Source organism: Nuphar pumila, chromosome 6 (assembly GCF_984573655.1).
Source record: "Nuphar pumila chromosome 6, dmNupPumi1.hap1.1, whole genome shotgun sequence".
NCBI classification, from domain to species: Eukaryota; Viridiplantae; Streptophyta; class Magnoliopsida; order Nymphaeales; family Nymphaeaceae; genus Nuphar; species Nuphar pumila.
In genome coordinates this window covers 105,378,317-105,450,405 of record NC_143254.1, presented here as the reverse complement: position 1 = coordinate 105,450,405, position 72,089 = coordinate 105,378,317, and the positions used below count along the sequence as shown (strand labels likewise).

Here is a 72,089-nt window from a genome sequence, read left to right as displayed (position 1 = left end):
TGCTTCGGCTTACGCAGGGGTGACACCCATGGAATTTGAACCTAGACTGCCCGTCTAGGGCCCCATCCCACTGAGCCAAACCCTTTGGATCTGAAACGAGTCACACATCCTTGCTTATTATTAGTCAACCAATATCCATTTTTTTCCACATTCTACAGAAATGTTGGATCCTAGATAGATCCAAGTCCCATTGTGGCCAAATAAGATCAGAGAGAATATATATATATATATATATATATATATATATATATATATATATATATATATATATATGGGTCTAGCCTTCTAGGCAGCCTAAACAGGCTAGTCTATGTCATCCCTAGTTTGATCTTATATTGTATCTCTATTTCTCTTACTTAGTCACATACTATACTCCTGTTTTATCACATCCTCATGTCCCATCACCATTTAGAAGGTGAGACAGACGAGCACTCAGACCCAAGAAATGACCCTAAAGCTAACAAAAAAGACTGGCTTAGAGGTTCACGTAATGCTTAGTATACCTATGAATTTTGTTAAAACCAGACTGAGTTGTGTTTGGGAACTGGTAGCTGGGATGAGAGTTTATGCATCAGACTACCTTGGTTGAAAACTAGTAGCTGAAGTAAGAGTATATATGCATGTAGTAGACGCTTGAAAACTAGTAGCTGAAAAGAGAGTAAATGCATTTGTGAAATGTAGTGAAACCCTCCCTCTTTTGTATTTGCACCAGATTTTGGATTTGGTAACTACCACCAGGTCCACCACCGAAATCCAGATGCGTAAACTCTCTCCAATTGCCGGTTACCAAACAAAAATTCACCATGAAGGAAAACACATTGAATGACTTCAAGTCCGCAGCTTCTCTTTAGAAAGGGTGAAAGCAGAACTGCCAAGAGGACTGAGGACATATACCTATCACTAACACAAACACAAACATTCCACAGAAGTGAAGAATACACAACTACGCTGGCGTGAACACCTTCAGGAAAAAAGGACACTACCAATTCCTGGATTTGGCAGCTACAACGTCATTCTCCCTTTCTTTCTCAGCTCCATAAGCTGACTTCTCAACGTCATTCTCCCAAACAACTATTACCATGGTCGTTTGACAAAAAAAAAAAAACATTTTTTTTAGTAATTCATCTATGCGTTCAACATTTAACGATTTTTTGCTCTTTCACATATTGCTAACCATGACTTTACATGTAAAAGTAACGCTGTCAATGGATCAGGATTAGGGGTGGCAATAGGGTCTGGTTGGCGGGTCGTGTCGGCAGGTCAGCATACTTCAACACGAACCTGACCCGTTTATTAAACGGGTCGGCTGTGGAAAACACGAACCCGACCCATTTATTAAACGGGTAATCTGACACGACACGGTTAACCCATTTAATAAACAAGTCGAGTCGGGTAAACGGGTTGGCGGGTTGGCATACCCCTAACACAAACCCGACCCGTTTAATAAACGGGTTAGGCAGGTCGACCCGTTTACGACACGAACCCGTTTAAGCCAAATCCGAACCCGGCTAAGAAACAAGTTGGCGGGTCGTGTCAGAAATTGCCACCCCTAGTCAGGATTGTATTGGGTACCCAACCCAACCCAAGCTCTAATTTCCAGGTATAAACATAGAAGTGCAACCCAAATAATATTCAGGTAGACTGGAACTCTAATTTTCAAGTAGATTTAGAAAGTGAATCTCGTTTGTGTGTTTTGTGTGTGAGATTCACTTTCTCATGAGGTTTCATATTGTAGTTTGACTTATGATGTTACGTGAGTTACAAGACAATATGTTGCCTTAGTTTGACAATTTATAGGAAAAGTTTGGCTTATATTTGGAATTTCAAAAACATGAGGCTCATATTTTGAATTAAGAGCAAAAGATTGGAAAATTCTCTCTCTCTCTCTCTCATCCCTTGGAATGCACTTTCTTTAAAGAAGCTCTATTTAGGGCTGGTGAACAAGCCTGGCATGTTTGGGCTCAGCTTATTTACCAGTGGATTGAGTTCGTGACTCGACTCGTGTTCATATTCAGCCATCAAGCTCGATGTGTTCCTGAATGAGATGAAGTGAACACGAGCTGGCAAGTGTAAAAACATTCTATATTTTCTATTCATTCTTCTCTTTGTATATATTTTATGCATTCTTCTTTACCTGTATTATACTTAAAAAAATATATTTTATCTATACGAACTCTCGTGAGTAGAACATCTAGCTTTCCAATATATTTTGTGATCCGATCCATTTGCAGCCCTATTAACCAGCCCAGCTCTATCTAACAAAATTTCCTTCTGGTTTATATTTTTATTGAAGTCATAGATAGGTAAATTCTGATATTTCTCTTTCTGTTTTTTTATATTAATGGTTGCTTTGTTTCATTTATTTTAATTGTACTTTTCTGATATGTCATGGTTCTAAATAAATGTATGTCAAATTTTCTTTTATTATGCAAATTCATTGCATTTTTAATAATAAAATAGATACAATTGACCTATGTATGCACTTTCTCCGTTTTTTTGGTAAAACACACATGACCCTAACCCAAATAGATGCTTAAATTTCTTTTTGTTAAGTTTTTAATCAAATTTTTTAGAAAAACAAATCTCTTCTATCTTTTTTATGCTAAAAAGTTAAATGCCTCGTCATATTTCAAATATCTTTTTTGCCCGTTAAAAATCTATTTATAATAAAAAATCCATTTTTGCCCGTTAAAAAATTACTTTCTTACCATTTTTGTATCATTTTTATGTTGACTATATTTTATAAAATGTTGTATCTCCATATATAATGGGATTTTTTCCCAAGGTTTTATCAAGAAAAAGGAAATTTTAAAAAATATGGCCAGATTCCCGCCCCCTCTCCTCATCGAGATTTTTCCTACTATGGTTACAAACAAACTTCAGATTTGGGTCTGACTAAGTATGGGTCCCGATCCGGTTTGACTGGAAGACGATATGATCCGGAAACGAAAGGTAACGTTGACCCGAAACCACAGTCGCCAAGCCCATGGGCCATGACGCGCCAAATTTGAAGGGACGTCCGATGGACTCCGTCAACGTTCACCCCATAGCAGTTTCCACCAGGTTGCCGTTCTGACTTCTAAAGCATACGGAGGACGGGAAAGCAACTCCGAGGGCTTTATCGTCATTTAACGACCTAACTCTAATTGCCCCTCACCCCCTTCCTCGTCCCTTTCACCTCACGAGTTACGACGACCAAATTCTGAAGAAAATAATTGAAAAACATAAAAACCTGTATATCGGACAAATGGAGAGGGATGCCACCCGCCTTATGTGTCGTGCCGAGCGGGCTCAGGGGGATAAGGCTCTCTCGCACGTGACATCACGCCTCTGCACGTGCCTGAGTGTCTGGCGTGGCATTGTGGGGGGGTATCACTGGGTTTGGTTTTATCTGAAAATTTGATCCAAACCCGAACTGGTTTGAATAGGGTTTGTGTTCAATTGGGTGTATCGTTCAGATACAAAGGGGTCAACTAGATATAGGTTGGTTTCAGTTTGGTTGTGAAATGGGCCGAGTCTGAGTTCGGGTTGGGTTTGAGTCTACAAATAGTTTGGATAAGTTTGGTTTTGAAAATAAAGGAGGTGAGTTATCAATTGCATTTGGTTTAAACTAGGCTGAAAAGGTGGAACTTTGACTACAACAACAACTACGCCTTCATCCCAAAACAATTGGGGTCGGCGATATGAACCAACAAAGAAAATCATTATGGGTCTTCCACATGAATCCTTCTCCTCCATTCATTTTTATCCGATGCCATGTCCTCGGTGAGGTTCAAAGCATTCATATCTTTTTTTATCACCTTCATTCATGTCTTCCTAGGCTTACCCCGACCTCTTTTAACTAATATATTTTCTCATTTTTCCATCTTTCTAACTGGAGCATCATTAGGCCTTCGTCGAATATGTCCAAACCACCGTAAACGATTCTCTCTCATCTTATTTTCAATGGGTGCAACGTCTACCTTCTTACGTATCTCCTCGTTCTGAATCTTATCTTTTATTGTATTTTCACACATCTATCTCAGCATACGCATCTCAGCTACACTCATTTTTTGAATATGATAGTATCTTGGCAGCCCAACATTCTGTACTATATAGTAAAGCGGGCCTGATAGTCGTTCTATAAAACTTTCCGTTCAACTTGACTACAAGAGTAATTAATTTGTATGCTTATCATAAAAATGATAACTAGAGCTGGTAAATGAATCGAGCAGCTGGTGACTTAGGCTCAGTTCAGTTCGACTTGTCACGGGTTAGTTTATGATCAATTTTGGCGAGCCGAGCCATGAGCAGCTCGTTTAGCTTAAATGAGGCAGGGTGTTCAGCTAGGCTAGATGTATATATATTTTAGGTGTAATATGTAAAACGAAGAATGCATTATATATATTCTATATTTAAATCTATATGATCCAGCTTGTGTCCAGCTCGGCTAAACACCAACACGAGCGGATCCAAACATTCCCTATTCCGTTGGGTTCTTTCAGCTCATTTACCCGCCCAAATCAACAGCCAATGTACGGTTGGTGATGAAAGATTTTGCTTTGCATTGTAAAAAAGAAAAATAATAAATTATTTATTTATTTTTTTCATGCATCGGGTATGAACTGGTTTGGGTTCAGGTATAAATATAAATATGTTTGAGTGTAAGATGGTAAATAAGTTTGGGTTGGGATTCGGGTCAGTTCTAGCACGTATCATAAATGACCGACAGAAGAACGGTTCGGGTACAAACTGTTGGGTTCTTGCATTTCAAGAAACGGGTTTAAATTTTGGATCACAACTGACCATATGTCCATTAGAATTTGGGTCGGATCAGGTGTAGTTCGTTCTTGTTCGGGTCTACCGACCCTGTTACAAAACTCAGACGGCCGAACTTCCTTCAACACGGAGTGCCACCGCAGGAGGCGAGTCAGCCTGCACGCGTCGCTGAAGACTGAGAGATCATCCTACCCACCCAATACACATCGTCGAGCGTGCGGGGCCCACACGTGCGTCCCCGCTTCGCTTTCCCCTTTAAAAAAGAAACAGGCGAAAACGTCCCGGTCCTCTCAACCTTGCGCCACCGCCAGAAGTTTTTTGGGCAAGAAAAAGAAGGGAAAAAATAGAGGGAAATTCGGGACTGCGTTCGCTGGAAACGGTTAAGACGGTTAGAATTTCCGACGAGATGGAGGCCATCGCCGACGAGAACTCCGGGCCGTTCGGCTCCGCGAAGTCCATCTACGGCTACCTCGGCCGGAACCTCGACGGGTTGAGGTGCCACTCCTCGACGTCCGCCTTCAGCGACTGCAACAGTGATCGGTCCGGTGAGTTCGCGCCGGGATCCGGCAGCCGGAGTCTTCTGATAGCGGCCTGCACGGCGGACCGCCCCGACGACGACGACGCGATCTCGCAGCTCGTGTCCGACCTCGAGTCGGCGTCGCTCGAGACGCAGCGGACCGCGGCCATGGAAATCCGCCTCCTGGCCAAGAACAAGACGGAGAACCGAGTCCGGATAGCGGACGCCGGCGGGATCAGGCCGCTCGTGGCGCTGACCCAGTCGCCGGATACTCAGATCCAGGAGCTCGGCGTCACGGCTCTCCTGAACCTCTCGCTCTGCGACGAGAACAAGGACCGGATCGTGGGCGAGGGGGCGGCCCGGGCCCTCGTCCGGGCGCTTCGGACGGGGACGGCCGCGGCGAAGGAGAACGCGGCGTGCGCGATTCTTCGGCTCTCCTACCAGGACGACGTCAAGGCAGCGTTCGGGCGGGCCGGGGCGGTCCAGCCTCTCGTCAAGCTGCTCGAGGGAGGGGGTCTCAGGGGGAAGAAGGACGCCGCGGGCGCGCTCTACGCGCTCACAACGGTTAAGGAGAACAAGCTGCGGGCCGTCGAGGCCGGGGTGATGCGGCCGCTGGTGGATTTGATGGCGGACCTCGAGTCCCAGATGGTGGACAAGGCCGCGCTCGTCACGCTCAATCTCGTCTCGGCCGCCCAGGGGCGGGCGGCGCTCGTGGAGGAGGGCGGCATCCCGGTGCTGGTCGAGGTGGTGGAGGTCGGGACGCAGAGGCAGAAGGAGTTCGCGGCGGGGATCCTGCTGGAGCTATGCGAGGACAGCGCGCAGAATCGGGGCATGGTCGCGAGGGAAGGGGCGATCCCTCCCCTCATCGCGCTCACGCAGTCCGGGACGACTCGGGCCAAGCAGAAGGTAAGAGAGATTTTTCTGGTTTTCCTGCCGTACTGAACCTTTGCCCTTAATTACAAAAATAGGCTTCCCTTGGCCTCTGTACAACCGGTGCTTTCAGAACGCAATGCACTCCCGCGAAATTGCGGTATCGTCAAACCATCGTTAATTTTGAAAACATCGCGAAAGGCACGATATCATCGAAGTATTAAACTTTTTAGATCATTTTTTGACATTTTTATTTATTTCCATATATCTTCCTATATTATCTAAGTTTTACATATGCCTAAGTTTTTCCTCAAAACAATTCTTTTTTTTTTTATGACGATATTTTCCCACTCCGAGAATATCCTGAATCCGATACGTGTGACTGTTTTGACGGAAGAAAGCTACGGAGGCGTCTCTTTTGTTTTTCCGGCATGTTCCTCCAAAATTGAAAATTTACCTTCTCTTTTAGCCCGTCTCTAGTACGAGCTCCTCACCATCTCGAGATGGAGTCACAGTGGTCGCTCTAGGCAGCTCTGCTGCATGATAACCTGCCCATCTACCGTCGCCCAAGCCCATCATCATTTATATTCTTTTTTGTGATTTTGATTCTGACATCTACAATGCATCCGTAAGGCATCAGCATCAGCATCAGCTAGCCATTAATGGGTTGCTTTTCTGTTTTTCCGAGCCAAAAAAACGTTAAAAAATGTGCCCTCCTTGAATTTTTGAACTTTTTTAAAACTCTTTTTTCCCTGCTTAATGTGCCTTTTTAACCTATGGATTCTGTATGTTTTTTAACGCGTTAAAAAAAATACATGTACCATTGGTTTGCGACGCTAAAAGAATGTAAAACTATTGTATATCGCTACGGAGCTCTTGGCTCAACCGACATGGTGGGTACTACTCGGTACTCTACCACCAGTGAGAGAGAGAGAACGAACTCCCCTTCTTGCTTGATAATTCCGGTGACCCACTTCCCCTTCTTGCGTTAGAAAATGAGACCCACATGTCTCCAGTCTCTTCCAAGTTTTAATAATTCCGCCACTTCTCTCTATCTTGAGGCTTGCCTTGGGAAAGGAACAAGGAACAGCAGATTCCCCAATAATTGAGTTATGGAAAAGTTGTAGGTTAAACAAAAATTTTACGGAAATTCTAGCTAGAGTGAATATATGAAAGATCTTTAGTTTCATCAATCTTATTAAATAAACAACTCTCCTAATGTTCCTTTCTTTTCTTGGTTCAGGCAGAAGCTTTAATTCGGTATCTACGGCAGCCCAGATCCGGGAGCAACGGAGCGCGAGCGTCGGATTTCCCAGACTGACTAGTGGGTATATGAGGTGGACCGAAAACAAAAAGAAACCTAAAAGGAAAAAATAGAAAAACCTTGTTTCTGGTGTTGGGAGATGTAAATACGTGTAACCAAGAGAATCTGAGAACTTGTAAAATATATATATTTTTGTTTATTCAAGTGAGGTCCCCCCCCCCTTCTTTTTCCGCTGGAAATTGGTTTTTCCTTCGATGTTTGATTGTTTCCGCTGAGCTGACTAGTTTTTTTAAATGGGATTTTCCTTTGTATCTTTGTTCGGAGTCCACTCGGTGGTCGTTGTATTGCTGATGTTTGAAGAAAAAAAATAAAAGAAAAGAAAACAAGGAAAAAGAAACGGTTGAGAATAAGCGAGCATATGTCTTCTTTCTTTTATCTAGAGGATTCTTTATTAGTGGTTGTTGTCATGAGTGACAAAGATGATGCTTTCTAGACCCAGTTTGAAAGCAATCCAAGTTTGACAGGAACGGATTGTGTTGGTGATGCTTTGTTCGTTTCAGATCATTAATCAAGTGAGGAATATGTCATTTCAGGGGTCTCGCCGGGTCGCCCAGTTGGTCCGCGCATGACGTAGGCTGGCTTCGTGTCAAGGAGGTGAATGGATTCTGAACGGGTGCTCCAAAAAATAATCCTTTTACTTTAGGAATTGATAAAAAAAGGTAAAAATTAGTAAAAAATGATTTAGAAAAGAGACAATTTTTAAAAAAAAAAATATGAAAAGAAAAGAAAACCAAAGAATGACCAAACAAAGTAACATTCAATCTTGATCGTGTCAAATTTGCCTTTTAACTTAAAGACTTTGGTTGGTTGGTTTTGCATAAAGATCCGTTAGGCTCACATGTGAGTCCCACATTTCTAGGTATAAGAATATGAGTGAGATTATTGGATTGGACTTGGGGTTTCTGTTGTGCTGAGGTAATGAATAGTTGCGAGTTTCCCAAGTGCTTTTGAGTTGTGAGAAACATGAATGGGAGGGTAAAAAAGCTTGCTTTTCCTGTTATATTGCTGCTGATTGAGCTGAGTAAAGCACATGGTGCACTCGGAAGAGACCAAGGATCTAAGATTTCTTGGATTCGTTGCTTATCTGCTGTCGGCAAGTCTTAGAACAAGTGGCACCTCTAAACTTAGGAGCTTTCTTGGTTCTTGGTGTCTTTTCAAGATGCAATTAGAATTCCTGGTTTGCTATTGCATCCGATTACTTGAAGTTAGATTTAAAACATGAGCACATAGTAGAATTCATCGGTATGTACGTACTATTCATTTCACACACACACACACAAGGCAAGGCTGTCAATGGGCGTATCTGATCCATTAGAATGTATCCAAACTGACCCAAAATAACAAGCAAATGTTATAGAAAGTGGAATCCCAAACCCAACCTCCATGATTTTGTGGAAATTTAAAATATATCTTTTTACATTCAAATATATAAAAAAAACACTGAGATCAGCTCCGTTAGGGTGGATATCAAGCAAACATCATAGGCCAAACCAGGCCCATATGTCACTCATGTCGGATTCCGGTTGACCCAAATAACATTCGGGTGGGATTTTCATGCCCATACCAAGATATCAAGGTTAGAGTTGGGTTGGGTACCAGAGACAACCCTTACAGATTGACACCCAGCATTTAAGAGTTTTATGTGTACGGTCATCATGAAATAGTACAAAATTATTTTTTCAAATTATTACACAAATAAACCACCCCCGGGATCAGAGACCTAGTCATGCTTGTCATTTTTTCTTTCCACAGAGAAAGCTGGGTTAGTCAGACCCGGCCCTACCAGTAATACAACCATACCACTTGTGGTTCGAACTTGCAACGTCCCAACACAAGGTGACGTGCACTAACTGCTCCTGCCAGATAAGCAGAGCCCCCCCCCCCCAGTTGGTAAAGACTTTCTTTTCTTTATACTTTTTTTTCTAATAGGCAAGCTGAGTGGTACCTCGTAGGATTTGAACCTGGAACTCAGTTATGGTAGTACGACAGTTAAGATTTAATTATGATAACTTAGACATCTGATGTCTCCTTACATACTCTACATTTCCAACAACCTTAATTTGCATGTTTGTTTTGGTTGCTCGGTTTATTAGTAAAGCATCATCTCCTGTAGGGATTTGGTGCAGATTACATTTGACGTATTACTTAAATGATCCTACTTAAATTTAGGTGAAGGTGGATCTTGCTTTAATAGCCCCTTACACTGGGACAATGGGCAGGTCCAAGGGACCTTAGATGAGAGGGTGTCCAAGACTCCAAGGCACATCTGTGTGGGTCTGGATCCATATCCAACTTTGAGGTACTGGTACCATATCCTGACCTACCATACAAGGGCCCTGTAAGGTTTACAAACACCAGACCTAAGACTTGGTCCATATATACTCAGTAGAATAATATATATATATTTTTTCTTATTACATTGAAAAATTATGGATCTTAATTAGAGCTCGGGTTAGACCTGAGCTGGTATGAAATTTCACAAACCACATTCCCATGTCTTTATCTTAATAGGACCTATGGGTCCGACCCAACTCTTAATCAGAGCTCAAATTCGGTTCTTATCCAGTCCAATATAGGGCGAGATCCAGCCCTACTAACCCAACCCTTTGACATCCCTAACGCCGCGCCGAAGCCCACCAAACAAAAAAAGTGTTTGAAACAAATCTAAACCGTTTGTTTTGCAGATGTACGACATAAAGACCTGTGAAACGTACACATCAATCTAGAAGATACATCAAAACTCCAGGTCCCACCAGCGGGGGCTCCGTTTGGTTGGTAGGAGCTGTCGGTGCACGTCTCATTGTGGTGGGACGTTGCAGGTTCAAAACCAAGTGGTACTTTGAATAATTAATTAATGGGTGCCTAACCCCAGCTTGCCTTTCTAAAAAAAACTCTGGGCCCCGTCATAGGCTACTAGTTTGGTTTTATTGGAACATGGAGAAATAAAGAACCCATTACAATTTCCAGCATAATAGATAGGCACGTAACAAACACAACTAGGACTGCAATTTCATAAATTGTTAGAGAAGAATAGTTCTCCAATAACAACCAAAGCACTTGAAGTTGATCAAAATACATCAACTTACGTCACTCACATTCAACAATTAAATTGCTTCCCATTCAATTAAATATCATAAGGTGAAAAATGATGTGAAACCTTCTGATCTGCTTGACCTAATTGCTAACATGTGTTTTATATGTTACAATGGGAATGGCGATGTGAAAGCACAAGAAGATTAACCACCACAAAACAACATAAAAGATAAACCACTGTCACCTACACCATCTACCACAAAATGCACAGGTTACATGTGCTGCTCAATCTGAATGAAGATATAATGGATGTAGTTGCAGTTGGTACAGTCGCCGAGATGACTCGGTCACTCGGCCTGAGTCATGCATCAAATGGGTAAACGCACGAGTCAGGAAAACTCATTTTTTGACCTAAACTCGATTTAAAACAGGCGAGGCTCAGTAGTTTCCCTTGGTTTTGGTCTGACTCTGTTCACTCATCCGATTCAGCTACATAGTTTAAGAAGACAAACAAAAGAAGTGTTATTTCTTGCAAAAGAAAAATATTTAGAGATTTTTGTACATATATAATCATACAAATATAAATAGTTTTAAATATATAATAATAGTTTTTGTAAAAACGCAAATCACACACACAAATGCACATGACTTAGAGTGGTTCTGTCCAATGTGACTTATGTCCACTATAAAACCTCTCTCTCTCTCTCTCTCTCTCTCTCTCTCTCTCTCTCTCTCTCTCTATATATATATATATATATATATATATATATATATATATATATATATATATATATATATATATATATATATATATATATATATATCACAATCCTCCCTTCTTATTTATAACTTCATCATGTGCAAAAATTTTGAAAACTTACTGAATACAAGAATTTTTGACTTAGGTTATATATATTCCTTGTGATTACAAGGATAACTAAAAATATTTTTATTAGGAGTCTTGTAAGATGAGTCAAGATTTATTTCCTTTTTTATTGAATAATTTTATTTTTCTTCCTTCCCATTTGTTGTCTTGTGAGAAAGGTTTTCTTGTTTTTTGCAATCACCAACATAGCAAATTTTGATATCAAAATTTTCCTTCATAATATTGGATCTTCCTCCACCTCAACTTGTGGGCTGGTGTATTGTGGATCCAATGCATCATCACTTGGATCTGATTCAATCTTCACATGCCCCTCAAGCTAATATCTCCAAGATTAAGCTTATCCCTGAAATATTGAATTTTTGGTCCAAGTAAAACCTTTGTAAAAATGTCAGCAACTTGATCTTCAAAATGTAATAATTGAACTTCGATGTCTCCTTGAGTCACCTTCTCACAAAATAATAATCAATATCCATGTGTTTCATTTTGGCGTGAAACACTAGATTGATAGTTAAATATGTAGCTCTCAAATTATTGCACCAAAGTATTGAAACTTGTGGTAAGTCAAAACTCAAATCTTTTTAAAGTTGCTTAAGCCACATTAACTCTAAGATTGCTCCTGTTATACTTTTGTATTCGGCCTCTATACTTGACCTTGCAATAGTATATTGCTTAGAAGAACAAAATAATTTGAGTCCCAAAAAGTGAGACATCTACGGATGGATTTTCAATCATCTAGATATCTTGCCCAAGCAACATTAGAAAACACTACAAGCATAAAACTGTTAGATCATTTAACATGCAAACCATAATTAAGGGTCCTTATAATATATCTCAGGATGCGTTTGACAAGTGTCTAATGATCCTGCATTAGCTCATGCATAAATTGACATACCTCGTTAACATAGTAAGCTATGGCATGTCGTGTAAAGGTAGCATATTGCAAAGACTCCATAATTATGTAATGTGTAAACTTCATCTTTAAGAAAATAATGCAAAAATGCATTGTTAATATCTAATTGATGAATTTTGCCAACTAAAGCTAATGATAATCGAGAGGATCGTTCTAACGGATATAGGTTTGATCACAAAACTGAATGTCTCAAAATAATTTATACCCTTCTGATGATTATACCACTTGACAATCTGAATTTATAACTGGTGATGGATTCATCAGAATGTTGTTTTATCTTGTAGATCCATTTACAACCGATAAGATTGTTGGCAGCTATGAGGGAGAACAAGAGTCCAACTCATATTTTTATGTAAGACACCTATTTTCTCTTTCATGCCAAGTTGCTATTTTGGTTTCTGTATGGTTTGATCAAAACTGCATGGTTCTTCTTCTTGCACTACTTCTAATAAGAGACCAATATGAATTGTATATTTCATAGCAATAAACAACCTTCGTTTCAATATTGTATCCTGAGATTTGGTATTCATATGGTCGGTTCTGGTAGGGCCTTGATTGGTGAGGTAGATATAGAACTCTATTCTAGGCTTGATTCCTTTTTGGGTGTAACATGAGACTCTCTTGGAGACATAGGAGCTCTGGGAAGAACAAATATTTTCTTGGATTTGGTGTTGGTGCATGATTTTTTTTTTGAAGGAGCATGACTGAGACCAATTAAAACAAAACTATCAAGTTTTTTTTTACTGGTGGTTGGGTTTGGTTTTGATTTTGGATGCATGAAATAACTTTTTTGTCAATTGTTCCAGCATATAGAAAATTAGACTCAACAAACATTACATGTCTAAAAATGAAAACTTTCATTGTAATAAGATCAAAACAAACATAGCCCTTCTAGCTGATACCATACCCAATGACTATTTTGGGCAATAATTTTGAGTTCACATGAGGCTTCATATATAGATATAAGTGCATCAAACAATTTTAAGATGTAACCTGACACAGGTTTCAACAATTCATATGAAGATTTGCCACCCAAATTATATATATATATATATACACACACACACGAAGTTTGCTAAGTTGGATTGTAGCAACCATTAACCCTGCAAGAAATATGCCCAAAACTATCTAGTGACATTGAGCCAGTTATCATGATTAGAAACAAATTATAGGAACTTTTCTTTCAACAACTTCCTCAAAAACACGTGGAACTGGCCATATGATAACTTCAGTCAATGCGTTGACTGGCATGACAAATGCACTGGAAGGCAAACCGATTTTTTCTCCAAGAAAGACAAATTTCCAAAGAAAGAATCTGCCACTTTAAGCTCTTTCTTCAATGTTTTGAGAGAAAAGAGAATCAATTCACTAGTTAGGAAAAAAAGGGAAAGACAACACAGAATAAAAGAAAACAAAGGGAAAGACAACACAGAATAAAAGATCCCTCGTAGGTCATTAATTATGTGCTATGCACGAGATCGATCTCTTTGTAGCCTGAAATAAATCAATCTTGCACCTGAAAAGATCAGGGGAAATATGATTGCACAAATATTTGTGCATTAAGCACCTGATCACCCTCCATCTCTGTCGGGTATGGGACCCAAGACAACCAATATTTACCCACCTTTCCAACAAACAATATTGCATCATTCCTTTCCAAATGTACCACCATGCTTGTTTTCCAAGGAAAGGCCTGGAAAGAAGGTAGACAAAAAATGCCTTATAAAAGGATTTCACTACCATCCTTCACATAGCGAAGCAGGTTATATGTCACACCCGCCCCCCAAACAGGGCAGTTAGCTACATCTCATGTTCGGGGGTCCCAAAGAGCACCACGTATGTAAGCATGTGCGTCTCGTATCCCCATGTTTGTCAGCATTAATTAGCGTTAGAGTTTGATGCGATTGCAAAGACTTAAGTACCCTCTTCTCCATTGGTGCAAAAAAATGATGATTCTAGAAAAGGAGTGGTTGTAAAGACTTAAGTGCCCCGAAGATGATTATTTAAGACTCAGTCTCTGCACTGCAGGATTATCCGAGAAAGAAATCTCCCCTGGAGAAGGCCATGAACATCAACTCTCTCACTCTCTCTCTCCCTTCTCTTTCTGCTTCTGTGCACATCCAGCAGAAGATCCTACATTGCTCCATCAAGCACCGACTGACCTGTACATTGACTGTTGTGGAGCCTGATTCAGTGTTTTTACCCTTACAAGAGGAGGGTTTGGGGGCTCCTCCCAGTGTGGGTAGCATCATTCAACTAAATGAGTTATAGATCCTGATTCAGAGTTTTTACCCTTACAGAAGAGGGGTCTGGGGGCTCCTCCTAGCGTGGGTAGCATCATTCAACTTGAAGAGTTGTGGAGTCTGATTCAGAGTTTTTACCCTTACAGAAAGGGGGGTCTGAGGGCTCCTCCCAGCGTGGGTAGCATCATTCAACTTGAAGAGTTGTGGAGTCTGATTCAGAGTTTTTACCCTTACAAAAGGGGGGTCTGAGGGCTCCTCCCAGCGTGGGTAGCATCATTCAACTTGATGAGTTGTGGAGCTTGATTTAGAATTTTTGCCCTTATAGGAGGAGGGTTTGGGGGTTCCTCTCATCGTGGATAGCATCGTTCAACTTAATTCGTTGTGGATCCTGATTCAGAGTTTTTGCCCTTACAGAAGGGGGGTTTGGGGGCTCCTCCCAACGTAGGTAGCATCATTCAACTTTATTCGTTGTGGAGCCTGATTTAGAGTTTTTGCCCTTACAGGAGGGGGGTCCGGGGGCTCCCCCCCGGCACGGGTCTCGGGTGTCGTGGTTAAAAAATGTACAGGATGTCGTGGTGACAAAGACATATGTTTGTTCCAAGCAAGGTTGGAAGAAATCAATGGAAAATCCAACAAAGAGCATGCGAGAATCAAGATGTGGATGTCAAGCGAGAATGGTGTTGTGTAACTCAAATAATACAGAATAATAGGAGTTTGGTTTTTAGTTAAAATGAGAAATGAAATGATAATAGAAATCGCTGAAAATTTACAAAAATAAACTAGACTCAATAACAAAGACACCACTTTTTACGGATTTGAAATATGACATTCGGTTAGGGAGATATGGCCCTAACAAGTTGGTCATAATTCGGGTAGCGATTTGCTTACTGAATAACACTATAAATCACTATAGTGATTTGCGAAAGACACTACAAATCGCTATAGTGAGATCCAACAATACTATAAATCGCTGTAGGGCTCGTTGGAGACCCAAAAATACTATAAATCGCTATAGTGATTTGCAGAACACACTACAAATCGTTGTTGAAAAGCCGGATAATACTATAAATCGTTGTGGGGCTCGTTGGAGACCCAAAAACACTAGAAATCGCTATAATGATTTGCGGAAGACACTACAAATTGTTGTTGAAAAGCCGGATAACACTATAAATCGTTGTGGGGCTCGTTAGAGACCGAAAAACACTATAAATCGCTATAGTGATTTGCGGAAGACACTATAAATCATTGTTGAAAAGTCGGATAACACTATAAATCGTTGTGGGGCTCGTTGAAGACCCAAAAATATTATAAATCGTTGTAGGAAAGCCCGATAATACTACAAATTGTTGTTGGAAGGCCCCAAAAAAATTTGCGGGATCCGCGCCGGGGAGGAGCTCCCGGACCCCCCTCCTGTAAGGGCAAAAACTCTAAATCGGGCTTCACAGCTCATCAAGTTGAATGATGTTACCCACAATGGGAGGAGCCCCCAAACCTCCTCCTGTAAGGGCAAAAACTATAAATCAAGCTCCACAACTCATCAAGTTGAACGATGCTACAGTCAGTGTGCAGGTCAGCCGGTGTTTGATAGAGCAATATAGGATCGTTTGTTGGATGTGCACAGAAGTAGAGAGAGTGAGAGGGTTGATGTTCATGGCCTTCTCCCAGGGAGAACTCTTTGCCTCCCTTGATTTCTTCTCTAGAGAGAGAGAGGGTTTTACAGTGTTTTACGGAGAAAAAAGAAGAAGACTTTGAAGAGTCAACATCATCCTCGACTTTTTGGATGGAGGACATGTTTGTCCTTTTTTTGAACTATTTGTTTTTTCTTTTTTGAATAAAGGGCATTTTTGTTATTTTCTCAAACCATTGCTTTATGAGAAGAATAGCAAGAAAGGGTACTGAAGTCTTTGCAACCACACCAGACTCCAATGCTAAGTGATGTCAACATACACGGGAATACGAGCCCCATGTGCTTGTATACGTGGTGCTCATCCAGACCTCCGAACACAGACGTGGGATTCAGTGAATCATCGGGGGAGAACATACACCACCCTCCCTTCACAGAGGCTTTCAATCAAAGGCCATCATTGAAAAATTTTAGTATATATGTGCATAAGTACCAATCCTTAAATTCAAAGTGATTACTCCAATATCAAAGGAGCTATCCCAACATTAAGAAATCCTTGTCACTTTATGCCTCGTATTTATTTTTTACATAAAAATTAGTAAATGAGTTTAAGGAGCTGCAACCCTAATTATCCATGGGTCTTTCCAAGATTAAATGTGGCAACCATTCTCTAAAATTGATGTTTCCATTTTCTTGAATTCAACGAGGCATTTAACTGATCCTTCCGCATTCTGATCCTCTAAATGATAGGTCTATGCCCCATGAATTTTTTTTAAAGGGCTCAAAAAAAAAACTTAACGACAAGATTTCAATATCAATTTCTCTTATTTGAACTTCTCTAGATACAACCATTTTTTTCAGGTAAATATTGGCTACTAATGAAGGTAAGGAACTAATAAGTAGAAATCACTATCTTCTTCATTCCAATATTTTGTATATCAAATGTTACATATATGATCTACACGGTCTGTTTAGTAGGAAACTTGTTTTGAATAAGTGATTATGATAAGTAACTAGGTTTTTAAATGGGCTAAAAAATCAATGGCCCACAATGTGCTAAATTTTCATAATTCAAAAAAATCATTTTTTACATCAAAAACTCATGATCCAAGGCTTGGCTCTTAGCAAACAAACCATGTTGAACACATCTATGTGGTTAGACATTTTTTTGTGTTGGAATGCATAGATGTTGAACACATCTATGTGGTTAGATTGGGTTGATAGAGCTTGCACCTATGATTTGTGGCTCATTAGTCCTTACCTTCATTAGTAATGAATATTTTTCCATCTTTTTCTCTATTATCTTTTATAAGTTGTAACCAATCCTTAAATTCAAAGGGAATGAATTTCAGAATTTGAACTCTCAAAGACTGATTCCTTTGAGTTTCCTCTCTGGAATTGGAGTTAGTTTTCAATTTCTTTGTATTTGATTATAAAGAGAGAAGTCAATTTTATTTTCAATAAACAAACAAATAAATATAAATGTATAGAAATAATATATATATATATATAGTAACTAGAATATGGAAACTAGAAATATGGGCATTTTCAACATTTTTTTTGCAAATATGCAAATCCAACCATGTGGATGTGCTTGGCATGGTGAATTTGCTAGAAATCAACCATTGGTTCATGTATTTTTTATGAAAAAATAATATTTTTTGAATGCTTGAATATTTATGAAGATTATGAGCCATTGATTTTAAAACCTTACAAAAATCATGTTTATGCATCAAAATTGGATGACTCAAGAGCGCATTCTTATAAATCCAAGCATGTACGTAGATCACATCCATGCAGTTAGATTCAAGAGAAAAGAAAAAAAATCATGAAAATAGTGGTTCACACATTAGTTCTCATATATATATATATATATATATATATATATATATATATATATATATATATATATATATATATATATATATATATATATATATATATATATATATATATGTGGAAGAAGGACCATCCAACCAAAGGAAGGTCCAAAATCTATAAGCAACGACAATCACACAACTCCTCTTTTTCAATGCTTGAGAATCTCATTGATCAAACCTCATATTTTTGTTATTTATAATTTATTTAGTAAGAAACATACTTCACACCAAGACTTTATGATATATATATATATATATAGTCACTAGAATATAAAAACTGAAATATGAGAACTAAAAATATGGGCATTTTCACACTTTTTAGGCAAATCCAACCATGTGGATGTGCTTGGCATGGCAAATTTGCTAGAAATCAACAATTGGATCATGTATTTTCAATTAAAAAATGTGATTTTTGAATGCTTGAATATTTATGAAGGTTATGAGCCAATGCTTTTAAAGCCTTAAAAAAATCTCATTTATGCATTAAAATCGGATGATTCAAGAGCGGACTCTTATTAAACCAAACATGTGGATCACATCCGTATAGTTAGATTCAAGAGAAAAAAACAAAAAATCCATGAAAATTGCAGCACACATTAGTTTTCATATTTTCAGTTCTCATATTCTAGTGATTCTCTCTCTCTCTCTCTCTCTCTCTCTCTCTCTCTCTCTCTCTCTCTCTCTCTCCCTATATATATTTAGTAGAGGGTAGCTGCTTATACTGATCCGTCCCTAGTGCAGCCTACAAGGTTTTTGATGGGTTCTTTTCTGTGTTTTTCTCGAATCTAACAATGTAGATGTATTCTACGTGGTTGATTTTATAGGATGCATCATTTGATTCCGATGCTTCAGTAGGTTTGTATGAGGTTTGAAAATTGATGGTCTAAAATTGTTATAAATATCATAAATATCCATGTTGTAAAAAATTATGTTTTTCTTTTCTTAGAAAAAACACGATACAATGCACCAAGGGGGTTGGTGCGGTGGGGATGGACATTGACTATCACAGTGTTATGAGAGGCGTACGCCTCAGTACCTGAAGTGTACGCCTCAAAGGCGAGGAGCACGCTCAAGGTACTGAGGCGTGCTGTGATGAGCAAATTGCCCCTCATCAACCTCCAGAATCCCCTCCTTCATCCCCAAGTCTTCTTCCTCCGCCCGATTCGTCGGCTGTGCTAACCCCAAGTGCCGGTGGATCCACCGCCACGTGGCAGCCAACTGCTCCTCCGCCGCTCCCTGCCTCCCCTCCCACCGCTTCACTTCCATACCAGTTGTGAGTGGTGTACACCACAGTTGCTGAGGCGTACGCCTCAGAGGCGAAGCGCAGGCTCAACGCCTCGCTTCTCCTCATCGCATTTAACAACCTTGGACTATCATACGAGTGGTCATGGTTCAATTCATGTGGACATCACCTCCCTACACAGGCCGATGCCAATCATTGGCCCTAGAGGTGAGGGGCCTAGCCACAGAGTTTTCCGCCTTGGGGGGTTGATCTATGATCTTCGTGCTACCAAGCTTTGGGTTTCTTCATGTAACTAAATAATAAAAAAGATCCAAGCAACGTTTCCTAGCAAATCAACCATGCATTTTGGGGGTCGGATTTGCAAAAAATAATGCAAAAACCCCACTTTCACCTTATGCCTACCATTTTTTTTTAGCTTATTGCCAGCCAATATGTGTTTTCGGGTTGTTTTTCGCAAATCTAACCCTGCAGATGTGTTCAACATGATTTGCTTGAAAATGACATTTGTTGGCACAAGCCCGTTTAGAGCTCGGCTCACCGGGTTTTAAGTGTGGCGTGGCCCAGACATGGCCCCACCCATTTACCAACGGGCCCGATTTTGGACCGGTTCTTAATGGGCTCGTTTGAAGAGCAACCCATGACCTGACCCATTGACCCAATTAATGTGAATCAGGTTGGGTTCGGCCTGGCCTGGCCTAGCCTAAACCCATTTGTAGGTTATTTTTTAATAAAATTGATAAATTAATTCTTATAAAATTAGTACAACTAGTTAGGTAAATAGTAATAATTAATAAGTTCTCAAGTACCTAACTAATTATATATCTTTCTAGTTTTTTTATAAAATTAATGCAACTGAATAGATAAATAGTAATTGTTGAAGTTACTATGCAATTAGTTACTTTCTTTAATTTTTATATACTTAAATAATTAATAGATATCCGAGGCCCATTGGCTGTCCCGGTAGCTAGTGGGCCGACCCGAGCCTAAAACCTTGACCAAACCCGACATATGGTGGGCCAGGTTGGCTTGGCCCATCGGGCTGCCCGACCCGTTGACCACCCCCAGACACTTAGTTCATGTTTTTTTGATAAAAAAACATTTTTTATTGCATTGAATATTTATAAAAATTATAGACCATCGCTTTTCAAATCTTATAAAAACCTGCTTGCATGTTGGAATCAAATGATCTAAGAGTAGGCAGCATATATATATATATATATATAGGTGTGTGTGTGGTTAAATATTTGGTGCTAATGAAGATATACAACTATTGAGTCGTACTTTTTAGATTCTTTCCTAAATTGAACCATATGGATGTATTTTGTAAAGTTTGCTTAAGAAATGATGTTTTGCATCAAGAATTCAGTCAGCAGCCTTGCTTGACAAGTCAATTTGATATCCAGTCATCAGTTAGAGATCAAGAGAAGTTATCATTTTTTTTTATAACATGAAGAAACTGCACCTGACATGAAGAGCAGGTCACGCTGGCTCAGCCTACCATACCTATGATCATCGTGCCCGCAGCATAAAACTCTAAGGCTAGGATCCCTGCCCCCGAGGCCTATGCTAAGTATTGGCTTGTCCTGAGAGGCCACTCCCCATGGGAGTCACAACCTTGACTACCCATCTAAGAGCCAAGGCCCCACCCCACTATGCCAATCCCTCTTGAGGCTAGCATAGTGACAAATATTGCGAGTTTTATGAAAATCTTGCGATAATATCATGAGAAATTGCCCGAAAGTTTAAAACGGCAATTTCTCACGAGTTTTTTAAATTTTTGTGAGGTTTATGAAAAAACATAAATACTATGATTTAAATGCAATATTTATGTTTTAAACAGCTATTGATCATGAAAAGACCATGTATTGTTATTAATATTTTCTTATAAAAAATAACTTTTATATTTTATATTGTCGAGATTTTGCTGAAAATGGAAGATTTATGAAAAAAATTTAAATTATAGCGAGTTTTTGAAAAACTAGATTTTGCCGTTTTTAAAGTTTGTCACTATGGGGGCTAGAAGTTCTCATTTCCAAGAAGAATCTGGAAACGTGATCAACTCCAGCAAAGATGATAAAGATAAGAATGGCAGTTCAAGATCAGCTATATTCAAGGCGAAATCAAAAGACGGAAATCAATGAAGATTAGCTACATTCAAGGAAGGAAATCAAGGAAGATGCTTGGATCGGAGAAGAAGATCACGATAGGATTGAGCTGATCCATTGTGTTTCCCTTTGGCGCGTTGTATTTCATTGTGTGTTTGAATTTGGGAAGCAGAGACGGCCACGATGTTGGCATGAACAAAAAAGCTCATGTTCTGCATGACCTGAGCTGCTTCCTTCAATTTGGCGCATTTTCTATCTTCCCCTTTCCTGTATGCATGTATTCTCAGCAGTCATGAATAAGACTAGCTCTACATGTGCCTTTGACCAGTGGAGGTAGGTTCTATAGAACCGTATCGAACCAAGTAAACTCTCTTCCCTCTTTTCCTTTCTTGGTTAATATCTAGGTTTCTCAATGGCGTGCAATGTATTCAACATTCATCGGTAAAAAAATCACATTTTTTAATAAAAAACACAATCCAAGTTTGGATCCCTGAAAAACAAGCAATACACCACACCTATGTAGTTAAATTTAGCCCATATAGCTTGCAACTATGATTTCCCGCTCAATAGATACTCTCTCTCTCTCTCTCTCTATATATATATATATATATATATATATATATATATATATATATATATATATATATCATTTACATTTGCATTTGCCAATGACAGCAAATCCTTTTATATTTTACTTTTTGAAAACTTGATCCTATGAATATGCTGTATATGGTCGGTTTTGTGAGGATTGACATTTTCACTAAATTCCGATAGGTGATAGTTTTTCTGAAATGAATGAAAGTTGGGGAATGGAGAGGACGAGGATGTGGAAGTTTCCGTCACCGGATTAGAGACAGGGGATGGTAAGCCTACCAGAGCTCGGCCCTGGTCCTCGAGCATGCCGGCAGCGCGCCCCAGCTCCCACGGGAAAGCTTTCAAATGATGAACCGGGTCGAAGGGTGAGAAAAGAAGGTGAACGCCTATGGAGAGAACGTAGGTTGCCGTTGGAGGACAAGGCTGTGTGGGGTTTAACATGGCGACAGAAGAAAGAGATGAACAACTGTATCCGGAAGAACGTTAAAAGGGTGGAGAGACTGCGATAAAACGAAGGACCTGGAACAAATCGACTAGAAATTTTTTTCTGGCTATAGCGAGATCCTTGAAAGACTGCGTTGGTACGTATTCTATTGAGGCTTGAGAGGTAAGTGAGTTCATCAGAACCGTACAAAAATGTGTTCCAGAAGACTGTGGGGGTGGAGATCTCGCAGGCATTTCCCTTCTTCATTAGGCAACCCGTCTTTGAGGAAAGAAGGGGACAACAGGGGTTGGATTCTTTTGCAGGGGAGGAAAACAGTCCAATAAAAGAACTTTCTTAGAGCAAACAACACTGCCGAAGAAGGATTTGTCGACAGTTAGAACTGGGGACTGGATGTGTGAAAAATGCTAGTTCCTATACTTCAGCAAGAGATGTTTATGTGCCAAGTGTGGCTGATGATGGGAGGAAAACATCCCAAACCTCAACGTTACCAAGCTTTTCGAGCGAAGCAGGTTATATGTTACCCCCCCCCCCCCTCCCCCCGAACAGGGCATCTCATGCTCGGGGGTCCCAAAAAGCACCACGTATTTAAGCATGTGTGAGCTCGTATCCCTATGTTTGTCAACATTAATTAGCGTTGGAGTTTGATGCGATTGCAAAGACTTAAGTACCATCTACTACATTGGTGCCAAAAAAAATGACGATTCTAGAAAATGAGTGGTTGTAAAGACTTAAGTGCCCCGAAGATGATTATTTAAGACATAGTCTCTGCACTGCAGGATTATCCGAGAAAGAAATCTCTCCTGGAGGAGACCATGAACATCAACTCTCCCACTCTCTCTCTCTTCATTCTCTTTCTGCTTCTGTGCACATTCAACAGAAGATCCTACATTGCTCCATCAAGCACCGACTGACCTGCATATTGACTGTTGTGGAGCCTGATTCAGAGTTTTTACTCTTACAAAAGAGAGGTCTGAGGGCTCCTCCCAGCGTGGGTAGCATCATTCAACTTGATGAGTTGTGGAGTTTGATTCCGAGTTTTTGCCCTTACAGAAGGAGGGTTTGGAGGCTCCTCCCAACGTGTATAGCATCATTCAACTTGATAAGTTGTGGAACCTGATTCAGAGTTTTTGCCCTTACACGAGGGGGGTTTGGGGGCTCCTCTCAGCGTGGGTAGCATCGAAACAAACCTTAATCGTTTCGTCGATGGTGAGTCGACGATCCGATGGTGAGCCGGCGATCCGATGGTCATCCGACAAAATGAACCTGAGTCATAAAAAACGTTTGTTTAAACTTTTCATTGTCATCTTCTTCTTCTTCCTTCTCCGTAAAACACTGTAAAACCCTCTCTCTCTCTCTCTCTCTCTCTCTAGAGAAGAAATCAAGGGAGGCAAAGAGTTCTCTCTAGAGAAGGCCATGAACATCAACTATCTCTCTCTAGAAAAGAAATCAAGGGAGGCAAAGAGTTCCCCCTGGAGAAGACCATGAACATCAACCCTCTCACTCTCTCCCCCTTCTCTTTCTACTTCTGTGCACATCCAGCGATTTAGAATATGACCTCCGGTTAGGGGGATATGACCTTGACAAGTTGGTCCTAATTCGGGTAGCGATTTACTTACTGAATAACACTACAAATCGCTAGAGTGATTTGCGAAAGACACTACAAATCGCTATAGTGAGATCCAACAACACTATAAATCATTGTGGGCTCGATGGAGACCCAAAAACACTATAAATCGCTATAGTGATTTGCGGAAGATACTAAAAATCGTTGTTGGAAGACCGAATAACCTTATAAATCACTGTGGGGCTTGTTAGAGACCTGAAAATACTACAAATCACTATAGAAAGGCCCGACAATACTACAAATCATTGTTGGAAGGCCGGATAACACTATAAATCGTTGTTGGGCTCGTTGGAGACCCGAAAACACAACAAATCACTGTAGGAAGGCCCGACAATACGACAAATCGTTGTTGAAAAACCGGACAACACTATAAATCGCTGTGAGGCTTGTTAGAGACCCGACAACACTAAAAATCATTGTAGAAGAGTCATTGAAAAAAACATAAGAAAGAAACATAAAAAGAAAATTAGAAAAATCGTGAGAAGGGGTCTTACGAAAACCTCGAGCAAGAAACAACCCAAGGAAACATGAGCCCCACGATTAAACAAAATGCTTTATTGCTCTTTTTCGATAGTTAAAAGAGGGAAAGAAAATAAAAAAAATTATAAAAGGTCCCGCGCCGGTGGGAAGCCCCCGGACCCCTCTCTTGTAAGGGCAAAAACTCTAAATCAGGCTCCACAACTCATCAAGTTGAATGATGCTACCCACGTTGTGAGGAGCCCCCAAACCCCCTCCTGTAAGGGCAAAAACTATGAATCAGGCTCCACAACTCATCAAGTTGAACGATGCTACAGTCAGTGTGCAGGTCAGTAGGTGTTTGATGGAGCAATGTAAGATCGTTTGCTGGATGTGCACAGAAGTAGAAAGAGAAGGGAGAGAGAGTGAGAGGGTTGATGTTCATGGCCTTCTCTAGGGAGAACTTTTTGTCTCCCTTGACTTCTTTTCTAGAGAGAGAGGGTTTTACAATGTTTTACGGAGAAGGAAGAAGAAGAAGATGATGATGAAAAGTTCAAACAAACATTTTTTATGGCTCAGGTTCGTTTCGTCGGATGACCATCGGATCGCCAGCTCACCATCGTTTCGCCGGATCACCATCGGCGAAACGATTAAGGTTTGTTTCGTTGTGTAGACTTTGAAGAGTCAACATCATCCTCGACTTTCTGGATGAAGGACATGTTTGTCTTTTTTTAAACCGTTTGTTTTTTCTTTTTTGAATGAAGGGCATTTTTGTTATTTTCTCAAACCGTCGTTTTATGAGAAGAATAGGAAGAAAGGGTACTTAAGTCTTTGCAACCACACCAAACTCTAATGCTAAGTGATGTCAACATACACGGGAATACGAGCCCCGTGTGCTTGTATACGTGGTGCTCATTCAGACCCCCGAACACAGACGTGTTATTGCACTTGATCCTCCCGCCTCATAACACCTGGCTAGGTGGGTAGATTTAAGGCCTTAAAGTTGGAAGGAGGTCGAGAGTGGGGTATTCGGCGTGGTCTCCTTTGCTAAAGGGCAAATCCAATAGCCAAAAGTTCACTTTAAGGAAAGTGATTTGGCATCCTCACCGTCTACAAATTGTGTAAAGACTGTGAGGTCCTCGTGGGATGAAGCAATGGACGGTGAAGATGTCACCGATCACCTTATTATCAGCTCTTAGGAGTATCCATGGAGTTTTATATTGCAAACACCAACCAGGTCCACGGTCAATATGACAACCTTCGGGTCGTTTCGAGATGTCCAAATCATGCAGTGTTTGTCCACTAAAAAAATATCTAGTGGAGAGTTTGATCTCTGTTGGAAAAACTGTTTATTGACTCGAAATATATGTCAAAAATAAGCTGTGACGGTTAATTGCTGCCACTTATGTAAAGTTACTAAAATTGTTCTTAAAACCTTCACCATTTTCTTGTACTCCAAATTAATGTGCCCTTGAATTTATACTAAGGGTGTGTTTGATTACCTCGGATTAGAGATCCAGATTTTTGAAGTATAGATCTTCGGATCTCTAATCCAAAGTTCTCTAGTCCGACCCTCCCCCATTGGACTTGAAAAGCTCAGTTTCTTTTTTTTTTTTTAGGGGGGTGGGGGTTGGCCTAAAACGGGGTCCTCCGTTTGTAAGGAGGTTGGATCAAGGCATGGGCTCATAATAGATAAAAAAAAAAAAACAGCTTCCCTCCAAAAGTGACCTTTTCCAAGGAAACATGCTAAGGGATTTCTCCTTGTAAATAACTTTCCTTTGATGGGAGTGCAAGAAACGCCCCTAATGGGAATTTATCTTTTGCAACTTTCTCAAGAATTGTGTGGAATGGTAACCAAGTTGCAAAGTGAAATAGGGATTGGGTCGGGCATTGATATTAAAAAGGTTAAGGTACATGGTGCTGTGTAGTGATATCCAACTCACCTGAACACGTTAGGGAAGCTTATTCAGTTGGGTTTGCACTTTGCAGGATCAAAATCCTAATTGGTCTCGTACTACTCTGTACCCAAACCTGAGCCTGTTTTATATCTGACCCGTTTTTGACACCCAACCTGATTTACCCCAACTTGAACCTGAACCAGGTTTATACCTGAACCCATTTGATACCCAACATGTATTAACATCATCAATTTTGTCTATGATAAATTACTTTCCTAATCAAAATCTACTTTATAAGAACAACAATGCTGGTGGTATGTTAAGTCAACTTTATCCTGGGCTGTGAGTTACAGCTGAAGAAAATGTTTATCTATTATCTCCAATATCTGACGAGGAGATTCGTTCACCAGTTTTCCAATCTAATGGCGATAAAGCGCCAAGACTGGATGGGTTTCCTGCTTGCTTTTATCAGATCTATTGAAACATTATCGGCAGTGATGGTTACTTGGGCTGTGAAAGACTTTTTTGCTAAGTCTAAGATATTACATACATAGTTAACGAGACTCATCTAAGTGCTTATTCCCAAATTTTAACTAGCTTAGTCTTTATCTGATTTTTGCACAATCTCTCTGCAATTTATCATATAAGTTTATTTCCAACATCATGGTTAATTGTATGAATAGGGATGGCAGTAGACCGGGGCGGGTGCAGGGGACGAGCACTCCACCCCCGCCCCCATCTCAAAATTTTGCCCTCCGGATCATCCCATTGGTGGGTTTTGTTTTTCACCTCCATCCTTGTTTCATGTCCTTCATCCTCACCCCCAAATGGGATGCGTTCAGAGGGATCTCTGTTTTTCACTGGTACATGATTTAAATGGTCCTTTTTTAGAGTCGTTAAAGGAATGATAGATGAGAGAAAGAGAACCCATGTTAAGGTTAAGAAATAGGAACTTAGGGTTAGTAATATATATGATTTAAATATCATTTGATAATATAATAAAGGTATATTAATAATTTCATTAACGGGGATCAGTGATGAGGTAGGTCAGGGCAGGAGGCAAGAGTAGGTCCATCCCCACATTCATCCCTGCATGAGTTTTGATTTTCACCTCCATCCCCAGTCCATTTTCTTTTCATGTCCTCCATCCCCGCCCCAAACCAGTTCACTGCCATCCCTATGTATGAAATATATAATGTCTCGAATTATTTCATCCGACCAAAGTGCCTTGCTTTGGGACCGAAACATTCAGGGAAGTATTTTACTAGCACATGAATTTCTTCACTCTTTGACTGCTTATTGTGCTCCATCCCTCTGTCTAAAACTAAATTTAACAGAGGCATATGATGGTGTGGATTGGGATTTCATATCTATTGCCTTAGTGATTTTGGGCTTCCATAACAGTGGATCGACAAAATTTTGCTTTGTATACGATCTGGTTCTTACAGAATCCTCATCAATGGATCGCCAGGTAAATCTTTCAGGAGTTGCCGAGACATTCGTCTAGGCGACCCCATATCACCTTATTTATTTCTAATTGTTGTGGAGTGCATTGCTTAAAGACTTTGTTTGGCAGTTTCTGAAGGTTAAATTAGTCTTCCCAAGATACTCTCGCCATTACCTACCTGCTCAGTTTTCTTTGCTGATGATGCTTTCTTTGTTTGCGAAGCCAGAGTTAAATTCTGTTCTCAATATGAAGCAGATTTTCCTTGAATTTGAAGCATTAGCGGGTATGAAAGTTAACTTTGATAAATCTTCGATTATTCCTCTGAATGTACCCTCTTACCAGATTGCACACTTTCAATCTATTTTGGGATGGTCTATGGGTTACCTTCCAATTAAATATTTGGGACTTTCAATCTATTTTGGGATGGTCTATGGGTTACCTTCCAATTAAATATTGGGGACTTCCACTTTTCACTGGAAGATTAAAGATGAAATACTATCAGAAAAAATTAACTGTAGTCAATTTGCATTTGGAAGGGTGGAAATCTCACCTTCTTTCTTCTGCAGGTAAGCTTTGTCTCATAATTAAAGCATGTGCTGGCCTCCCTGACTCTCCACTGGTTATTGGTTTTTAAATTGCCTAAGGGTATTCTCCTTGCCCTTCAATGTGCTTTCAGTAACTTATGAAATAATGGTGACCAAAGAAAACACTTTCATATAATCAATTGGGATTCTCTCTCTCTCAACCAATTTTTGCAGGTGGAGTTGGAATTTGTAAGATAGTGGATATCAACAAGGCCAATCTCGCCTTCCTTGCTTGGGTTATTCTTTCTAAGCATTCTCTTTGGACTGATTTTATAAGAAAAACATTTATTTAATAGAAGCCTTTGGACAATTCTTTCCACCTCTAAAGCATCATGGGCTTAGAAGGGCATAATTTGGGCCTGGATGTCCATAGCTTCATTTGTTTCATGTGTTATTGAGGATGGCAAAGTAATTAAGTTTTGGACAACCATGGTCGCAATCTATTTTATTGTGACAACTTGATGGACTTGGTTATGATCATATGCACCACCATCTCAATTTTTTATTGAGCAAGCTTTTACATGATACCATAACGATACTGGGTTTCTCTCCATTGTTGCCGACTTAGTTACAGATGAATGATATAATGCTCTCATCTGATCCAGATTTATTCGCTTGGAAAGAATCAACAACCATCCTCCTCACCTGTAAAATTGTAGGAATTATGATCATGGTGTGCGTAGTAAAGGCTAGAGGAGAAGTGAAAAGAGTTTATATTAACGGCCTGCTTCGGGGGGATCCCTTGATGTACTTATCAAGTTTTTTGTATGTGCATCTCCTGCAAAGGCAGGGGCTGGGATAATTATCATTTCTTGTGTAGTCGTTACTCAGCCATAATCAATTCATTGAATTCTCAAACATGTTGGGAATCCAATGTGAAGTGGGTTCACCAGTATCCTTGTGGTTCATATCTCAATGGCCCACTACTCAAGTGAGTCATTGGATTCTTGGCCCACTACTTTGGATCATTGAATCTAATTACCTAAATTTGTGTTTCAGATCCATTACTTGGATCCAACATATGAATTTTATGTGAGACCCATTGGTCACATTAGATTCGTACCAGGATCCAATATCTCCCACTTCGTCATATGGGGCGAACACCCATATTATATCATAATTGGTGTATTATGTATCTCACTCATAACTATATGACATTATGAGGTTTTACATATGCTAGTTGGATTTCTCATTCATGATATATCTCTATCATGAGATTATTCACAAACTAGGTTGTTTGTCTATCATGTCATAAATTTTATCATATATTTTATTGTATAACAGTTTATTTCAAGTATTCACCATTCACTGCATATTGAGTCTTGCAGTCCATAGTTCTAAAGAAAAAATATGACTACTTCATAATATTGGTCGCACATAGTCATGGGGTTTTTGTGGCTCTTTCATGACTATACTATAGAACATCATTATGTCCACATGTACATTAGTGAAGTACTGTGAAATTTATTAATTCATAAATTTATGATTTACTAAGCATAACAGATACTCACATTTTTCAAATTATATCAAGATAGTCTTTCATCATAGTTTATACTCTCACTATTCATGTGCACTATCACATGTTGATCACCACCTGGTCATTTTAGATCAATATATCAAGATAGTCATATATGTGACCGACTATGTTGCATTTCATGTAAAAGCTTTAAAAAACATGAAAAATATTCTTTCATACATTCATACAAGCATACCATAGGGATCATTATTTATAATGATTATTTATCATTATATACAAAATATCCTCACATGCATGTGTAAAATTATAATTCAACTCCTACTATTCTAATGCATTATATTTAAGCAATATTTGCATTAAGTCATGTCATCATCAGGTTTTCCATACACTAGTTAGACTTTTTCTTCATGATATATCATCATCATGAGAATATTCATAGATTAGGTTGATTTTCTATCATGAAGTAAAGCATAAATCTTCATATCCAAATCCAATTTGAATATGAACTAGAAATCATATCCAATGATAATTATCCCATTAACATTTAGATATGCCAAACATGAAAGTTAATTTCAAGGCTTTAATCAAACCACAAGCTTGTGAACATATAAGTTTAGATCTATTATCGAATTCACTAACGATCTAAATCCAAATCCATTAGATTTATATAAGACTGTATCCAAATGCAACTTGAGATATTTTCATCAAGTCCAATACGTTCCATATTAAAATGGATCTCTATACAAGCTTAAATAAAATCATGGATTACACAGAATTTAACCATAATACAAATCCATATCCATAACTACATTTTTCAAATGCAAATAGATCTACATTGCACATCCAACAATCTTCTTATCTGGATTTATCTGGGTCAAACAAAGATCCATATAAAATATATTATTAGGTCATACTATCCAGTTCTACCATAAACTCTGGATCAAATATAAATTCATGTCTCATATCCAGGCATTATACTTTCCTGAATCTATCACAAAAAACCTGGATCAAATCTAGATCGTTACCCCATAGTTGGCCATTATACTTTTCTCGATCTATCACAAAAACCTAGATCAAATCTAAATCCTTATCCCATATCTGGGCATATAGACCAACACTAGATTCATACAAGTTCAATAAAATCCAATAAACATTGTCATGATCCAAAACTAATTCAACTGGACCTACACTCAATCAATTTGATTTATCCAAATCCACACAAATTCAACCTGATCCAAAATATTTTATTGGATCAAACCAAGGTCTATGTCACCTTATAAGATCCAAGCATCTGATCCAATACTGATTAGATTCACTCTTGACCCAAACATTAGATCTAATAGATCTTAGACCGATTACACTAGATACATAAAAAAAACTAAATCAATACAAAGCATACCAGATTCAGATATAATATGATCCAAAATATGAACATAATATTAAGCATATAAGAAAAAATGCAATAACACAAATAATTTCATGATCCAAAAAGTTTTATCAGATCCAACCAGGTTTTTACGAAACTACATGTACCAATTGAATCAAAATCTGTCTGGATAACGCTTTGGGAGGTATTTTGCTAACCAGAAGCACTTTTCTGCAAAGTCAAAAAAGTTAGAAGGTTGTTCTGGACAACAACAATAAATAAGAATATTAAACTAAAAATTTGAAACTTTCTAAGTTAAAACAGAAAAAAAAACTAGGTGGTTTATTGTAATTTTATAAAAAATTGGGGTTGTTTCTGAAAAAACTGGACACAACAACCCTGTCTCGGATAATATCCAGAGAACAACATATTTCTGAAATTACCCAAAAATAGAGGCCTCTATTTTATAAAACAGAGGGTAAAATTGCTCAAAAAGAATAAACTTCATTTTTTTCTTCTTATTTTTTCACCTTCACCCATAAAAGGGAGCCTGATTAGGGTTCCCCCATTTTATGAGAGGGAAGAGGAAGCGGCAGCTTCCCGCTTCCCTCTATTCCTTTGCCTCTGCCGCTGACAACTACCCTCTTCTTCTTCTTCTTCTTCTTCTTCTTCTTCTTCTTCTTCTTCTTCTTCTTCTTCTTTATTTTTTACCTTTCACCCGATTCGGGTTCTCCTTTTTTCTTTGGCACATTGCTACCCTGCTTCGTTTGTGGCTGTCTGCCATGGTTTTCTGTGCAACTGCTAGCGAGATCAACTCCTCTAGAAGATTTGTTGCCCTTGACGTTGGAAGCAAGGGATTCTCCTCCAACCCTGCAGCTCTGTCGTTTATTTGGTGACCGCCTGATACACAACCTGGTAGTTGCTCCCTCTCATGGTAGTACAACCAAGCCAAACAACCACCTGATTACCTTCCATTGCCCATGGAGTCACTATCAGCCACCCACGAGCTGCACTAGGGTGAAAACCACCTTTGATAGCATCCCTTGGAACCAACTAAGTTGTCGGTGGTGCACAACTGCCCACCAACTCCTTCTTTTGTTTTTGCAGTCGCCGCCACTGACCATCGGTGGGAATCACTCTGACCACCACTCATTGGGACCCTCAGGCAGACTACTATCCAAAAGTCTCCTTTGAGCATCAGTTTTGAGTTTTTGAGCAACGGTGTGGGAACCCCAACCTGCTGAAAATCATCCTTCATATACCCCGAGGTGGTCATTAAAGGGGATGATGACCCTTCCTCCTCGATCATTTTGTCTGTGCAATTTCTTATGGGGGTGGTCTTGTGATCGATGATGTCTACAGTCGAGAGAAGGAGCCACCTTTCGTAGCAGGCACGACGGTGGCTAAGCCTTTAGGCAGGCATGGCATGATTCACTCTTTTTTTTTCTTTGGCGCATTGAACACCTCCACCATGAGCTTTCATCTTTGGCCTATCCTCTTTAATGTCATCTACACCATCGAGACCTCAACCTGCAATGGGACTAGCAGCTCGAGGTCCTCGTGAATGACCCTGAGTTGATGACATTTGAGACACTCGAGATTAACCTGGATGGACATTAAGGGAATCAGAGGCGTCTTCCCGATGCTCAAGTTGTTTCTGGTGAACCTGATGAGGCTCGACGTTGATCTAGCTATGAATGGTGTCTCGATCGTCTTTCCTGACATGTACTCTGATGGGTCGGTCGTCGTTCATGAACTTGGGGCATTTTAATGATGCGCCTTCCGATGACAACGGAGATGAAGGATCTCAAAATTGAATGAATTTGTAGGTTGTTTTTCTTTCTACACAAAGTGACTCCTCATCCTTTTGCGTGCACCAACGGATCCCTTCTGTCACATTGTCGCATGCTTGAACAACACATCATTGTCCATTGGCATCTTTGTTGATGACCTTCTTTATTGTTGCTTACAGGCTCATCGGCTGATGAAGAAGAAGTAGGTCATCGCTTTGTAGGTCATGGGGGTCATCCGACTGGATGACTTCCGCCTTCTCCACTGGCACCACTTTCTTCTAGGACACCAGATATGCCCCAGGGACCTCTGACTTCGTCAACAACACCTTCATTTTTTTAACAACCCCAACTCATACCCCTTAAAAATGCAGATTTTTTTTTAAACCATTGCAAAATTCTTTCCAGAGACTCGAGGCTTTTACAGTTTCACTCCCAATTGGATAACCAAACAAACCACAAGGGATCTTACATTTATTATCCACACCATAACCAACCAAAATTTTATTAATTAAATAATAATGGTCTCGAGACAATTGCATAAGGAAAACCAAAGTGCATGAACAATTAAATATAAAGCAAAAGTAAAAGAAAAGTTGAGTCACGTTGTCCATCTGTGAAGTTGTCTAGTAAACGTGTAGCACTCGTAGCTCTCCCAGAAGTGAGTCACTTCACTGATCCCCTGAGGCTGTAAAAAACAACCAAAAGTAGGGTGTCAAAAATCTGAAGAATTCTACGTACGAAACTCTCTAATAAAATAAATGAGCATAATGAATACAGATAAGAATTCATGCAATAATTTAGAAGAATACTATTACAATAAGAACATGGTTCAGATATATATTTAAAACATTTAGCATGTAACAAGATAAATGTTATGCATGCAATCATACAGGGCAAGTAGAGAAGCAAGTAAATATGCATGATCTAATGCATAATGGGAAAATGCATGATATATATGCACATGCATGAATACTTTATTATTTTTTATCAAGTTCTCTTATTATATACATGCCCCTATTAGAATGCAAACAATTTAAGTTTCTCTTTTTATTATCGTTGCTCACGGATACACCAAACGGGTAAAAAAAATTTAATTCAAGTAGGGTTCTCAGGATAACTTAGCACATAAGTTGTATTTATTACTGAGTTCCAAACTTATCCCTCGACCAAATCACCTTCGAAACATTAGACCTCCATATCTAATGTCCAATAGTATCACTTTCTTGGTATATCAAAATAATAGTTGTGTCTACACACCACCCCCAGGTAAAGTGACAGACTCTCTCTAAAACCGTGTCTAGGAGAAAGAACCTCAATATCGGGTTCATGGGTAATCAATAAAGCACACAAAGTTTTTGTATCATCATGGTCACTTAAAACCAAAACTCTAAGATTCTCATTCTAACGATGAGAGATCTCAGAACTTATATTACACAGTTTTTTTTCTTTATCTTGTTATTAAAGGTCAATTATTTAGTTTGCAATTCAGTATGCAAAACTAAAGGCACAAGCTCGCATATTCTCCTACGAGACCCATCACGGGACCACCGCCCACAGAAAAGCATAGAATAGTGCAATATAATGTATCAATATTAATGTGATTTCTGCAATGCATTCAAAATAAATAAAGAAGGAGCAACTCAAAGCTCGAGGCTTACCAGACCTACGATGATCCATTTTGATCATCAATGCATCATATGTAAATATTATAACAACGTGCAATATATGCAATGATGTCAATATGGCTCCAAATGCATATTTATATGTACCAATTTAACCAAATAACAATGTGCATGAAATATAACATTCACATGCATGTGTTTACCATGTAAGTACATGTGCTTTTATGAAACTATTTCATAAACATTCTTTCTTTCACGAATCACCTCAATTTGGACAAGTGAACACTTATGCATTTGAGTACAATGCACAACACACATTAATTTCATGTATGCACATGCACCTGAAACAAATTTCATAAAGCATAATAATTAAGCATGTTACATCAGTTTAAGCATATGAAACTTTTCATTCATAACATGTATTAACATCAACATACATGTACATAACCCAAATCTGGAAATTTAATTACATGGTTGCACACATTCATATCATGTAAATTTTCACTATGCGCATGAAACAAGGATATTCACAAGCATGTTGTTATTCAATTCATATGCTAATGACAAGTGCATGATTTCATTTAATGCACATATTCAAGTCAATTCCATGTTTGCTTATTAATCACACAAGTGAACACCCATGCAACTCCATACATGTGTGCCCATATGAATCTCATGTATACTCATGCACTATGCACAAACTTTATATTTCACATAACATATAGGCATGTCACATACAGTCTAGGTATATGTATAAAATCATTCTTCTGTATGCATATTATTGATCCTAAAATAGACACTAAATTTAAAAATCTACATGCTTGCTAAAATCATCATACAAGCTTAGTTAAGCACCAATGACATGTGTATGATAGAAAGGTAGTCAAGTACCAAAACATGAAATCTATCAAGCAGAAAAATTAATCATATGTTAATGCTCACTGCATGAGCAAGAGTCTCTACATCAAAATCCATTGAACTTGACAAACAAATACATATAAAAAAACTCTCCTTTATTTTTTTTTTATTTTTTTTTTAAAGGGGGGCTTAACACCCAACCGATCCGGTCAACTGGGGTCCCGATCAGACCCAGCTGACCCTAGTCGACTGTGTCTGATCTGTTCAGACCCTGCCAAACCTGTTTCAGTTCAGCCAAATGGCTGGACTGAACTTGCAAGGCTAGGATGGCCAATCCAGCCCAGCCGAGTTCACTCGACTGGGTCTGGTAGACCATACATAGGCTCGACTTGGGCCTCTGTATGTTCTACTAGGGCCTAGCTCTGTTGGCTGCCAGTCGACCCACAAAAGAAAAATAAATAAATTTTTTTTTTAATAACACCCACTTACCCAACCAAGTCCACTCGGCTGGGCCTGACAGGCTGTTAGCCTGGCATGGAGACTAACCAGGTCTGGCCAAGTCTGGCCAGACCACAAGGAGGTATAGTTTTTTTTTTTTGATACTTTCTCAGCCGAGCCTACTAGGTTAGGATCTTGCAAGCACAGCAGACCAAGCCAAGCCAGTTGAACTGGTTCAGTTGGACCTGGCAGGCCTGTCAAGGCATTGTCAGGTCAGGCCAGACCTAGCCAGCCGAGCCCAACTCGACTAGCCCAGTGGCCTGACCGCAAGACTCCTTCCAAAAACATATATATATATATATATATATATATATATATATATATATATTTGATGATTCCATATGCGTGTACCTATAACATCTTATAAACATGAGGTTGAAAATACTGATTTCGAAAGAAAGATAGATGCATATACAGATTTACCACTATGTAAATTCTAAAAAATGGATGCATACATATGGAGTACTTTATTACATGCTTTCATGAATCTACCAGTCCATCACATGGACCACCCAAGGAAAATCGACATCTATCAAAATAAGATATAAAAGTACACTTATACAACAAATAAAAATTTTGTTTTAATGTAAACAAAAATTTATTCTAAAGAAAAAGAGAAAAGAACCACAAACACATGCATGGAAGGGGATCCATAAACCCTCATCTGTGTATTTTAGAGTAATCACATGGATCTATTCTTTTACCATAGATTTACACCAAGGTATTGCATGGAAATCGAATCTGTAATCGATTTCTCACTTGCTGTAAGAGTGGGGACCCGTACCTTTGCAAAAATTGAAAAAGAATAAGAAAATGAAAGTTGGATGGCTGGAGAAGAGGGCTTCTCCTTCTTCCTCTCTTTCTCTTTATTTTTTTCTCTCTCCTCTTTCCCTCTTTCTTTCTCTTTCTTCATTTTGCTTTCTTTCCCTTTCTTTTTTTTTCTCTTAAATAAAGTGAGAGGGGGGTGACCCCCCCCCCTCCCTCTCCAACTCTTTTTAAACGGGCTGGAGAAGGTGAGTTTCTAAAAATTTGAAACTCCCTCTCTTGTTTCTAAAAATCTTCCAACTCCTTTATATTGACTTTTCTAAAACTTTTCAATTATTTTAAAACTCTCTCTTAACCTCTCTTAGGTAAGAATAAGGACTCTTTTAAAAATCCCTACTCAGCCCTAAAATAAAATTCAGAATTAATATAATTTAATTAATTAATTATTAAATATTAATTAATTAAAAATATCTAAAAGCTTTCAAAAATAGCCAAATTAACCCAGAAAGCTTCTTAACCTTATTAAACTCCAAATTAAAGCATTTTATTGAATTTAAAGCTAGAAAAATGTTGGGCTTGGATTTGAATCTAATTTGGATCCAAGATCCAAATCCATCTCCAGAAATCCAAACAGATTTTGGACTTGACCAAAATCTAGATTAGTATGGGTCATGGATAGAGTCCAGATCCATATTAATTTGGATCAAAACCATTGGATCCTATTCGATTCAAATCGATAAACTACTCTTTTTTTGGAAAAACGTGAATTTTGAGCCAACCGAAACTCAAATTCAAAAAAGTAAAATAACATTGCACTCAGAATTTTGAGACGCATCCAAAGACATATTACATGAATATCAAATTCCAATTTTTGTCTGAAAATAACCTAAATTTTGCTTGAATTTTGTTTGAATTTAAAGGTCAAGAATAAAACTTTTTCTCACACTTTGAATGGCTTGTCTTGACCTTTTCGATTAGACCTGAGCCAAGCCCAGACTCAAAAACATCGGTCTAAAATCGAAACTCAAACTATTTTTCTCCCAAACTTAACCAAATTGTCAAAAATCTCAAATTTAACTAAGTGTGAAAATATGCGACATTACAATTTTCACAGGAGCTTTGTCCTTCTCACAGGAGCTATGTCCTTCTCACAATGGCATCTGACAAGTTGTCTTCACTGCTTGCACCTCCATACACATGCTGCCAAACATGGCCATCAAAAACCTCCAACAAAGGGTGCAAAGAAATGGTGGAGATGGAAGAGCTCCAGTTGCATCACTCCCATCGATGCCTCTCTGACGTTTGTGCCCCTTGCCAGCACTGCAATAAGGAAGTTATTCTCTTCTCAGCAACAGCAGGGATTCCACTTCCCACACCGATCTTGGTTGTGTCGTACGCCATCCTTCTGGAGAAGAAGAGAGTGTGATCGTCATGTCTGAAACTGAAGAAGGGGTCGTCTCGATGTTGAATGACAGTCCTAAACCCCCTTCCTCTGATCATTTTTTTTCATTGAGGACTGACTGGATTCATGAATTCAATGAGGCACTTTTTTTCTCATTGGTGGTAGTCGAACCCCTATGTTGGCATCACGTAATTCATGGTCTGTCTCTATGCAGTGACTCTCACACATCGCTGACTCCTCCAGGCACATTGTAACCTCTCTATGATACCATTGTAGTAATTATGATCGTAGTGTGCATAGTGAAGGCTAGAAGAGAAGTGAAAAGGGTTGATATTAATGGTCTGCTTCAAGAGAGATCCCTCAATGTGATTATTGAGTTCTTTGTGTGTGTGTCTTCTGTAGAGACAAGAGCTCGGATATTTATTCTCTCCTAAGTAGTTGTTACCCAGCCACAATCAACTCATTGGATTCCCAAACATGCTGGAAATCCAATGTGAAGTGGGCCTACCACTATCTTTGTGGTTCATATCTCAATGACCCACTACTCAAGTGGGTCATTGGATTCCTGACTCACTACTTTTGATCATTGGATCTAACTACCTAGATCTATGTTTCAGATTTGTTACCTGGATCTAACTCTGGATCCAACATATAGGGCTCTATGTGGGATGCATTGGCCACACTAGATATGTACTAGGAACCAACAAAAATGTTGTGGGATGAAGTTCGACTCCACCATTTTGTGCAAAATTAGCATAAGCTTGTATGGTATAAAGGTTATCTTCTTAAGGTGGCTTGGACTTTATACCTTAGCTGTGAGCAAAAGCTTCATGCTCATGAATATCTACAACATTTCGGTATAAACTTAGAAGGTAGATGTTTAGGCTGCAGTCCGGTATAAATGTCACATGTCGTGAAATAAAAACTTTTCTGGTCAAAAGATCATAACAGATGTATCCCTTATATTGGCTTATGTAGCCAAGAAACACAAGCTTTGGCCTTGGGTTGCAGCTTTTGATCCCTGTAAGGCACCATGTACGAGTAGCATGTGTACCCAAATGTCTTAAGAATGGTATAATTTAGCTCACGATTGAATAATATTTCATATGGGGATTTAAACTTCAGCATTTCTGGAGGCATTTTGTTAATTAAATAAACCACTACACGAAATGCATTGCCCCAGAAATACAGAGGTAAAGATGCAAGAATCATCATAGTTGTACCGGTTTCCACAGCATGCTGGTGTTTTCGCTCTACAAGTCTGATTTGTTCCAATTTGTTGAGGCATATATGGACATAAGAGGTGATAACAATTCCTTGTTTCAAAAAAATTATAAACTGAATACTTGTAAATTCCAGCCTTTTTTGTTGGTTTATCAGCATATCAAACAAATCATAAAAGGATGGCAGTAACAGTTGTAACGAAGCTTTTATATTTTGATGAAAGCCCATTGATGACATATTGAACTAATTCCTTATCCCCAACTAGTTCATTCAGCTCTCAACAAACCATATCCATATGTACGGAAGCCACATGATCTGCAACATAGCATGATATCGAGATTGAGTTTGGTTCATATCATTGCAACATATTAATGCATAAGTGGCAAACACAATCTAACCAATGAAGCCAAACAATTAATTTGCTAGGCTTTGGTTATCCCAAAAATGGTAATATGTACCTACTTCTTATGCCCTTCAAAACTTAATATTAAATATGTGTTGGATATGATTATCTTATCGGAAATGCAGATTCTTATCTGAGTTGCGGGATTGCCTACTAACTTTAGGAAGCTAAGCTTACGTGTAACGTCTTAGATTTTCAAAATAAAACATGGTTAAAAATTCATGATTTTTTTTCTTTATATTAAAATTTAAAAAATGTCTTTAACAGTAGAAATAGACAATAGTTAGTCATCGATTTTAGAAGATGTTGGGCAAATCACAGGTATGTAGCTAAGCACACATTAACCACCAAAGTATTCCCTTTACGCAAACCAAAATGAGTTATTTATTATAAACAGCATTGCTTGGTAAAGCACTATTTTATTAAATTGGTTTTGTAAGAAACCCTAGAACTTGATGGTGGCATGCTACACATATCATATCACATGTTCAGTACTTGTATCTCCCATAAAATAGGGTCATAACCATTGTTGGTCAGATAGAAAAGCATTCCAATTTTAACAAGTATAAAGCTTGAAAATACAAGGAGCCTCTTCAAGTCGTAGTTAGAAACAGTGTAACTCAAGTCTCTATGACTTAGCGTATAAACACAACAAGCCTCTTCAGAGCCGCAATTGGAATATCATATCTGAAGTCTCTACAACTTAGCGCATTGGTATCCCACGAATCAAAGCAAGAGCTCCTCGAGCTTAGCTTAGCCATGCAGATATAACTTGGATCATTTGCTTGATTGGTTCAGCAGTATACCAATATCAATACATGTCACAAGGTTATGCGTGAATAATACTAACATACATTCATTCATTCATCGTTGAACCTATAACTAATGCATTATTTTGATATTAACCGTTCACCCTTTGATATGTGGAAGAAGCATGACTTCGACATCAATACGACGTTCTAGGGATTTATTATGTTATGTATTTTGTATACCCCAAAGGCCTGATGACCTATTCATAGTGGGGCGACAATTTTTATGTCGAAAGACCCCCACCAGGCCGGTTTGAATGCATCCTTCTACTGCATTAGCAAGTTTCAATCCCTATATCTTAAGGATAACCCGACCTCCTAACCTCTGAGTGATAGGAGATCACCTGAACCTTTAGTTCATAACGTGATATAGGTCACGCGAGGTGGTACCATCATCATCATGCCATGATCAATGAGCGTAAGTCCTAAAGAGATTTGATGGCATAATCTTTCTTATTAGGATGTCGAGTGCCACATAGGCAATTCAGTGCATCCTTCACCAAGAAAACATGTATCCCAAACTCCACTCAGTTTTCTGAATCACGGGTTGATTCTCGTGTGATCAGGGACTATCAATATGTTTTATTCATATGTATGTAGGACCTTGTTCTTGGCATCTACAGCCTTCACAGACACTTCACCCCTCGCGGATGGACAACCAAGTCTGATGGAACGACTCTTACATGTCTTGTTGTAGTAAAGTGTTTCATATGGGTAGACAACGATTGCTTTAGATTAATTGTTTGGCGTATGTAGTTGCATCAAGCACTAGCCTAACACGGCGTAATGGCTACTCTAGCGCATCTACCTTTACGAGTATGGTACCCTTGAAGGTAGAAGTGGAACGAGCCATCTAGGTAGGGTTCCAACAATGGGCATCATTGTGCCATTCATACTAGCTCAAATAGGTATTTTGTCAAAAAAATTGGCAACACTTTTTCTATTTAACAAAGAAAGCGTGATGTTCCTTTTTACTATGAAAGGTATCTTGTCAAAAAATTTAGCAGCATCTCCTCTGTTTGACAGAGAAAGCACTACGCTCCTTTAAGCTCGGTGAACATCTTGTCAAAAAATTTGGCAACACGTTTTCTCTTTAACAGAGAAAGCGCTATGCTCTTTTAAGCTCAGTGAGCATCTTGTCAGAAATTTTGGCAACATCTCCTCTCTTTGACAGAAAAAGCATTATGCTCTTTTAAGCTTAGTGAGCATCTTGTCAAAAAAATTGGTAGCACCTCCTCTCTTTGATGGAGAAAATGCTACGTTCATTCAGGGATAGATGTACATTGTTGTGTGTACTTTATATCTTTCATGGTTTATCGAAACTCAGGCCTTAGTAAGGTCATACACTAGTGACTTGATGTTTACATAAAAGTGTTTTTGCATAAATTGTGAAACTTTTCTAATAAGTGTTTCTTCGCCAAACTACATCTTGAGCAAGGAAAGGTATTTGGAATCACTTTGGCGATAGGAAGCAGTGTCTATTTGTATGCCTATTTATATACAGTCATATTTAATAAAAGCGGAAGCATGTGCACATAACAGTGTGATGGCAATGTAAAAAGCATAAGCAAGATCCAACGAGTAAAACTGAGCTAAGTAAATTATGAAAAGCATGAGCTTTGGCACTATTCGATACGATGGCAAGACGAAATGTATAAGCAAAGTACATGTATATTATGAAAAGAATAAGCCTTGGTGCCATACAGCGCGACAGCAAGACAAAATGCATAAGCAAAGTATATATATTATAAAAAGCAAGAGTTTTGGCACAATTTGATGTGACGATAAAATAAAATGCATAAACAAAGTACATATATATTGCAGAAAGCAGGAGCCTTGGCATCGTTCGGTGTGACGGCAAGACAAAATGCATAAGCAAAGCATATATTATGGAAAAGAGGAGACTTGGCACTGTTTAATGCATAAACCTACCAAGGATCTATGGTGGAGGCTCAACATGGTGTTTGAGACACAACTAGATCGTGGTCGGCATGTTCTTTACGTTCAGTACGATCACAACCAAGAATGTCTCTTGCAGAACTCGATGGTGCAGCAAAATGGCGAGGTTTAGACTAAAATTAGATTGGACCTAGTTTAAATCCAACTAAGTTTGAACCTACCTCAAGTGGGCTAGGCTAGGTTAAATGGGTTGGACCTAGTCAAGGAAATGGTAGAGGAGGTCAAGCAGTCAGGACTAAGGGATTTTTTCCCAACTGGGGTCGGTCTAGGTTAGGTGGGTTCAAGCTCACCTCAAGTAGGCTCAATCTAGGTCAAGTGAGCTAGACCTAGGCTAAGACTAAAATAAGAGAAGAGAGAGAAAGGTTAACCCAATAGGTTAAGTTGACTTGACCCAACTGGGTTCAACCTAGGCTAGGTAGGTCCAAGCTCATTGCAAGTGGGTTTGGTCTAGGCTAGAACCAAGAGAGATGAGAGAATGGAGAGAGGCTAGAGAGAGAAAGAGGCGAGAGAGGAGGGGACGATTTTTTAAGAGGAGTCGCCTCTTATTTATAGGCAAAAAAGTGAATCTTGGATCCACATGAGATCTGATTTTGATCCAAATGGCCCACCTAATCCAAAACCTAAACTTAAGGGCAAAGTTATTAAATAACATCAACGTCCCTATGAGGCCCACTTAATAATTCTATAAAATATTTTTGTGGAACCCACAAGATATTTTGGTGAGATTTTTTCATGGGACCCACCAAATAATTTTGTGGGGATTACGTATTTTCGGGGTTTCACTGATATTTTTTGTGAAAAAATGTGAGTACATCATTTTCTTCGTCTCAACGAGATAAAATGGATTGGCTCTATGAAATCTCCTAATTTTGTTCAGAGAGCGAGTTATAGCTCTTTGACTGTTTGAGCATATATCCATGAGCATATATACATCGTAAATATAATTGGCTCATTGAAATTTGTTTGTTTCGCATTCTGGGTCAATATGATAATTTTACATAAAATACCTCTTAGTTTTATTTAAAATTTTTTACTAAAAATTACGAGTCTTACGCTATGTCTCACTTCGCCAAAAGTTTTTATCATCTCCAACTAAAGCAACTAGACCATAGGTGATCAACATATTGATCTTTTTATTACCATGGATAGTCATCTAGATTTAATTAGAAGATTCAACTTACTGGCCTAAGAGATGCCATTTAGGATGCACATCAATATCTTAAAAATAATATCATTCATCAGTATGCAACATATGACAACGAATTTCACATGATCTAGAATCATTTGGCAAATAATTTGCAAAATAAATTCAAAAAGATGTTTCCGTAATGGTTAGGGCCTTGGTCACTATCCTAGCAGGTGTTGAGTAAGAATTTTTTCACGCAATAATCTAGCAGATATTTAGTATATGTAGATTTTTTGGGTCATAATATTCATAAAATAGAGGTTGGCGTGATTGTGGTTCATCGGTGCACCGTATTGGGGGTTCTGGGATCTAATCCGACCTTTGCGGTACCTTTTTTGGTAAAGCCTTTATTAGATCAAGCTTGGAATCGAGCCAGTCTGGACAATGTTGTTCAAACACATGCATTTTAAAGCGAGCCGAGTTGGAACATCCCAGGCTCGGCTCGTGTGCATGCCTACTCCCCAGAGAGCAAGGGGGATGTGGGGTTTTTATTACACCAATGACCTCAGTAAGTGAGGTGGTTTTTCTCTATTATCGAAAAAAAATAAAGTTATGTCAGATTAAAAGGCATGATATTGGTCACAAAATATATCTTAAAGAAGCCATTTTATTGGCCATCATGTCTCCAGAAAACACAGAAAGTAACAAGACCCCAATAAATATCAACCCCAAAATATTCAATCAAGTAGATCCTCAAAGAGTTTTCGATGGAAAGTGAAGTTATTTCTTCTGCTCTCTTTGGTAAAAGCATCAAAACCAGTGTTGTCAGTATCATTGCCAATTGGGTATTGGCAAAAAATCGATATGGAATGAGCTGAATCGGATTATATTTTAAATAATTTTAAAAAGTATTTAAAACACTTTTAAATATTTTAATATTTTTCTTGACACATGTCACCTTTTGGTTAAAAGTTGGCCAATTCTTGATCTTGTTTAGAATCAGAATCGGCTGATTCTCTGACTTGTTTTAAAAATCAATTCAAGACCCGAAACGATTCTGACATTTGTCAAAAGTAAAATCCGACTAGTGTGTCATCTGTATAATAACAAGAAAACAAGGTTTAAAAAAAGGAAAATAAAGTGCATTAGTATCACCAAATAGTTAATTAGAGATGAAAGGAATTCCTACTTGATGAGACAACCAGACTTTCTTCATCATCCTCAACTTTTCGCTGCAACACTTGGTCAATATCTTCTTCAGGCTTTTTGTAATCTATCTTCTTATGACCTAGTTTCTTGTAGTAGCACCTCATAAGGAATGTATCCTTCTTGTTATAACATTTGTATTGGTCATGTTCCTTGAACAGTCTTCGACTATGATTTGATGCTTTCACCACTAAGCCATTAGGGTAGTCTTCTCAAACTTCTCATTAGAGAGTAATGATGCAGTTACATCATCAAACTTGACACCCTCTTTTCTATATAAAAGAGTAGGCCAGTTCATGCATGCCCCTACATCCGAACATTGGTTCACAATTAAGTGCATCCTTCGATACCTCAAGGTCACTATCCAACATGGACTACAGTTCTCTTCTCTCCACTCCTGCCACCTTTCCATCTATGCTAATGTTGATTGGATTGGTTCCCTTGATGATCGAAAGTCTGCCTCCATATATATTTTCTATCTTGGCCTCAATTTCATCTGTTGGAGCTCTAAGAAGCAATTTGTTGTTTCCAGATCCAGTAAAGAAATTGAATATCGCTAATGCCGTAGCTGAACGTATGTGGCTTCAGTTCCTGCTTCATAAACTCGAACAGTTTGTGCCCTCTTCGTCAATTATTGTAGACACCCCAAATTTGACCCATTTGGATCATGGGTAAATTGGATCTTAGATTGGTTTTTAAATGGGGGTGTTTCATGTCCAAAATAAAAAAAATTGGCTTGCAACATGATTTTAACCTATAGAAGACATTTTTGACATTTTTTAAAAAGATAAAATATTCTAGAATGGCTTACCTTTCAAATAAAACAAATTTGGGTCAAAATGGATGCTTTGAGGGAAATTTATGGCCAAAATATTAAAGTTTGTCTAATGTTGACTCTGATTTTCAATTGGGCCCCAGTTATAGCAGATTTTTGGCTTATCAAATTACATTTTTGGGTCTTGAGATTAAAATAAAAGTTGAAGATAAACGTGTTATCTGTCAACCAAAAATCTTGTTAATATCAATTATATTTGGAGAGATATGATGAAAATGGTGAAAGTTATTTTAAACCTATCATTTTAGCCCTGTTTTGCCTAGAAAAATGTGTTTTGGTTAAACCAACTTACCTAAATCATGAATTTTTGAATTTAGGCCTTCCAAAATGTTGGGATAAGCCTAGTAATCCTTCTAAAATGATTCATTATGGTAAGTCATGCAATCTAACCTTTCATTCAAAGGCAACTCATTTAGAAGTCGTTCATCTAGATGAATTCTGGATATGCAGGAAAATTATTCTGATTCACGGAAAATATATCCAGATCCATAAAAAAATGTACATGGATCTGCCTAAAAACTATAAATATAAAGGCAACCCCCTTATTTTAGTATTTGGAGTTTATTTGTATCTCTGTTGGATTCTCTACAAGGCCTAGCCTAACTGATCAAGTCAAGTCTAGCCTAGGACTCAAATCCCTTGTCTCACCTCTTTTGGGAGTCCGTGCCTAGTTGAAGTATCGCCCATGCTCCTCCACACTCTTCAACAGTAAAAAAGGATACATAAGCCCTAAGTGAGATTTAGTTTTTATTTATGTTCGTATTTCATTTATTTTGTATGTTTTTCTGAGTTTTGATAATCCTAATATTTGTATGTTGTTTGCTTTTGTATTTTTTCTCGAGTTTTGGTGACTCCTGTCACTGAACTCATTTTCTTCTAGGTCTCACGTACGAGGTATGAATCTCTGCAATGCTGTCGTTCTAAAAATAAAGAAAGAGGATTCTTGGTTTGGCTGATCCTAGCTCATCGAAGGAGGAAAGGCACTTTACCTTGAAGAATTATAGTAAAATTTGCATCTCAACTATGAATCAAGCTTTCTAAAAAGTCCATACACCAAAAAGTTTGCATCTCCATGGGTGATCGAAGGACTAAAATCATCTGTATCATGGAAGATAAAAAATTGGAGTGGACTTCATAGTGGGAATCTTATCAGCCCCTCAATCTAGCGCCACACAACAGATAATGCCTTCACTCCATATAGCTGACTACTAAGAGCATAACCTAAATGAAAATTTGGCAAAACAAAAAATTCCATGTAAAGAGCTCCCTGCTAAAAGTATCTGATTGGAGCATTAGTCTGTAACTAACCTGGTAGTATTAGTTCAGGGTAAAATTCAGGAAACTATATACTGAATGAGATAAATAGTAATTGTAGCTAACAAAGACCCGATAGACATATAAATGATTGACAAAAATGGCAAGCATCAAAGTATAGTGAGAAGAAAATAAATTAGAGAAGGAGAGGAAAAGCAACATCTTCATTATAATGAGTAAATACATTTGACGTGATTGAATAACTATAGTAACATACTGACTAAACTTGTACAGTATCAAAATAAAATTACCAAGGTATTCTCTATCCCCACAGGTTGTTTCTCCCAATAGTAACAGAGGCTTTGACATTTCAAAAATTGCTCTAGAGACCAAAATTGCACTGTTGCACAAACTCCATATCATAGTCTACATACTTTGTCCAAAGGTGTCGAAATTGGTTCATGCCAATGTCAAGCCACGGCTTCATATTCCCATTGAAATGTACAACTGCAGCATTCTTTATCTCATCGATGCTTATACTTGGATTATAACCAAGTCCAAGAACATGCCAGGACTTGTCCAATGGCTTAGTCGTGGAATAGAAAGTGATCAACCCCGGTGGCAATGTCCCTAATTTCCAAAGTGTTCTGTTCTCATTCTGCAATTCAACAATTCATAGTTAATACATGACTATACACAACTGGTGTTTATCACTTTATCTTTAATATCCTTGCTGGGAAAATGAAACCGATAAAAGGAAAAAGAAACACAGAAAAGATGAGCAAATCAAGGTCCTACCAGATTCTGCCAGTAATGGTATTGTTCTGTACACTTCTCCCTCCTCCAAGAATCAAGATCAAAGAAATTCATCCCATAAGCCCATCCACAGGCCTTTGGATTAAACCTCTCCTTAATCAATGGATGTGAAAAATTCATGTATTTGTCATACCTATGAAATGAGCCAAAACAAGTCTCCACTGCCCCATTCACCTTTCCATCCATATCGATTTTCCATAAAGCTGTCAAGTCCCTCTGCACCACCACATCATCATCCAAGAACAGGATCCTATGCAGCTTTGGATACATTTCCGGAAGATAAAACCGCAGATGGTTCAACATCGAAAGATATTTAGGGTTCCTGAACTTCATATTTGTTGTGTCCTTGGTTGCATTTTCCAACCTGTTCTCGAAGTAAAACCTTTGCAGATTCGCAGACTCAAGTTGGCGCAGCACGGGCACGTAAGATGAGTTCAAGAACTTGTAATCCTCCACTGCCTTAACCTCAACATGGGCACCATTAAAAGGGCTCATCTTGAACCAGACCTGCATTGCTGCCAAGTTCATCTTGTCCGTCACAACATGGAAGACATGTTTCCGTGGGTCCTTTGCATTCTTCACTGCTGAATTCACCACAACAGATGCAGCAATCACGTTATCAGAGAAAATTGCATAGTGATACAGATTGGGGTTCTCCAATTCAGGAGGTGGTGGCCCGGAATCGATGTATTTCTTCGGATGCGAGATCCTTTCCTCCATCAATCTCATTGCAAGGCAATGCAAGCTCTTGGGTATCGATTTAGCAGCGATGAGGCTCGAGAACGCGCCCTGCTTCTTAGCGCGGGTGAGTTGCTCATTGACAGCAAATATGGTGTCCTTCAGTTTCTGGATCTTTAGCTGGTTATCAAACGACTCCTTCGCATCAGCAATCAATTGTCGGGTGTTCTTGATCCGCTCCTTGACTTCCTTCTCCAATTGACGCAGGGCCTCTTCCTCAATTGGGTTATCAGATTGGATGAGTATCCGATAAGACGGTTTCGAGAGCAGATCTGAGTAATTCCGCGAGAGCTCTGCAAAGACTCTTACCTGCTTGGTGTTCTCCAGCTTGAGTTTGAGAGCATAGGCAGAATAGGCATTAACAAGGGCAATGTGGTCGTGAGCCTGCTTCACGATTAGGTCGAGGCGGACCTTGAGGGGGTCGGATTTGAGGGCAAGGAAGGTCCTACTGACATGGGCGTGAAGATGGTGGTGGTGAGTTGGATTCTTTAGGATGCCGATGGTTTCTGGCATCGTAGTCATCGTCGTCGTCGTGGTAAGGAGAGAGAGGGAGGCAAGGAATAGGAGAAAAAACATGGCAGTAACAAAGACCCTGTAAGAGAAGAGTGAGCGGAAGAAGCCACGGTCACCACTCCTCCCCATCGATCGACTACCAACACGAATCACACCAAAACCCGCCATTTTTCCCGCTTGCTCCTCGTGTGATTTCTGCCAAACGGATTATCAAAAGAAATCGTTTTATATGGCGTAAAAAACCCAATTCAGCAATCGAAAAGGTAGTCGAAAAGAGATATCTAAGGCAAAGAAAATCGATCCCGTCTAGATTTTCAGCATCCACCGAAGGTCTTCCGCTGGAAGGAAAGTTCAAAATTCTGTGTTTTCTGGCATCCGACGTTCCATCGAGTGTTGTGACGATGAACACCCATATACGGAAAAACCAAGAGTTTGTCCTGTAGGGTTTCAGGAGGCTTTCCGCCGGTAACAAAACCGGATTTTCGGATATGGGCTTCCTTCCACCAGAAAAACTTGCTAGAACCCAAAAAAATAGGTTTTCAGGGACTCAAGAGCCCCATGTATCTGGTTTACTCACTACCTATATGAGAGAGAGAGAGAGAGAGAGAGTACCAGGACTAGTCGGCAACGGCTTCTATCGCAAAAGATCACAATACACCGGAGATGGAGGGATCGAGAGTGTCAATGAGAAACCAAACCAGAAGTGAGAGTTTTTAGAGGGATCACGAAGTCGTGCAACGCCGTTGCACTCATCCCTTATCAACCGTTGATCTCGGCTCAGAAATGTAGTTTGGACGCGAAACCCTATTACGTCTCACGTAAGAACAAACGTCATAAAAGAAAGAGGGAAGACAAAAAAGAAAACAAAAATTTCCTCTTTCACAACACCACCACCACCTCCACCTCCACAAACTGAAGTCCACGCGGTTTGGCGAACTTTTACCCAAACCAAACTTTTGAGTCCACGGCCCAGTGGAATGCCATTCTCAATTCCCTCAATGGTCCAAGACCTAACTCTGTTTTCAAGGCCTAACTTTGTTTCCACCCCCCACTTCTCCCTAAAGAGTATTTTCTCAGATACCACCAAAAATGTAGAGTTTGGTTTGGCACTAGTTTGGTGTACTCGATTTTCTGGATTTCTTTACATTTTGTTGATAAGCACAGAAGCATCCCAATTGATAAGTACAAAAACTGTTTATAGTTATCGGTTTAATTAAAGAGTATCTTCGAGATCATATCTAAAAACAAAAACTAGTGTCCATAAACTCCAATCTAAAGAACTCGCATTGGCCTTCCTTTTGCCAGTTTCAAGTCACCACCACCACCATTGCAAATTTATAATTGTTTGAAAAAGAAAAAAAAACACACCCAGTTCGGTTCCATGTTTGAAGGCACTAGGAAAGATGCATTGGGTCGGTCCCAAGTCCTAACTAACTAGAAAAAGTAGTCATCCTCAAGACTTGATCCCATGTCTCCATGCTCACAGCTCGTGCATAGGGCTGCAAACGGATCGGATATGGTCAGATATCTTATCGGAGTTTGACACATTTTTTCTAAACATTAATCCTTCAAGCAAGGCCTGAATGTGCAATCAGACTACGTTTTTATTCAGATCAACATTTTAAGTCGGATCTTGAACTGAAACAGCAAGAGAGTAACTGATGGGGTCTGCCTAAACCCACCTTGCAAATATTAGCTACCCTCATATGTAAGGAACCCCTAATTGAAACTCTTAGGCAAAGTCAAAATACTAGAAATCAAATCGTATTTTTACCCTAAAAAATTGGATCATATTTTTCAATATAAAAGTATGAACTTTTTAAGTTTGAAAAAGTTATTACATTATGAATCATTGACGTTACAACACATAAGAAAAACATGATCCAATTGTATATTTCTACCAAACCGAACATGTAGGTCACATCCCGAGAGTCAGATGTGAGAAAAAAAAATTAGAGTTTCTTCACTAAAGAGTACTTTACCCATGAGTGTAGCAAACTTTTGTCCATAACTAAAAGTTTAGGTGAAGTATCCAGCCCATCACATTTGCAAACGCATTTCAACATGCCAATAGAGATATAGTGTACATACATGCGTAGCTACCCATGTATGGACACTATGGGTCCATAGTGGCAAATATTGTGAGATTTATGAAAATCTCGAGATAATATCATGAGATTTATGAAAAAACATAAACACCGCAATTTAAACATGATATTTAGGTTTTAAACGGCTATTTATTATGAAAAAACCCATGTGTTTTTATTTTTTAATATTTTTTATTAATATTTTCTTATAAAAAATATTTTTTATATTTTTAAATTTATTTTTTATTATCAAGATTTTGCCAAAAAATGCGAGATTTATGAAAAAAAATTCAAATTCTAGCAGGTTTTTGAAAAGCTATATTTTGTCGGTTTTAACTTTTGTCGCTATGTATAGGTCCATTGAAATTTTACTAGGGTTGGCAATCGGGTCAGGGTCGACGGGTCAAAATACCTCAACACGAACATGACCCGTTTATTAAACGGGTTGGATGTGGCAAACACGAACACGACCCATTTATCGGGTCGACACGACATGATTACATGACACGACAACCTGTTTATTAAACGGGTCAACCTGATAACATAGACAAGATAACACGGTTACACGGGTTACGGGTTGCGGGTTGACGGGTTCGTGTAAACGGGTTGGTGGGTTGGCATACCCCTAACACGAACATGACCCGTTTAATAAACGGGTTAGGCGGGTCGACCCATTTATGACACGAACCCGTTTAAGCCAAACCCGAACCAGGCTAAGAAGCGGGTTGGTGGGTCGGGTCAGATTTTGCCACCCCTAGCTTTTACTTCCTTTCAGAAAAGACATGCATTGCCTAATTAGGGATGTAAACCAGTTGGGATGGAGGGCCAGATCATGGTTGATATGCTGAGTTTCGAAAGTAGTAAGTCAAAGTCCAAAACAGATATTGATGAAATAGATTTCTATCCAAATCCAAATTTTATATGGTACAATGGGATTAGGTAATTAAGAATAGATCATGGACATATGTTTTACATGTAAATCATGTAAATGTATCAGATTTAATCATGTTCCAAGCACAGATACTAACAGAAATCATCAATTCAAAATCCAAAAAGAACCAATGTACATACGAATCTGACGTAAAAGCAAAATTGGAGTCTATTTTAAGATCATCATAAAAAATAATACATAGGATTCGGCACAAAATCCGATCCATTTTCACTCAGTTTAACGTATTTAGTAAGATTCGGATTTTTTTTCTTTCTTTTTAAGATTCAGTAGCCAAAAAAGAGGTCTAATCAAATTGACCAAATTGGACCTAAACTCTCTCTACTTACACCCCTACCAAAGTTTTAGCAGGTATGCCAAAGAATAGTTGGATTATTAAATCAACTCGCGGGCTTTCTTTTTTCAATAAGCCAGTGTGGTGTGACGGACCTTCCTTATTGTCGCAAACCTTTCTATCGCTCTGTCACGACGATAGAATGCTTCGCAAACCCGCGACGCGCTAAGCTGCCCAATCTAGCCAACCTAACAACCAAAGGCAGTGTATCAACACCTTTTCATGCGCTGAATCATTTTCATTGGCCTTATGCACCACCTCGTGCGCAGCTGCCTAGCGAAAGCTAATCAAGCGCATTTCTAATTGTGCATTCTATGTAGTTCATGTCGCTGAGTGCATAGTCGTCCCATATCAGATATCACTTTCAAAAGGGGCACAAATTTTCCTTATCCTTGCATGCTATGAAGCGTATTGCGTCTTCATGCGCACGACATAGCAAAACCTTGTCATTGAAAGAACAAGACCTTGCGGCCTCCAGTTCAAAGACGAGTCAATGATTGAACATCATAGCGACGAGCACCACCCAGACTCATTCATCGACGCCTAGGCATTCACTCGCCTAGTCCCGAGTCACCATACTCGGTTGGAACCACCTAAGGCGATCCCTGGGAGAATTAGCCCTAACTCACACGTACACCCGTGCGTTCAACCGCTATGCATGGAACATCTTGCAAGTCGAGCGGTCCTTAACCAAATGTCCAAAGGTAACATCCTCTGATCTGCAGGCACTGCTTAACCAAACAACGCTTCACGTCTGTGCCAGCATACAACGATGCACTAATGAAGATACTGATGTCTATCATGTGCCATGCTACCACCGCACGTCACCGATCAAGCGAACGCATACCGCGCATTTCTACACTCGATGCATTTTCCACTCAGTAGAGATTCACACTGCACATGTCCTATTCTGAAAGATCGGCCTGGGATAGTAAGAATCATACATAAAAAGAAAATTTTTAAATACCCACCAAAGTTTTTAGTCCAATCCATGCGCATACAAACTTTTGGGATTTTTTATTTCCCTGTATGATATATATGAAATAAAATATAAGCCTAAGTAGCTAAAATAGAAATACAAAAAAAAAGAGGTTAGAAAAAAAAGAAAGGAAAGTAGGGATTCTTGGAAAATAAAAATAAACCTTGATCTTAAATCAAGGGCTGGGATTTACTCCAACCCTTGACCTCTCCTACTCCCTATTTAAATAAGGAAGGGGCTCACGCCCCCCCTATTTGCACCCTTGTGGAATTTTCCCTTTTCTATCTCTCTTCCTCCCCTTGCTCCCTTATTTCCCATTTTTTTTCTTCTTCTTCCATACGATCTCTTGGTGCATCCTCCCTTGGCTCACCAAGGAGTACTTTCACATTCATGTAAGGAGCGAAAGGAGTCTGTTGGCATGGCCATTGCATGTGTTGGACGGCTGGTTCATACTTAAAGATCGAATTCACAAGTGTAGGAGCTGATTTTGTCAAAAAGGTAGGGGGTTATATGTTGTACACATAACTTACAAATCATCGGCATGAATTCCTCTAAATTTTTATAAGGACAGACCCTAAACCATGCCTCCTACACGCGGATTTGGCTTAAGGTTGTCAAAAAATAAGATAGAAAGGGGTTTTCGAAAGAAAACCCCTCTTAAAAATTAATTTCCCCAAAAATTGGGTACGATGACTTGAAATAAATTTTTTTGGAAAAGAATGAAAAGTGAATTTATAATAAAAAGTTATATTAGATGTAAGAATAAGGGGTTGATTTCGATTTTCCTTAGAAGAAATTGAGTCATTTTCAAAAGTAGCCAAAATTTCTAATTAAAAATCAAAAAGAAATCTTATATGCATGCTATCGGTTTCTCAAAAATAAAATCCATAAATTATGAAAATTTCACTTATTACTTATTTGTTTTCTTGAAAATTTTAATTAGAATTAGTAAATTAGGTTCACTTGAATGTATTGTAAGAATTTTTATGATTTTCATTATGTCTTTCATATAAAAATACGCATTTCATGCTATTAGTTTTCTCATAAATAAATTATATATTTTTTGGAAAAAACATGTTATATCTAATTGTTTTCATGTAAATTTTAATTAAAATTTATAGTAAATGTGCATGTAAATAATCTGTGATTATAGCATGATTTTTTTATTTTATTTCATAGAAAAATTATGCATTTTATATACCTTATTGTAAATTTTACCAAAACTATTTCTGAGGAAATATGCTTCGAGAAGACAGGTCTATTTTTTAGCCTAATAGCTTCGAAAACTAGACTTGTTCATAGTAGATTTGTTAAATTAATTTGGATGTAATTTCATAGCTTTTTAGAATTTATTCATGTGAAAAAAATTTAGAAGTATGAATTTGGGTGGCCTGATTTGGCCCATCCGAATGCATATTTTCCAAAATTACGTAGTTCTGACCTAACACCCGACTAGTAAATTGCCCATATCTCTCTCGTTCGAAGGAGTTTTTATGAGTGGTTTATTGCATTGGAAAGTTAACAAAAGTTTATGCCTATTATGAAATTTTGAACTTTGTTCATAGAGTATACTGTTTTGTGATAGTCGTAACAGAAAAGTATAGGTCTGCACCAAAACGTTTGTAACTCCCTTATACAGATGAATTTTTATGAATGGTTTGCGCCATCAGAAAGCTAACACAATTCTCTACAAAATGTAAAAAATTCAGCTCTAATCATTTACTAAAAAAAATTTTGTAACTTATAACAGTCAGACAAAGTTGAGTTTTTGCAATTTTAAAATCGGTTTAGGAATCGGCCCCCAAATGCTTGCTTAAATTATATATTGATATGCATGCTTTTACAAATAGATGTCAGCCTGTATATGCAATGTCAAATGCTAATTTTATGCAAGAAATTATATACCCATCTATGGGGCATGAACTGAATGCTAAGCGAAGGAATAAGCTTGCCTATATGGCCTTTCGCTAATTAAGGGACCGTAGTGTCCATTTAGTGAATTGAATCAGAATGTTAAAAAGGATTATACCTATTGTACTTTTTTCATATGTCTACTATGATGATGGTGATGATGTAATTAAATGGATGCATGCAATGTTTGAGAAATCCATCACTTTGTTTATGCATATGCGCATATGATTGAAAAGAATGAAGCATGAGCATGTTATCAAATATAATATTTTAAATATGCATCCATTGGCCCTGAAGTGACCGATTCCCTTTAAAAGATTTATATATGGTATTGTATGTAAAATGACTTAATTTAAGAAACTAAACAGGTAACACTAAAAAAAGGTGCTTGCAAGGAGAGGGTAAGCGGTAGTTACGACTTCGTGGGAATAAGTTTTGAGCATGAAAGGTTGATCTTCCTCACCCACGAAAATAGGATAAACCTCTACAATAGACTGCAGCGGAAAGAAAAGAAACTCATGAGTTAAAATCTGATGCATCAGGATGACGGTGTTGAGAATGCTATCTCGATACGTTCATCCCTCACCCGTAGGACTGGTGAAAGGTGTCTGGCCAGGCCAAAGTCACCTATGTTTAAAAACACTGTCTATGCTATGACCATGATCCAGGTTTAAACCTGTATTAGTACCCACAGAGCTAAGAAGTGAAAACTTAAATGATTGTGCATTAGATATTCATGGCATGCATCATATACAAAAGAATATTTAATTAAAGATAAGAAATAGCTCATGTATAAAATTGGCTTCTGTTATGGTAAGTGCATGCATTTATTAATTGTTCATGCATATTTAATTAGTTATGTTTGAGTGGATGATTGATTAAACTTAGTTTCACAAATGTATGATTACATGAAATATTAAAAATGCATGTTTAATTTTTTTGTGATTACTCTTGTTAAATATATGAAAATTTGAAGTAATTCTTGCATACTGATTTTAATTTATTTATTCTAAATAGTTCTACCCTACTGAGACATATTTGTTTGACCCTATTGATTTTAAATATTTTTAAGTAGCGAGTGAACTCACATGCGATGATGGGAGGTTGCGACGGGGACCGAGACAAGCCTTTCCCAACCTTTGACTATTTTTGGACTGCGAGCATTGTGTCATGCTCAAGACTCTGATTACTTTTAAATTTTTAAATCTGATTATTTTTAAATTTTTAAATAGACTATTATTATTAAATTTGGAGATGTAATAAACTTTTATTCGATTTATAAATGTTTAAATGTCTAACTTAAGTGCCTATATGGATGTTAATGTGATCGGGAAATAATGCACCAAGTTTTGTCTTGTGTTAATTTTTCGCTGTGATTTTAGAAAAATATTTCGAAATTTTTTTTTCATGATTTTCAAGATACAAAAATTTGGAGCGTTACAGAGCTCATGCTAGGGTGTAGTCTTATTGAGCTAAGCCTGAACAGCCCAAGCTCAGCATGTTGAGGAAAACATAATAACCAACCATCAAGATTTCCTAAAAAACAAATATTAAAATTTTGTGTGCCAAAAGCCAAGAAAATTCTCTCTTTGTGTATGAGTGGCAGCATGGTAAATGCTAGGTTATTTTTTGGCTTTCACTCTCATTAACCTTAAGAGCATGTTTGTTTCATGTAATTTTCATGAAAATTTACCTTTCATGCTAGGAAAGTGACATGCTGGCACAAGTGAGCCTCGACTTTTCTCATCACCTACTACTTTTCAATGATTTGTGATTCTTGGATCCTACGATCGTAATTCACAACCAGCTTCTACTTTCCCACTTGTCACCAATGAAAACATGCCTCAAGAGATTAGGAAGGCTTATCTTTAAGAAAAAAATAAAAACTTGTAGGTGACTTCTAGAGTTTTCTAAGAAGATAAGAATCTAGGAGCGTGGATGGAGATTCCAAATCTAATGCCCCGCTTCGACTAGGAGAAATTTTTTTTAAACACAGAAGAATACTTTTTTGAACCAATTCAAAATCATCTCCAAACTCGGGTGCATCACAGAGTTAGAATCAAATCATAATAATTCAAATATCACAAAAAAATCATTTATGTCATAAATGAAATTTTAGAGTTTGTACACAAAATACAAAAGAAAATAGAAGGGTACAGTTCAGTCCAACACAGCAGTCCCTGTGTCCTTCGACATTCATTTGCCTATTTCTATGGAGCTAAAAAGAGAAAAGAAATAAAGTATGAGACACATTATGTCTCAGCATAATTCTGCAGATCCTTACTAGGTCTAAATAAGCAAACAATTTATGCACACTCTCATGTATATATCAAACATACAATATATGTATTCCTTTATGCGTACTTAAGTATACAAACTTATGTAAACATCTATGCATAAAAAAAGCATACAATGTATGCATATCTTTATTCGTAAGTACACATATGCTGATAAAAAAAAATAATGAGGAAAGATCTGACTTACTCAGATTTGATGAAATCCTTTTGAAAGACTGAAACATTATAAGCATACTATTATTAGCATACAGTTGTACCTCAAACTCTGCTACATGTATCAAAGTGTAAAGTCCTTTTAAATCATTGTGGTAGGGGAAGGGTTCATATTTGACCTAACGGGACTGCAATAGTCCACATTCGATGGGACCACAATTCTCATGAGTTGGTGCAGACGCAGGTTCACATTTGACCTACTTGTTCAACCTCAATAGTATGAGTCAATGTCACCCCATCTTTTAGAGTGATGCATAGTGCAACTTTTTTATTTTTTGAAAACTTTTTATCAATGCATGTCATTTCACACAGTAAACGTATATGCTAAGCATTATTCCGTTAACAGTTGCACTCGAGTCAATACTCATAAATTTTATGTAATTCAATCATATATGTCATGCATCACATATGTCAGAATTGCAGATTAAAACATGAGTAACAGAAATTTAACACATCAAATAATATCTTGAGTCAACACCTATAAATTCATGATATTCGATCGCGCACCTCATGCATAGATCGAACTTGCTATACTTGCAAGATTTAATGTATAGAATACAATTTTAGTATACGAAACAAATATTGGGGTCAATACCAAATAAGAAACATGTCTTTTGAACATACATCACTTTTATAACCTACTATTTGCCACATTCGCAAATGTCAAACACACATTACAAGGTTTCATATTTGAAACCAGCATAAGGGGTCGATGCTTGTTACTTATAAATATCAAACCATTACAGATATATCATCCACTATATATATATATATATACGATATACCCTAAGCAAATATCTTCTAATTTGTGCAAACAACCATATCACTTAATCTCTAATGCATGCATCCATACATTCTGTCATATTTTATACATTATCCCATAAATAATGCATAATAATAAACATGCATCGCATTCATTCATAAGTATGTCGGTTAGATACGTATATATCAAATTACTTAAGCATTTGTATGTATGACTCAACTGCATATACACATCACAACACAACAACATTCATATGTATGCCTCAATTGTATATGTATAAATCACAATACAATAATATCGGTACATATGCCTCAACTGATACATACGAATCGCATCGCATCAACAATTATATGTATGCTTCAACTACATACATATATATCATATCACAAAGATATTCAATATTTGTAATATGTATCATATCACAAAGATATTTAATATTTGCAAATCACCCTAATCACATATACCTCATGAATATCCACATTCACTCAATTTTTTGCGACGATACGAGTCTTATAAATGGCGACACACCAACCAAACTAAGCACTATAGAGCCCACCTGAGCACAAGCACGAATGTATATGGGCCTACTAAGACATAATTCGTGAAGGAAATGAGCCATAACAAGAGCTCAACCTCAAAAAATGAATGCAATAGAGATATACACTCTGGATACACATACACAAACAAGTATTTTTATATGTATATTGTAATTTCATATGTATCAATACACATCATAAACATTCAATGTGTATGCCTCGTTGGCATATGCTCACACAACATACACTTAAGATGTATTGTTACCTATAGCCAATTAACAATATATGTCAGTTTTATTTTTTTATATTGAGTTCAATCTGCGAAACAATACACTTGAAAACATTTTAGATAAACCTGGTTCTACGATTATACATCCCGTCTGCCAAACCCCACTCCAGTTAATTTAATAAAATATTCTAACAAATTTATAAATCCAAAAAAGATCATTTTAAGGTTCTAAATGCATCTACAGGTAACTACTTACACACCCCTTGCGTAATTAGGAACCCAATAAACATAGGAGTATTGTATCCCTAGCCCCGATAAGGATTTGAATTTTATACCTCTAAAGATGCGTCCTTCGTTCAAGAATTTCTCAAACTTTTCAAATATGGCACATACTCTAGTGTATAGGATCGACCATGCAAGAGGGTGTGTGACAATAGGGGTGACTACGGTACAGACCATGAGGCAACATGTGGCGTGGTTTCTGAGGCAATGTGCACAGATCCTGAGGCAATGTGTATGAATCTTGTGGCTGTAGTATGATGGCAGTATCAGCAACTTGCTATCCGACGTTAGCGAGGCCCACCTAGCCCGGTGGTGGTGGCAATGGTGGCACACCCAAACACAAAACAAAATGAGAGGGAGAGGGGTGGTCGTGTGACTCCCCTTTTCTCCATCTTTTTCCTCTTTTCCTTCTTCCTTTTTTCTTCTTCCCTTCTTTTCCTATTCCTTTCTTCTTATTCTTGTTCTTCTTCTTCTTTTCTTCTTTTCTTCTTTTCTTCTTCTTTCTCTCTTCCTCGCGGCTGACAATCGAAGAAGGGGGAAAGGCTAGAGACAACACAGGGGGGTAGAGCTTTGACAACGACCTGCATTGGTGACCAGCGAACAACAACTGGAGTTGGTCATTCTGGGTCCCATGCAACCAAAAAATCAGAGGGAAAGGGGGTTTCAGTGGGGTCTTGTGAATAAGAGAGGGAAAAGGTGACAGTGGTAGGAGGTGGTGGGGTGTGGCCTACGGTGGCACGACAATGGGGGTCTAGTGGCGGTAGCGTGAGATTCATGTAGTGGTGATGGTGTCGAGTGAAGGAAAAAACTAAGGGCGAGAGAGAGGAGGGCAGTGGTGTACAGTGGCAGAGAGAGGTGATTAGTGGTGTGTGAACAACGGAAGAGGCTCCCCGATGACAGCGTCCGACAATAGGAGAGTGGTTTCGACGATGGGGTGGTGGGGTGTGTGTGAGAGAGAGAGAGAGAAAGAGAGAGATTTGTGAAGGGGAAGGAGAGAGAAGAGAAAGTGAGACATGAAAAGAAAGAAAGTTAAGGGAGACTGTGAGAGTCGGCAAGAGAGTGAGAGAGAGAGAGAGGAAAGATTGAGAAAATGAGGGGTTACGTGGAATAGGGAGGAGAGAGAAAGGGGAGGGATAAGGAGAGAAAGAGAGAGAGAGAGAGAGAGAGGGGCTACCACGTCATAGCCCCATGGGGGGAGGGGTCCCTTCCATGAGGACTTCCCAAACTTCCCCTCTTATAAATTTTCAAAAAAAACTTTATTTTTCTCAATCAGCCTCTAGTTCCTTTCTTTCTTTATGTAAATGCCCCTCTGAGCTTGGGTCGTTTAGATCTCGATCCAAATCATGCATATGTACTCAATCTACTTCGATTAAATAGGTTTTTTGGATTCTCGATCAATCCAAATCTTGTATGGATTGATCCTATGAAGTTTGCATCGCTTCATCCCTGGTTCAGGCGGGATATCGGGTCGGGTTCATTCCAACACGCATTGAACCCGAACTCGATGGGATTGGGTTGCTCCTATATCCGAACTTATGTAATCTTAAATAAAAATCTTGAATTTATCATTAAAAATTCTTGGGTCTTACACCATAAGTTTTTTAGAATTGGATATATGAATTTTATATCTTCATGTTTTAAATTGAGTTGTACTTTTGATCTATTATGATAAGTTAATTTTTTTTGCAATAATTTTTCATTTGAATGTCAAATCGAGACATGGTTTGTTGTGTTGAAAAGCTAATGTCCTCTACTTTAATTTATTCTTTAAGTAAAAAACCAATTTAAAAAAATTGATGATAACAATTTTATTCAAAGTGAACCCTACTTGAAAAACTGAAATTTTTACTAAACAAGTCACCTTATTTTGATCATAACTTTTTGCTTTGATGTTAGATTGACCTAATTTTTTGGTTTGTTTGAAAGTTAAGATCCTCTAGTTTAATTAATATTTTGAAAAATAAATCCTACGAGATGCTTTTTTAAGTATAAAAAATAAAATTAAAGTTAACATAACTTTAAAATAGATCAAAAACACTGGATTTTAGCCTATGACTCCCAACATGAAATGACTATCAAAATTGAGGGTGTCTACAATGGTTAAACCACATAGATCCATGGACTTGATACTAAACATCTCATCTTTAGATACATATATTTTCTTGCCTTTACCGCCTCAAATTGAGGTGTGGTCGATCACCTCTCCCTCACTCTTAGGTATGGTTGATCTACCACCTCTCTCTCTCTTGGAGCTGATCAACCCCCCTCTCATTTTTCATTATGTTTTTGTCATGCTACATAAATAACTGAAAAAATTTTATTTAAAAAAGTTATCTAATCAAAACTTCTCGTAGGCAAAAAAAAAAAGTTTACTGTAAATCTTTTTCTTTCTTCCAAACGTTAAAACGTAAAAGTAACCCAGTTTCCAACAACTGGAATACGCTGCAACACAAAAATACCTCATTATTCCTCATTACCAATTTCATTGGCCACAACATATCAATTCTTTTATGGATTGCAACTGCTAAATCTGAAGGTATAGTGGATTCTTCTGTGCTAATACATAGATGGCCCACTATAAACTATGAAAATTGCAAGCCCCACAAGAAGCAGTGTTTATCACACCAAAGGCATCAGCACCCAACATGGAAACATGAACATAAGAGTTGCTAGGTAGGTTTCTCACTTTTGTTTAATTAAGTTCCATGTTTTTTACATGCTCATGATCGAACAAAGAACGTCATAGCTGCATCTGTGCAAAGATTTTCCAGAGAGATAAGTGAATCTTTTAAGTACTGCCTCAGCCCACTTGGGGGCTTGACTTTTAGATACAAACCCACATTATTCTGGTTAGACCAGGAGAGGACGTTGGCTAAGGAAAGAAAGAAGACCAACTTCAAAAATCTGGTTGTTTGGTATTTGAAGGCGTTGGGGAAGGGCAAAGCCGGGACTTCCCAACTGATGAAATCCCATTTCTTTACTGGGATTAACAAAAATGAAGCCCCCAATGGAGGTAATGGTACATTGGGAATTAAGCCAAGACCTTGAGAGCTTAGTGGGAAAACTCCTGTTAACTTTACACTCTGCAGAGGACCATTGGCTAATTGATTTCCGCGTGCCAAAAGCGTTGCACTTGCCCCTATTTTCCTCTCTCCTCCTGCCCTTCTCTCTCTCTCTCCGGCGAGTTTGAGGCGAGCTGGATGGCAAGATTCATTATCTCATTTAGCAGCAGGTTGGTCTCTCTCTCTCTCTCTCTCTCTCTCTGCACAGAAACCTCCATTCTAGCGTAAGAATGGCGTTCCCGGACTACCATTAAGATGGGTTTACTGGAAATGCGATTTCCCGACTAACGTGGCATATTCCGTTCCAAAAATTGGATTTTCCGGCGAAAACCTTTGAGAGTTTTGGGGTTGGGCGTTTGATTGGGTGGGTCTCTCTCCGACTCAATGTTGAGCCAAATCTATAACACAAGGTATTAACAAGAGCAGATCCTTTCATAGCATGCATCACCTCCGCCCACCCCCCTCGGTCATAACCTAATCTGAATAGAAACCCCACTTAACGGCAGCTCCTGCCATGGAAGGGGTTGCCCTTTAATTTAACTTCTTCTATTCACTAGGGTTCTGGTTGATATAGGTCTCTCTCTCTCATAAAGATTTTAGATGAAGAGGCCCCAGCATGGTATACAGTGTAAACCTTGAGGAAGGTACATTTAGGGATGAATTAACACACATACAGACACAGAACATGCAGTAGAGAGAGAGAGAGAGAGAGAGGTTTGGCCACTGAGTGCAAGAGCACTTGAAGGGGGAGCTTCCTAGGAGATTCGTGTGGTTGCACTGAGCGACTTTGGTTGAATGAACAAACGCCGTGAGAAAGATTAGGAAAATGAAAATGAGATTATGAATTCAAATCTAGTCTGATATCAAAATGTGTAAGGGGACATTATGAATTTGTCTTTACATAGAGGATTCACCTTCGTCCAACTTATCAGATCGAGCTTTAGTGAGACTTCTGACAGGAGTTCCCCAATCCCATGTGCTTTTGGGGGTTCTCCCATTTCTTCTTCATTTGTGAAGCCTCTCTGATCCCATCTCATTTGAGTTTTTATTTGCTTCCTCTTCTTTGTTCATTAGCCTCATTTCCAACTTATCTGCACATGTTCCTTTCTGTCTTTTTATTTTTTCTTAACCTTTCTTCAACCATGTAATAGGAAACTCTTAGACATATTTTTTACATGATTGTTATAGCTGCTGGTGAAACAACATTTTAGTCTTGTTGAATGAGGTTACTGTGGACCTTTAATAATTCTTGTTCTTTGTTTATTTGCTCTTCATATGTTTTTAGTGTCTTTTTATTCATCTTTTCAAAATAATGATCTAATTAAGATATGGAACAGAAATCATGCTTGAGTAATAGCTTCAAAATTTTCCACTCCTACTCGTCCCTTACTCTTGATATGTTTTAATGGCATTTTGTTCATCTTTTCAAATAATTAAGATATTAAACAAAATGCGTGCATGAGTAATAGGATTTAAGCTTATCTTTGTTTAATTCAAGGAAAGATTGCAGGAACCATTTTTTCCCTAATAGGAGAGCCCTGGGATCCCATACATCATTTATAAATTGTAAAGCTAGCTACATTATTTTTTGCATAAGATGTATGAGTTCTTTAAAGTTACAAATTAGGTTTGTGGATAAACTAGCTTTTGGTCTTGTTTAAGAGATAGAAAGCAGCTGATAGTAGGTATTAGGTGGATGTAGTTTTAAGCTTCAGTAAAAAAAATCTTTCTCATCTTCCATAGGAGTATTCTTCTATGAACAATACTTGTCTTTTGCCTTCATTACCTTCCACAAAAACCTTCCTCAAAATCCTTCTACCAACAGTTGAAACTGATTTCTCCAACTCTACACCCTTTCTTGTTTCCTTTCTAATCACTGCAGAAAAAGAGGGAACTAACTGCTGCCCCCTTACTTAGTTCTAACAATGACATACTCAGGATTTGCACCACACATCAATATAATATCTCTATGCCTAATGTGTTGACATTTGTTTAATCACTCCAAGACATTATTAATTCCACATACTCCAACTTCCATCAATTATTTCCTGATTGTTAATTTCCACACCCTCTACATTGTTTTTCCTTTCTGCTTCATACTTAGAGGTCCCACTCACTTAAAAAGAATGATGCTTGAGAAGGATTAAATTAGGTGTACAACATTACAGAAAACAAAGTAGACTCTTGAATTTTTTTGGGACCTTTCTAGATGGTCTGAAATCTGTATTGTCCTAAGAAAGTGGACATCACAAAGATGGTACAATGAAGTGACGCAATGTTGCGGTTACATTGTGGAAGGGCTAGAGGAGTTGAAGCATCTTCTTTCTAAGCACCAATAGGTTGTTATCACATGCACTATTCCACCATCACACCATTTTGAAAGTTATCAAAATTCCATATGTATGTCACATTACGTATGAGCGCTGATACATGATATGATACAGGTACAGTTGGTATGACATGCCTGTTTTCCAAAACTGTGTGGAAGCAGCTGGGTTATGTATATTGCATAGATACATACATTTGTGCATATTTACTTCAAATTAAGACCTTTAATAAAATATACAGAAACAAATATAAAAGTATAAAATATGTTATGCACACAGTGCATCTGGTATAGTATATTGTATGTCTCTGTGTGGCAGCACCCAGAAGTATCAGCATCAACAAGTGTATGTTGAGTATTTTGAAGTACCTATGTTACACAGCCATAAACTTAACTTGATACTCAACCTCTCTTGAAATAGTGATTCAGATGCTGCTTACATGTGACTAGCAAGAGAATTATTTGCCTTTGTTTGCTTTTGAAAGTGAATGATAGTTTTATTCTACCAAAGATAGGGTTCTTATTCCTCTTCAGATTTCATGTGCCTATATTCTTGTGTAACAGGCTATCTATTAGCACCTTATCAATTGAATATAGTCTAACTTCTTTCCCTATTTATTGTGTTTTCTAGGATTTGAAGTGGAGTAGAGGAGCATGGCACATATAAGATCAGGGATCATTCTGTCTTTGGTGAGATAGTTTGATAATCCTGATTTTATGCTCATTACATTTGTAGTTTTTTTTTTTTTTTTGAAAAAAGTTTTGTAGTATTATAGACTGTGATGTTCATTTGTCTAAATTGTCATTGGCATATGCCTCCACTTTTATGTTGATTGGTTCAATCCTCCAGTTTGTTATATTTCAACTGGTTGAACAATGTTAAGCTTCCTTCTGAGTGGATAGAGCTGGAAGTTTGAAATGGTTCATCATAATGTTTATGCGCTTGATCCAGTTTTATCTTTTCATTGATGATTATGATTTTGACTTTTTATTTGATGAAATTGAGACAAATTTGCCTTCCTACTGTGAAGTGGTTGAAATTCAATATAATGCTAATGTTAATCTATTGTATTACAGATAATGGGAAACGATATGACTAATGTTATCTTTGTGAATGCTTGTAAAATTATGGTATTAAGTCCACATGCCACTAGTTGTATATGCTATAAGGCAATAGGGTGATCAAAGGAGTATATTCTAGAGGTCTCTTGTGCATTACTTATCCCAGTGAATTTTTTAAAGTTTTATTAGTGAAAAGGTATACCTAATAACTGTCTATTTGATCAATGGAATGCCTTCTGCAACTTTTGGTGTAAGTTTCCTTCTAATTTTTTGAAGTTTCCTTCAAAAATTTTGAAACAATGTCCATCGGTTCTTTGTAAAATTTTCTAGCCATGTTAAGGGAAGTGATCATGACAAGCGGGACTCTAGTTTGATCATGCATCTTTATTGGTCTTGCTCCTTCATAAAAGGATTTTAAACATCTAGGTCCTCGAGGAGAAATATGTAATCATGGATGTAACCTGTGAATATTGCCTTTTTTTTGGAGGGGTGAATAACTATAAAAGAAATTGAGGCAGGTCTCTGTTTACTTCGTATTAGCTCCATTTTCTTCTGAAGGAGTTGGGCCTAGTTAGTGTTTTGGGAAGGGGATTAATGGAGTTTTACAATCACTCAAGAGGGTAATGAGGAACCATAATGCACTATATTTCTGCGTTCATTACAAAGAAGACACCAGTTCGAGTAATCCTGAGGCCCTTATCTCTAATTTACTTCTTTGGTCCGGTATCTGCCTCTCATGTTATGGAAAAAAAGTAATGTGCTCTCTTTTACATCATGCCATTTTGTTTCTTATGATCATTACCAAATCCTGCAGAACTTCCATTGTCAAATGTAGTTCTTTCTTCAAAGCCTGTACTTCTCTTAACAAAGCATGCTTCAAGTGATTCTTGTTTTCCTCACTAGTCTCCAGATAAGATGAAATTAGCCTGGAGGTGCTTCCCAACCGAAAAAGAAAAAAATAAAAGTCCAATTTCTTTGAAATTATTTCAACCAATTCTCTCCAAATACATGCACCCAAACATTATCCTTTGTTTAAGAACCCATTTAGTTCTACTATCTCACGGAGAGCTGGACAAGGTTAGTTTTATCATAGTGCAGTTTTCCTTTTCTCATAGTGTTCATTGGTATGTTTTACTGCTATGTCACATAGGTGTGGGTGCGGGTGCGGATGCAGCGATGCGGCACTTAAAAAAAACTTGGGTGCGGGGGTGCAGGGTTACGGGGAGGGCATATATATATTGACAGTTTTAAGTTAACACTATGTGTATGTGTGCATTTATGTATTTATATATATAATATAGATAAAACTGGACTTGGTTAAGGTTAACTGAATATACTTTTGGACAGAAATGGACCCCAGTGTGGTTGACTTCACCTGACACAAGGGAAGTTGTGTCCAACTGTCGCACCCACATGGGTGCGGGGGTGACGCGGGTGCTGTGCTTTGTTAGAAGAGTCTGTGTTACATAGTTTTACTGTTATATTTAACCACTAAAATTGTTGATGGTGCCCTTCAAAATGCTCAGATTGTCCTGGTTTACAGAATGACAATCATCGGGTTGTGTTTTGTACTTTCTATGGGTTCTCTCTTTTATACAACCCTTCTTAGCGAGAGAGAAAGGCTTCACTGTTCTTTTATTGTACTGGTTTGTTGATAGCACATCTTTTTTCGATATTTTGATGTAGTTCATATAGTTTATCCCCCTCATAAAATGAATTTATGGATCTTCAGGGAGGCATCCTTTTTCTCTTATTGCATTGGTATTATTTTATTATTTCTGAGAAGCAATTAATAGCAATATCTTTTCCTGAGGTTTCTGCTACTTATTTCTTTTCTCTTTTCTCTTTTCTCTTTTCTCTTTTCTCTTTTCTCTTTTCTCGTTTTAATAAATTAAAATCAAGTTGTACACTCGCAAATTTTAAATTCCCCCAGATTGTAGGTCATTGACTGAAGGACAACAAGAGGCAGTGTGATCATGGAATCCAATGAAATAGACCACATTATTGTTGAAGAGGAGGAAAATGCTCCTTGCTTATCAGGCACAGAGCCCCATATAGATGAAGCAACGAAACCTGCTAATGTGGACCTTAATGCAGTTGAATCAGCGAAACCTTCCAGCATGGACTCCAGTACAGTTGAGGCAGATGAAGATAATCTGAACAATGAGCCTACTAGCAAAGAGCCTGCCACTGTTAGTGAAGATGCCAATATTGAGCCTGTTCTTGGAATGAGCTTTGACAGTTATGCAGAAGCAGAGAAATTTTACTATGATTATGCTAAACATGTTGGTTTTGGCACTAGAATAAAATCCACTAGCCGTTCAAAGAAGACTAAAGAGATTAATCATGTGGTGATATGTTGCAACAAAGAGGGTTTTAAGGCACCAAAAAGATTTACAGCCTACTCGAAACCAATAACGAGGATTGGTTGTGATGCCGTGATGCGAGTTAAGCAAAATTCTTCAAAGAAGTGGGTGGTGACCGAACTCCATCTTCCCCACAACCATGTCTGTTACCCAAATATGACACGTCGATATAAATCACATCATCACTACCTGGACTCTGGAGGTAAGAAGTTTAAGATGAGAGGGAAAAAGGATCAGAGATCCGGAAAAAAATCAAATCAATCTGTTAATGCACTATTCATAGCTCCAAGATTTTATGCGCAACTACCTTTTGTACAACAAGTACCTTTAATGCAACAGCAGCACTTAGATTTTGTGCAGCAGAATCAGCCTCAACCACAACAGCTACTGTTTGGGCAGCAAGAACACTCACCCCCTGAACAGCAGGGGCCAAGACATTTGAAGCTTGGAAAGGGAGATTTGGAAATGATTCATATGTTTTTTGAGCGTATGCAGTCAAAGAACAGATGCTTTTATTACTTGATGGATGTTGATAGTGAAGGACAGTTAAGGAATATTTTTTGGGCAGATGCCAGGTCCAGGGCAGCATATGAGTATTTTGGAGATGTTGTTATGTTGGATACAACAAGCTTGATAAGCAGATATGACTTGCCTCTTGTTGCATTTGTTGGAGCGAACCACCATGGCCAGTATGTATTGCTGGGATGCGGCTTGCTTGCAGATGAGACAGTAGATTCATTTACTTGGCTTTTAAGGTCATGGCTGGATTGTATGTCAGGACGTTTCCCAGATGCTGTTGTTACTGATGAGTGTCAAGCTATACAAGTGGCAGTTAGGGAGGTCTTTCCGGAGGCACACCATCGTCTATGTTTATGGCACATCATGGAAAAAATTCCAACAAAATTGAGAGGATTAGGGGACTATAAGGCAATCAAGAAAGCAATTAAGAAAGCAGTCTATGATTCTTTGAGAGCTGATGAATTTGAAATTTCTTGGAAGGAAGTGATTGAAAGATACAAGCTTGAGGATAATCAGTGGCTCAAATCATTGTATGAACTCCGTCACCAGTGGGCTCCAGTGTTCATAAAGAACGTATTCTATGCAGGGATGTCTACTTCTCGGCGTGGTGAAAAGTTCAATGTGTTCTTTGATGGATACGTGTATTCAAACACTTCTTTTAAGGAATTCACTGAAAAATATGAGGTGGTTCTTAAGAAGAAGTATGAAGAGGAGGCTCAAGCTGATTTTGACTCCTACAACAAGGTGCCAGTTATGAGGACTCATCTTTGTTATGAAAGCCAACTTGCAAAGGTGTATTCTGGAGAAATATTTGTACTATTCCAGGAGGAGGTATATGGTACATTTGATTGCTACAATATAGAGCGTACTGAAACAGATGGACACTGTTCTACTTATATCCTTAAAGAGCGGATTTTTGACAAGGATAGCAATATTGTGGGTTCAAAGGAGTTTGAAGTTATCTCAAATAAGCATGCAGCTGAAGTTCAATGCATATGTCATCTATTTCAATATAAAGGTTTTCTATGTAGGCATGCATTATATGTTCTTAACCATATAGGTGTTCATGAGATTCCAAATCATTATATTCTCCCTCGTTGGAGGAAGGACTTCAAACGTATGCATGCTTTACTAAGTCGTTCTAATGTTATGGTGCCTATTAGTGAAGTCCAACGGTATGATAATTTATACAGGATGTTTATTCATCTTGTGGAGGAGGGGTCATTATCGGCAGACCATTACAAAGTTGCGGTTAGAGGAATTGCAGAGCTTATGAAAAAAAATCTTTCTGGGGGTGAAGGTCATAATGAATATATTGTTAGCAGCTATGCTGGTAATTCTATTGATGGGAACCAATACAGTGAAGTCAATTTGACATTTACACCTTCTATCATGAATTCATGTGTTATGGATGATCCTTTGAGAGTGTCATGGCCATTTCACCTGGAGGAAGGGATGTATGGTTCTTCTTTGGAAACAAGCACAAGCAATAAGAAGAGATGCAGCAAATGTGGAAAACTTGGTCACAACAAAAAAACTTGCAAAGAGGTTTGCTAATTTCACATTGCTAACTAAATATTAAGTAACATCAAATTTAACTTATTCAAAGACATGTATGGCCACTTTATACTTGAAAGACAATATTTTGATGTTCATTCCCAATGATTAGTAATTTTCTTCCCTTTTTCTTTCCTGATGCCTTTTCTCTAAAAGTTAGGCTTTGCATTTTCAAACAGGTAACTGAATCTCCTTTAGCTGAAGTTTTTTTGTCACAAGGTTAGATGCATTTGCTTCACTAACCAGGTAAATCTCATTGTCTTTCTATGTTTCTTTTATTTTTTCTCAGGGGTGGGGAATTTCGTTAATGTTTTATTCAGGCTTAATTTTATTCATGAGATTCTTGAAATTCACATTTTTTGGTAGGTTGAAGATGTTGGACTACTGTTAGCATATTAACTCAATTGGGTTGACATCTCCAAATAGAGGAGCACATGGTTTTGCCTCTCGGCTGTTCAGTATTTGACTCCACTCTCTGTACTTTTAGGTTTGTTAACAGGGAACCTGTAGTGTTCACCATTTCTCTGTGTTTGGTGTGGGGATGGTTGCGATGACAAGATGGTCTCACTCATAGTGGAAGTGGAAAAACAGGTCAAAGAGATATCTGGAGGGAATTTCCCCCTTGACAAAAATTGCCTTTTTATAAATATCATTGCTGCTTCCAATGCTAAATCTGTGACTCCTAATTTTCACTCCACTTGCTCGACTGAGAGAATCTGATTTTCAAGTTTAGTAGTATAGATTGGCAGACTCTTCCATTTACGACTTCTGCTTATTCTGTGAAAGTATAATTCCAGGTGCATGTGGAAAGCTGAAGCCATGAAACATTGATTACCAGAGGTTCTGTCAGAAGACTCAGAACTGGTTCCATAAGTATCAGAAATATTGTGGATACTGGCATTGCCATTGGGTGGAAATAGTGTGTCAATCTGCGCTGGCATATCAGAAATTTCTTTTTCTACTAGGTTTATTCAAATGTTCCTGTTAGCATTGTTCATAACAGAAAATGCACATTATTAGGGAATGTATAGGCCACATGAGAAGCAAATATTTTAATTGAATTAGTCAGTATTCGAGCTTTTCTTTTGAAACATTGGTATGCTCTTTGCTATGTAAGCTTGTTAGCAATTAGCGTGATGTTAATGGTTGAAAGATGGCAATGCACTGTCCTTCCTTTCCTCTTCTGCTGCACATAAAGGCTGTAAACAGGTTTAGATTCAACTTGGCTTGGGAATCATGGTAAATAAACATGGATACAAAAGCAGTGAACCCTTGGAAGTAAAACTTTTCAAAAACATAATGAATAATTGATTCATTTGTTTGTTTATTACAGGGAAGCCTGATTAAGATGCATTCTTAGGATCTCTTTTTCCCCAAAGAGGAGCTTTGTATCTACAGTGTGATGTATCAAGTTGAAATTCTGAAGCTATTGCAGAACTGTTGTAGATCTTGAAGGCAAGGTTGGTGGGTTTATTTGTATTCTTCCCAATGTTGTTTCTAATTGGCTTAATA

At 38.3% G+C, this 72,089-nt stretch overlaps 3 protein-coding genes across 6 annotated transcripts; 2 read left to right on the top strand and 1 right to left on the bottom strand.

The window, feature by feature from the left end:
- Positions 1 to 5,046: 5,046 nt before the first annotated feature.
- LOC149835541 (U-box domain-containing protein 4-like) lies at positions 5,047 to 7,613 on the top strand. Its single transcript, XM_090008563.1, has 2 exons — positions 5,047 to 6,181; positions 7,389 to 7,613. The coding sequence occupies exons 1-2, from the start codon at positions 5,165 to 5,167 to the stop codon at positions 7,464 to 7,466; spliced, it is 1,095 nt and encodes a 364-aa protein (XP_089864689.1). The 5' UTR covers positions 5,047 to 5,164; the 3' UTR covers positions 7,467 to 7,613.
- Positions 7,614 to 47,234: 39,621 nt separating this feature from the next.
- Positions 47,235 to 49,837, bottom strand: LOC149835540 (galacturonosyltransferase 8-like). 2 transcript variants are annotated; one of them, XM_090010568.1, is made up of 3 exons: positions 49,718 to 49,837; positions 47,837 to 49,300; positions 47,235 to 47,696 (listed from the first exon to the last, which is right to left on the bottom strand). In XM_090010568.1, the coding sequence occupies exons 2-3, from the start codon at positions 49,271 to 49,273 to the stop codon at positions 47,421 to 47,423; spliced, it is 1,713 nt and encodes a 570-aa protein (XP_089866694.1). In that variant the 5' UTR covers positions 49,274 to 49,300; positions 49,718 to 49,837; the 3' UTR covers positions 47,235 to 47,420. The 2 variants fall into 2 exon arrangements, with proteins under 2 accessions (XP_089866694.1, XP_089866695.1); XM_090010569.1 differs by having other exon boundaries at positions 47,837 to 49,746.
- A 12,967-nt stretch (positions 49,838 to 62,804) lies between these two features.
- Positions 62,805 to 71,737, top strand: LOC149835539 (protein FAR1-RELATED SEQUENCE 6-like). Of its 3 annotated transcripts, none has more exons than XR_016432628.1 (6): positions 62,805 to 62,917; positions 65,705 to 65,763; positions 68,076 to 70,568; positions 70,757 to 70,823; positions 70,944 to 71,064; positions 71,375 to 71,737. XR_016432628.1 is itself a non-coding variant. In XM_090010567.1 (5 exons), the coding sequence occupies exons 3-4, from the start codon at positions 68,112 to 68,114 to the stop codon at positions 70,799 to 70,801; spliced, it is 2,502 nt and encodes an 833-aa protein (XP_089866693.1). In that variant the 5' UTR covers positions 62,805 to 62,917; positions 65,705 to 65,763; positions 68,069 to 68,111; the 3' UTR covers positions 70,802 to 70,823; positions 70,944 to 71,737. The 3 variants fall into 3 exon arrangements, 1 of the variants encoding a protein (XP_089866693.1); XR_016432629.1 differs by having other exon boundaries at positions 68,069 to 70,568; positions 70,944 to 71,168; XM_090010567.1 differs by having other exon boundaries at positions 68,069 to 70,568; positions 70,944 to 71,737.
- The last annotated feature ends 352 nt before the right edge of the window (positions 71,738 to 72,089 follow it).

Excerpts from the sequence above, each read along its gene's own strand:
- LOC149835539 (XM_090010567.1), top strand. The coding sequence starts at position 68,112 with ATGGAATCCAATGAAATAGACCACATTATTGTTGAAGAGGAGGAAAAT. Across the intron at positions 70,569-70,756 it reads ACAAAAAAACTTGCAAAGAG|GTAACTGAATCTCCTTTAGC; the intron begins GTTTGCTAATTT and ends ATTTTCAAACAG.
- LOC149835541 (XM_090008563.1), top strand. The coding sequence starts at position 5,165 with ATGGAGGCCATCGCCGACGAGAACTCCGGGCCGTTCGGCTCCGCGAAG. Across the intron at positions 6,182-7,388 it reads CGACTCGGGCCAAGCAGAAG|GCAGAAGCTTTAATTCGGTA; the intron begins GTAAGAGAGATT and ends TTCTTGGTTCAG.
- LOC149835540 (XM_090010568.1), bottom strand. The coding sequence starts at position 49,273 with ATGGCGGGTTTTGGTGTGATTCGTGTTGGTAGTCGATCGATGGGGAGG. Across the intron at positions 47,697-47,836 it reads ACCATTACTGGCAGAATCTG|AATGAGAACAGAACACTTTG; the intron begins GTAGGACCTTGA and ends GTTGAATTGCAG.